Source organism: the organism of the source record quoted next, unplaced genomic scaffold (assembly GCF_019419815.1).
Source record: "Pyrus x bretschneideri cultivar Hongxiangsu unplaced genomic scaffold, Pyrus_bretschneideri_v1 Contig40, whole genome shotgun sequence".
NCBI lineage: Eukaryota > Viridiplantae > Streptophyta > Magnoliopsida > Rosales > Rosaceae > Pyrus > Pyrus x bretschneideri.
Window position 1 is genome coordinate 952442 of NW_025999724.1, and position 71586 is coordinate 1024027.

Consider the following 71586-nt stretch of genomic DNA (forward strand, 5'->3'; position numbering starts at 1 on the left):
AAAAGACTTGTGAAAAGATGCTAAAATGATCTAAATAACCTTGAACACAAGTCATGTGCGAGGCACATGACTTATATTGGATGGAAAATTTGACGGAGTTGAGGTGAGATGACAAATTAATGATTTTGTAAAGTTGGTATGACAAATTGCTTAAAATTTTAGTTTATATGACAAATTGAAAAATATGAACAAATTCATATGACATTTCAAAAAAAAATCCCTTATAAATATTGAACATGCACAACTTGATCACAAGTTTTGTAAATATCCTATTTGACATTGCTCTTTAAGACATCCACAACTTGATCTTCCAACTTGACTCTTGGTATCTCAATAATCTGTCATCCTAACTTATCCTGGATGAAGAACCCATCTACTTCCACATGCTTCGTTCAATCATGATGAACTAGATCAGCTGCGATCTCACATGCAGCTTTATTGTCACAATACAACTCCATGGTCTTTTTCGGACTATATCTCAAATCCATCAAGATATTTTGTAACCAAAGTATTTCAATAGTTCCCAAAAAAGCTCCTCTGTACTCTGATTCAACACTCTAGCGAGCAACAACATTTTTTTTCTTACTCCTCCAAGTAACCGAATTACCTTCCACAAATGTGAAGTAACCTAATGTAATCGCATGTCATCAATTGACCTACCCAATCAGGATCTATATACACTTTAACCTCTAAATGAACATTCTTTTAGAACAACATCCCTTTACCTAGAATTGACATTTCATATCATAAAATTTGCATCAATGCATCCATATGTTGCCCCTTAGATCATGCAAAAATTGGCTTACCACACTTGAAGCATAAGGCGTACAAGCCATATACTTCAATCTTCGTACCGACCTTTTATATCTCTTCTTATCACATGGTAGTTGATATGGATCATACCACAACTTTAAACCTTCTTCCTAGCATATCAACTGGTTGACAGGTTGACATTCCAGTCTCATGTAATAAAGCAAGAGAATATTTCCTTTGTAACAGAAAGATATCGTTCTTCGCACATGTCACTTTAATACCCAAGAAATTCTTTAGTAGACCAATATCTTTCATCCCAAATTCTCGTGCCAAATAGCTCTGCAATGCTTGTCGCTCCTCAGGACATCACCAATTACTACCCTATCATCCATGTATATAATGAGTATCGTAATCTTACCTTTCTTCTTCTTTAGGAACAAAGTGTGATCATAATTACTTTTTATGTAGGCAAAGACTCTCATAAACTTCGTGAATCGTCCAAACCAAGTTCTTGGCGATTGCTTAGGACCATACAATGATTTCTTTAACTGACACACTTTATTCCATGTTCAAATGATCTATTGAAATTAGGTGGAAGTTCCATCTATAATTATTTAGTTAACTTACCATGTAGAAACACATTCTTCACATCGAATTGGTGTAAGGCCAATTGAGATTTGCTACCATTGATAGGAGAACTCTAACGGTGTGGAGTTTTGCTTCTGGATCAAATGTCTCGTCATAATCAATTTCATATGTATGAGTGTATCTTTTTGCCATACGTCTTGCTTTGTATCCTTTGATTGATCCATCAAAATTATATTTCGCAGTGTAAACTCATTGGCACCCTGCATGTTTTTTACATGGTGGTAATTCAACAATCTCCTATGTCTCATTCTTCTTCAAGGACTTCATCTCTTCATCCATTGTTCCTTTCCACCTTGGATTGGCAAAGGCTCCTTGCACATTCTTAGGAATAGATAGAGAAGAGAATTAATTCATAAGTGTTAAATATGACTATGATAACCTATGGGGTTACACATAATTATTCATGGGATATTTGACTTTGCTAGTAAAGTTCAGTTCATATGTCCTTTTTGGAATACCTCTCGTGCTACAAGGAAGAAGTTTTCTTCGAGGTATATCAGACAACAATTGGTTCAAGGGTTCCACAGACCACTATGTACTAGGCAAATGATTGGTAGAATCTGGTGAAGACAATTCAGGATCAGGAAAATGGTCGTGGGTCGTTGAGGGACCGATCGCTGAAGAGGTCAACTTCTGGTCTACTGTCTAATCATAGACGATCAGTCGGTGCATAAATTTGCTCTCTGGTCTACTCTTTGATCTCGAGCAGATGGTCAGTTAGCTCTTTTTGGTTACTTGATACTGTCTTGATAACTAGTTCATCCACTTCACTTGATAACTAGTTCATCCACTTCACCCAGTTCATCTATACCATTTAAGTCTAAATTTTCACCACTTGTTTCCAAGTCAATAATCAAGTTTTGTGGAACCTTATTTGTAGGAGAATATCTATAATAACGTTTGTACTTCACTTCTTTTCTTACCCTGAAGTGCAAACTCGTCAGCAAAATACATAGTGGATTCATGGAAGAAAACATCCATGGTCACATACATATTTTGTGTAAAGGATGGTAACATTAGTAACCTTTTGTATTAGCAGCATATTCCAAGAATACATATAGAAGAGCTCAAGATTCAAATTTGTTTCATTGATGTGGATAAAGATGAACAAATGCAGTACAACTAAACACATGTGGAAGAAGGTTGGTTGAGGCTGACACTTGAACAAGATTAGTGAGGACTACATGAGAGGTGCGAAAATCCAATACACTAGAGGAAAGCTAGACTAACCTCAAGGAGATGTCGGTTCTTCCGTTTGGCCATCATGTTCTACTTGGGTGTGTAGGGACATGTAAGTACTTTTTCAAATATGCGCTCGAATATTTACCTTCATTATCATTGTGAAACACTTGTAGGTTAGCCTTGTACTAACATTGAATCAACTTATGGAACCATTGAAACAATTATTCACTTCACCTTTGGATTTCATAAGACAAATTCACATCATTCAGATACAATCATCGATAAATATAACAAACCAGCAAGCATCTCCCAAAGTAGTGTGCTTGTAAGTTTCCCAAATATCGGAATGAATGATCATAAAAGGAACTGAATTTTTATTCAAACTCGAGGAATAAGAAATACGATGACTTTTAGGTAGTTCACAAGTACCACACTAAAACCTAGAAACATCAAACTACTAAAAAAATTTGAAAATAACTTCTTCAAATAACAAAAGGAAGCATGCCCTAGATGATGATGCCATAGCCAAATCTTAAATTTTTTTCTTTTCTCCCTCGGATGCATCTACGGACAGAACTTGAGTCAATTGTCTTGTGCTATCAGATACTAAATCAAGGTAGTAAACCTTCCATCATCTAACCCCATAACCAATCATCTTTCTTGTCCAGATATCTTTATGCACACAATAATGATGCCGGAATATCACAACATAATGTAGAGCAAGAGTTATACAATTAACATATAACAAATTATAATTTAGAGATAGAACATAATCAAAATTAAGGTTATCTGTTGGTTCAATTGAATCCTCGCCAGTAATCGGGGTAGGGGTTCCATCAGCGGTGGAGACATTAGTTTTGATGGAGGGTTCTAATTCGTAGACTTATCTAGAATCGAAAGTCATATGATTCGTAGCACCGAAATCAATTATCCATTAGTTGACCACAGTGGTTACATGTTCGATCTGAAGGAGGACGATTGGATCCGTTAGTTGACCGAGCAGCAAGAGTTCTGAATTAGTCTGGTGGTGGGTGGTTTCGAGTTGTCAGTGCAGCAACATTGGGTTTCAATTCAGCGGATTTCTTCTCGTTGGCCATGGTGACAAACTTGCGGAGGAGTTCGATTAGGCTTTGTGGACTTTGGGACTAGCGACGACACGAAAGGCAGGCCAAAAATTCGATTCGGCGTTTGGCGTTGAGCAGCAATCGCTCAATATGTACGGTACCAAGAATCCGATTCTAGGTTTATGTCGGCGGAAGCGAGCTGAACAACAACTTGTTTTTTGGGAGACCGCGACAGAGAGCAACGACGTGGGCTGTTCGATGAAGTCGGCTGAACGACAACTTCTTCTTAGGTGGGCCACGGCTGGAAGCAACAAGAAGGTTTTTTTTTTCCTTTTTGATTTTTTAACCTAGGCTTGTGATGGCAACTTAGAATTCGTGAATGCTTCAATATCATTCTTCTTACTTGGAAGAAATATGTATAGTTGTACAACTCTAATCACAATTAATCTACAAAACTTATTTAAAAAAAAATCCTCAGTACAATCAATTACAATATTTACATTCCTACTTTTAACATGATTTTTTTGAATCATTTTGGTGATAGTAGGGGACTGTGGCCCAAAAGCTAAAGAAATTTGTATTAGCCAAATTGATTTTTTTTAGGGAAATGAATGAAGATGATTATTTTGTAAATTTCAATTGTTGAAATAATCAGTTTTTCAGTTGGTCGTTGATGTCTAATTATTTTGTTGTTAATCATTGATCACTATGCATCAACATTTAACTAGTATGTTGTCAAATTAATTTTGATTATTTCAACCATTTAAATTTAATTTATGATTATTTTAATCAATTTCTCTTCTTTGTATAAGGTTTGATTATTAGATGCAACTGACACAGAGAAGGGATGCTTTAATCTTTTAGGAGGTCTTTAATTAATAATATTCCCAAAAAAGTAATCAGGTTACAGAAAGAGGGCTTGGAGGGAAAGCGTTTTACCTATTTGGCATTCCAATCAGGTATTTGCTTATCTGATGCAATAATGAAGTACATATAAAGAAGTAACCAAGACCTTGTGTTTTAAGAGAGACATTTTAAACACAAGAAGATGAAAATAGTCGCAGTTCCACCGAATTTTGTAAAGAATATATGTAATGCTATCAAATTTCTGTAGATTGCCAGCCAGATGCCTTTGCTTGCAAGAAATCTAGTTGACTTCCCTATTATCCAGATTTCATGATCTTATTATAATTGTCATGTCAGCTGGTCCGTGCTGTGAGAAAGCCACCATGCATGTGTCTCTTTGCAGGTAACTCTCACATTTTTGTTGGTGGAGATCTTCACGTAGAAACTCATTCCATATCTGATACAGTACTGGAACTGTATATTTCCTAATTTCTTTTCTTAGATGTCGTTTTACTGCATTTTCTGAGTTAAGAATCTTACTTACAGTCTTACTGTTTTACTTTAAACTTTAACTCTTGTACATGGTTAATTAACTCACCTTCTCCTCTTACCCTTCAAGGCTCCACCAGTGGGGTTCTGAGGTGTAGAGCTGATGATTTCATTGTTACTAGCTCGGTGTATTGAAGGACACAGAAAAATCAAATTTCGTTTTGTTTACCGCAATATATAGGGTCCATATAACCAATCTGACGCACCAAATAATTCATTGTCATATTGGCTTTGCAACACTACCTTTAACAGCAAGGAGCTCCTCAAAATTTATCTGCATATATATAGTCCCTGTGGTCTGTTTTTAGCTTTTATGTTAGGGAAAATTAACATCCGATGCCCTTCACTTCAACGCTTTCATGTTGTTCACTTTCTTCACTACACTTGTATTGGTGAAGTCCTGAACTGGGAATCTAGGGAAGATAAATGAATGGACATGAGATCAATATACCCCTTGCTAATCTAATTTATGATTTAATTTTCAGATGTTGAATTATATAATGCAGTGGCGGAACCAGAACTTTGTAATAATAAGATCATACTATAAACTCCCTAAAATTGATCATAGTTTTATTCTTAGTCAATGATGTGTTCTCATATTTTTAGAAATGTAACATCATACCAAGAGACAAATGGAGAAAAACTACTAATATAGAGCCAACTAGAAGATAATAAGTTAAACACACAATAAAGAACGGATGAAATCTGTTGTCAAAGGTGGAGAGTGAATTAACATATGTTTAATAAAAGTGCAGCAAGTTGTATGTTCTTTCATAGTTCTTACAAAGTTCAAAAGGAGATTGAGTTCAAGCCAAGATAAAGCATAAGAATTGAGCTCAGACATTGTGTTTAATTGAAAATTAATTTAATTTTGAGAAGAAGAGAGATAAAGGAGGGGAAAAAAATATAGGAGCAAAGAGTTGTGCTAAAAATGGAAGAAGGACTAAGATAAGATAAGCTGCGAGTGGAGTACGCTGGCCCAAAAACGCTAAATGTCACCCACAAAACATTGCTTTCATTGAAATTGTTATAATGGTCAAAATAAATTAATAAGGAGGATTACATTGAGTCGTTGGGTCATGTGCACTCAATACCCCCACTGAAGCTTCGCCACTTACCAATTAACATACGTTTAGATTCTTTAAGAGTTAGCAGATGCACGAGAGTAAAGAATCAAGTCATTTTAATACTCATGTGTTAGTAAAGGCAAATAAAGTTGAGAATAAAAACCCATCTGGGGTAAGTGAGCTTCTCCTTATTTAACAGGTTTAGTGTCATCAGAGAACTTGTAAGCTAAATTAATGGCTATACCTTGACTTCTTCGCCATGCTCATTATTCATAGATCCTCATCAATAAAATCAAAATTATTTAATCTTATTTATTAAACAATTGTGTGTGATTATATTCATAGACAGATTCACAACAATCTTATAAAGTTAATTATTCATTAAAATATAGGAAAATACCTTAAAATGGGACAATTTCTTAATATTGGGACATAAATATGACATTTCTAATATGCACACAGCATGCACAACAATCAAACAGAAATAGGATTTTTCCTATACCTTGAACTGACCAAATTGTCCTTCCATATAAATAGGTTATCTAGAAATTCCAGCTCTCATTTCTCATTTTGTAGAGAGAAAAACATAGAGGAGAAAGATGAGAAATCTCTCTCCCCCAATTCTAGTTCAAAGAACCCTTAGCCACCCATCTTCTTCATCCAAGAGCTCTCTCTAACCCACCCATCTTCTTCATCCAAGCTCTCTCTCTTTCTCTCTCTATGCTCTCCCTCTACATTTAGAATTTCGAATATGCTCAAGAGCTTTTTCTCTAACCCACTCATCTTCTTCGATTTTTACCTTTTCATTCGTAGGCTTTGTGAACTGGGTTGCTTAATTTTGTTTTTTGATTGATGGATTTATGGAGTTGAAGTGATTGTTTTGGTGTTTCTTGGAGGAGACCCAAAACCTTCAATTTTGATTTTTAATTTTTTATCATTTCTCTTATTTATATGTGGGTTTTCATTTCTTCTATCTTCTCCTTCCCTCTGCTCCTTCTCTCGATCCCAAATTTACAAGCAATAAAATAGGGTTTGGCTTTTGCTGCAATTAAATGAAAAAAACGTAGTAAAGGTCAGTTGCCTTCTGGAGAAGAGATAAATTTGAAGGAAAAGAGATAAATCAGAGTGGAAAGAAGAAAGAGAGAAAGATATGGACAAAATTGTTTCGCGTACTCGTTCGCTCTCTTCGTATTAAGCTCGCTCATACACTGTATGTACACTACTTGCACAGGACATGCACATGTTATGCTCACAGATCTAGGCTCAACCCAAAAACCCATAGCTCACAGCTCTCTTTAAAATCAGAAAAAATGACCCTAAACTTTATATGAAGAATCGAAGATTAATTAATTTGAATTTGGTATCAAATTTGATTGGGTTCAAATATTTCAAGGATTTGAAAAAATTGCAGTTTGAATAAGCACGAAAGAACCCAACTGAATCAAAGGAAAAAAGTAGTAAACTACATTAATGCGAAGAGTATCAAGGATGTAAATACGCACCATCTACACATAATACACTATATGCACACCACATGCACATAATATGTACAGTACATGCACATGATATGCACAGAACGAGAGAAACTTTAACGGCAACATATTGGTATAGTAGATACAATTAAAATAGAACTTTTACGGAATGTTTTCTTGTATTACTTGTTTAGAAATATATATACATCAGTACTATTATAGTTTTACAAGGAAACAAATAACATATACACAAACCTACTTAATAAAGGACTCCTATTATTTACATTCCCTACTTTTCCTAATATTGACTCACGCTAACACTCCCCCTCAAGTTGGTGCATAGATATCACACATGCCCAACTTGACAAGTGAGTCATCAAACCTTCGACTACATACTGCATGAGTTAGAACGTCTGCAAGTTGCTCCTCTGACTTCACAAAAGGTATTGACACAATCTTCCTTTCAAGCTTCTCTTTAATAAAATGTCGATCAACTTCCACATGTTTTGTCCTATCATGCTGTACCGGATTATCAGCTATATCTCTTGCTGACTTATTATCACAGTATAGTCTCATGGTTTCCTTTGGCTTGAACCCAAGCCCCTCAAGAAGCTTTCGAAGCCAGAGAATCTCACAAATGTCGTGAGCCATCCCTCGATACTCGGCCTCAGCCGAGGATCTTGATACTACCTTCTGTTTCTTACTTCTCCATGTGACTAAATTGCCTCCTACAAAAGTAAAATATCCCGAAGTAGACCGTCTGTCACCTACACTTCCTGCCCAATCAGCATCCGTGAACCCCTCAATCCTAAAATGTCCATGCTTCCGATAGAGAACTCCTTTTCCAGGTGCAGACTTTAAATAAGCTAAGATACGCATAACAGCAGCCATATGATCTTCACTCGGTGAATGCATAAATTGACTTACTACACTTACTGCATAGGCAATATCTGGTCGTGTATGAGCCAAATAAATTAGTCTCCCTACAAGTCTCTGATATCTCCCCTTATCAACCGATTTCTGATTCGGATCCAAACATAGATGATGTTTTTCAACAATAGGAGTATCAACTGGCTTACATCCCAGCATACCAGTTTCTTTTAACAAATCCAAAACATACTTACGTTGTGACAAGAAAATACCTTTCGAAGATCGAGCAACTTCGACTCCAAGAAAATACTTCAAATCCCCTAGGTTCTTCATTTCAAACTCAGCCGCAAGATTTCTCTGCAGCCTTGAAATCTCATCACAATCATCCCCAGTAATAATCATGTCATCTACATAGATGATTAAGGCTGTCACTTTTTTCTGTCTCCGTTTAACGAACAATGTATGATCAGAATGACTCTGATAATACCCAATCTTTTTCATAACTTGAGTAAACCTATCAAACCATGCACGAGGCGATTGCTTCAGCCCATAAAGAGACTTACGCAACCGGCATACTTCGGTACTTCTACCAGCACTGTACCCAGGAGGAAAATCCATATATACTTCTTCCTCCAAGTTCCCATGGAGAAAAGCATTTTTCACATCAAACTGTTTTAATGGCCAGTCCATATTAGCAGCTAAAGAAATCAGAACACGTACCGTATTCATCTTGGCAACCGGAGAGAACGTCTCTTGATAATCTACACCATATGTTTGGGTGTATCCTTTAGCTACCAACCTTGCTTTGTACCTGTCTATTGATCCATCGGCTTTGTATTTGACAGTAAACACCCACCGGCATCCAACTGTTTTTTTTTCCTCCGGCAAGGACGTCACCTCCCAGGTATTATTCTTCTGTAACGCCAACATTTCTTCATCCATTGCATTTGCCCACTTTGGATCCTTTAGAGCCTCATCCACACGAGTTGGTACTCGAATAGCCTCCATATTGTCTATCAAGGTCTTACGCTCTGGTGCAAGACCATTGCATGAGACATAGTTGGCTATCGGATACTTTACTTTGCCTTCCGGAGAAAACCTGTCAGGTGGCACACCCCGATTTTGTCTCGGTGGCAGCTTATATGTATTTACATCAGTACTTGCATTAGTTACATAATCATCCACAATACTTACCTCAGGTTTATTCAGAGAAGAATCATTGGGCATCACCGTGGAGCTAGAGAGAGAGGGGGTTACACAAGTAGGCTCAACAATGCACTGTCCTGACTGTGGATCACTCTCGGCATCTTTTGCTTCTGACTGCATGCTGCTCTCGGCAGCAACTTCTGGCACGGCATGTATGATCACTGCCGCATTAGGCACGGCACCAGCATGCACGGCCTCAACATCAACCACAGTATTTTCTGGCACGGCATGTATGATCACTGCCGCATTAGGCACGGCACCAGCATGCACGGCCTCAACATCAACCACAGTATTTTCTGGCACGTCCAACCATTCCAGATCACCACTAGAGCTCTCCCCCTGGTGATCTGAAGATGAAGATACGGGGGCATAAAAAAACTCCGATTCAGAAAAGGTCACATCCATAGTAACATACATATGCCGAGTCTCAGGGTGATAACATTTATATCCTTTTTGGTGAGATGAGAAACCAACAAACACACATCGAAGGGCACACGGATCCAACTTAGTGCGATGAATTTTCGGAATATGCACATAAGCCACACAACCAAATACCCGGGGCTTGAGAGTATGAGTAGACATCACCTGAACATGTTGAGTGAGAACTTGAAGAGGAGTTCGAAAGTCAATCACCCGAGAGGGCATACGATTAATCACGTAGACCGCATAAGTAACTGCTTCAGGCCAAAAAATCTTAGGAACAGACCCGCCCAGAAGTAGAGCACGTGCCGTTTCTAAGATATGGCGATTTTTCCGTTCAGCCACTCCATTTTGCTGTGGAGTATAGGGACAGGTTGTTTCATGGAGAATGCCTTGATCACAAAGAAACTCCGACAACTCACAATTAAGATACTCACCACCATTATTAGAACGAAGAACTTTAATTACAGATAAGTATTGTGTCCGAATCATTTGAGAAAAGGTTCGGAATACCATACCAACATCACTCTTATTTTTCACCACATATAACCACGTCATACGAGTGCAATCATCAACAAACGTAACAAACCACTTAATCCCAGAAGAAGTAACAACAGGAGATGGTCCCCAAACATCAGAGTGCACAAGTTCAAACGGTAAAGCTCTTTTATTCATACTAGGAGGAAACGAAGCCCGATGGCTTTTAGCAAGAATACATACTTCACAATGTAAGTCTGATTCATTTATTCCACTAAATAGACTAGGTAACATACGCCGTAAATACCCAAAAGATGCATGCCCTAACCGACGATGCAACAACCACACTTCTTGTAAATTACTAGACCGGGACGCTCGAACCGCATTAGCTCTGCCAGAAACGACGTCGTCCACATAGTACAACCACTCTCTCTTAGTGCCACGCCCAATTATCTCCTTGGTCTGAATATCCTGAAGGAGACAAAATGATGGATACATTAGAACAACACAATCCAATTGTTCAGTAACCTGTGGTATGGATAACAGATGATGGGATAAAGAAGGAACAAGCAAGCAATGATGTAGGGGAAGTGTAGGGGTAAGATGCACAGTGCCGGCACCACACATGGGTGCCAAAGTACCATTGGCAGTTGATATATTTTTCCTGTGAGATGTGGTCATGTATTGAAACATATTTTTATCATATGTCATATGATCCGTTGCACCAGAATCTAAAATCCAACCTGTATTTGCCATTTAATAATACGCAAAAATGACAATCACAAGTACACGGCAATCACAGCACCCTACCAATTACGGAACCACACGTTGCAAGAACAAACAAGCAACAACAACTTCCGCCGGAGTCAAACCCGTGACCTATTGGATTCGAAAAAAGGCTCAAACCCAACAGCACAGCAATCCACAAACAAACAACACGATACTACGTACACGCAACCACACCACACAGACAAAAAACTGTGCAGAGAAGTTGCTCACCAAATCACCAAAAACACCCTCACGGATCACACCTTTTTTTGCAGAAAAAATTGCAGAAAAATACACAGCAGAGATCGCAGCAATACCACACACACAGCAACACTGTTTGCTGCAGAAAAAACACTGCAGAAAAACCACACTGCACGCAGCAATACCACACACACAGCAACACTGTTTGCTGCAGAAAAATTGCAGAAAAAACACTGCAGAAAACCACACTGCACGCAGCAAGATTACACACACACACGGTACCACTGTTTTCTGCAGAAAATTGCAGAAAAACAGTCACCCAAGCACAGCGGAAGAAAAAAAAAACTAGGGTTTCGGCGCTCTTGATACCAAATAGAACTTTTACGGAATGTTTTCTTGTATTACTTGTTTAGAAATATATATACATCAGTACTATTATAGTTTTACAAGGAAACAAATAACATATACACAAACCTACTTAATAAAGGACTCCTATTATTTACATTCCCTACTTTTCCTAATATTGACTCACGCTAACAATTAAAACATAATTGTTATGTATATATGGTTACAGTGATAGTTTGAAAAGTCTTGTTACATATATCAATCACCGCTTAACCGTGCACGTGGAAAACATGATACTCATTGACATTATTTCACGGACACGTATGACTCTTAACATCCTCTAATTTTATTTTATTTTTATTTTTATTTTTTTGCAGAGGCCAACTAGGCTGTGATCATACTCGTTGAATTTTGGGGCACAACATACATGCATCATAACTAGTGAACATTCCCGCTTCTCATATTAAGATGTAGCCATGCACACCATATGTGCACCACATGCACATTACGAAAAAATTTGCACAAATTTATGTAATTGGACACTTGAACCAAAAATTGTTCCATCACAGTCTTATAGCATGTCAAAACTTGAAATTTATTCCACAACCCATACGCCCCAACATGAAACACAAACCTTAATTTAACTTCTAAGTATTAATTCATCTTACAACAACCCATTTATTCCATAAATCATTGATGAAGGAACTTGGAACCAAACACCCTACCTTACTATGTCTACCAAAACTTCAGTCGTTGGAAAAAATGGAACTTTCCGGCCAAAACAGATAATATGGTACAAAACCTAGTTCACTCTCCTAACCTCTCTCTCGCATCCCTTTGTTCGAAATCAGAGATATGAAGTGAACCCAAAGCCCAGCTCACTCTTCTCGCATCTCTTTGGACTTCCATCGCTTTGAAATCAAAGCTTAGAGATTTGAGGAAGGGAGAGAGAGTAGAGAGAGAAAGTGAGAGAAGAGAGAGAGGAAGGGAGAGATAGTAGAGATAGAGAAATCAGAAAATGGGAGGAATAACCCATTTAAATGTGGATATTTTAGTAATTTCGATTTTATGCATGGTTTGTACATGGTCGGTTTATCCTATTTATGTCCTAAGATTAAGAAATTGTCTCATTTTGGGGTATTTCTCTAAAATATATGGTGCAATGGTTACAAAAGCTAACCATTCTGTGCCTAATCCTATATTTATAATTGCAATAATTTGTAGGGAATTTTTATTAGCACTCTAAAAATCTCATTCTACACTCTAAACTTTTTATATTAGGAAAGAAAAAAAAAACACTTGGGAAAAGTGTAGAATAAAATTTTTGAAATACTAATAACACTTTCCTAATTTTTATCACTTCTGTAAAATATAATATGAAGTACAGTGCAGGACACTGTATCAGTATATTTAATATTTAATATTTAATGTTTGACTGAGCTTCCGAAAGCTGAAGAATCTGTGAAGACCATGTGTATCACTAAACTCTATGGCCAACTGTAGTCAAAATCCAGTACACCTACAACCACGAGTCTTACCAAGAGACCCAGAAAATGTTGAATTTTTATGGACCGCCACTTGTTGAATTAGAAGATGCCGTGGTGCCATTACTCAAAAGGTCCTCAAGTATTTGTAGAACGCAAGTGTACAGTGGGAACTGCAAGAGAAACTTACGCGTAAGCCTATTTCCAGAGTCATATATGACCTTTTACTTTTTAAGTGCATTGAAGAGTAATTGAATGTAATTTTTAGTTAAATATAATTTTTTTTACTTCAAGTTTTTCGGTGTATTAGAGATAGCCTAATGCGTTGCACAGATGCTTTTTTTTTTTTTTTTTTTTTTTTTTACCCTCTCATTAACGATGTTAAAGTACGTAAAGTATCGTATCATAAACCTGATTAAGTAATACATAATATTACTAATTACATCAAGACCTTTTGTGTAATTCTACATTTTAAATTCTACAAGTATTTAAGTTAAGAACAATATTGATATTGATTAACAATGAACTGCTGAATTGTCTTTGAAACTTTGATAAACAAACTTTCTTTAAATATACTTTGAGAAACAAGTTTTGCAAGTATTTTGCAAATTTGGCGGTAAGTTATTATCGAACAACTCTCTATATCTCTTTCATCACATATTACTTATGTGTTTAAATAAATGCAAAAGACAGTTTTGACAGAAAATTATAAGTTATTATCAAACCTAATTGACGATAGAGGTTGAATGTATGAAGACGGCCGTAGGCTCGTAGCCTTGTATATAAGTTGTGGAGGAGGACCACCGCGGTGCATCAACCACATGATAATTAACCCAACCTGCTGTCTGCATCCACGTGACAGCATGAGAGCTTTATGCCCTAGTTTATTTTTTTTTAAAGAGAAAAGGCAGCAACAGACCACCTTCCCCACAGACACCCTTTTCTACACAGAAAAGAAGAAGATAAGAGGAAAAAAAAAAGTATAAAATTATTGATAACATGGAGAGTAATTTAATTTTTTATAAGTATATGTAACCTTTTTTCCAATATGAGATTTATAGTCTCAACACACCCATATATATAGCAAATTATCTGGTTTTAGAATGGCTCTACTGACTACATTTTGTAAGAATAACTTACATACATCATTATCAACTAACACATAGAATCATAATTAATCCAAATTCATACTGACAAAAAAAATAATAGACACGCACCTGAGGGCGAAGAAGACATAATGCTCAGAAATCAAGAAAGTCTTCTACTCTCACAAAATTGTATGCTTATGCTTTAAATAGGACTTAACATTTTTTTTTTTTAACAAACGATATTATCTACACTAAAATGAGAGGGGGTGGGCTTAGCCTTACAGTGGACTAACAGTAATGTGGTTTAAATTCGTTTTTGACGAAAATCGAATTAAGACCTCTCACTCACAATGGACTTAACACATTTTTAAGCCAGTATTTGGAGAGCAGGGACCAACCTTTTTATAGTCACATAAGCCTATTGATATCCACCTTGTATGCTTATGCTTTTAATAGGACTTAACACATTTTTAAGCTAGTATTTGGAGAGCAGGATCAACCTTTTTATAGTCACATAAGCCTATTGTTATCCACCTATAAGGAATACAATAGGTCTCTCAAATAACTAAAAAAAGTCCTTTACATTATTTTTTTGAATGTTTCATATAACCTACCCTTACAAAACTCTATTAACTTAATCAATACAGTTCTATTAAATAATGATTATGTCTACTCAAATTCTTACACATTTATGTTAAGTCTGGTTGCTTGGGCCATTGTACCTTTTAAAGTTTAACATGTGGACAACACAAATTGAATGACGTGTATCACATATAGCCGTTGAACTTCATAAATGAAACAACATGTTCTGATAGTATAAAAAAAAATTGAAATTCAATCTTAAAATCAATTGAAAATATAAAAAACAACTCAATTACTTATACACAAATACAATAAAATGAATGAATCACTTTTCTCATATTGATATTGATACTCTCAACAAAGAAAAATATATATTGGCTAAAGACAGAGCACTACCGTTGGTTCCCGCGCACCCTCAACGTGCTCTCTCATTCTTTTTTTCCTTCTCTCTCGGTCTTCAACATCCTCGATAATCGATCTCACTCACGAAACACCAATTTTTCTCAATACTTTGTCACGTCCTCTATTACATTTTTAGTTTTATAAAGTTTTGTTGAGGTCTTCTCTGACAGCACCACCCATTTCTGTCCTTCAATGCCCCCCAAAAAAGTAAAGGATATGCTTCGGATCTCTTTACACTTAATTTATCTAATTTGAAATTTAAACAGTTAAAATTTGATTTAACGGTTACAATTATTATCATTTTTAAAGGATCCTTATTTGTAACCGTTGGATCAAATTTCAACAATCCGGATCACGGATTAGGTGGAAAGGGATCCGAAAATGATTCATTTCCCGCAAAAAAAACCTAAGTTTTAAGCAATTTTTAACGAAACACTTCCAGTACTGTTTATTTTTAATGAAAATGACATTTTTACTCTAAAAAGTAACTTCTGATATTATTTACTTACAACACATTTTAGTCATTTTGATTAAAATTCAATGTTTTCAAACATTTTTCATTAGTTTCCTAAGTTTTAACCTTTCAAACAAAAAAAAATGCCATCGATTCATTAGTATTTGTATAGAAGTTTTTGTTATAAATTTTAGTAATTTGTAAGTTGAGAGAGAACATCAACAGTTAACCGCTCGTATTCGGAGGATTTAAATGGACTGCGTAAACTGTTGTAGTGACTGCACAAACAATAATTTGTGTTATCGTCCAACAATATTAGAGCAAGACGTCATGTAACAGTGCCCAGTGCAGACTCGAAAAACATCGACTTTATATAATACTTGATTGAATGAATCTTAAGCTTTAGCTGAACAAGTCACATTCTTGGGTTTCTCTCTCGAGCTTTCTATATCAATCTTTAGAGTTAAAAGAGGTCGCACTTTCGTACAAGCCACGGTCATCCCCACTGTCATTATCTGTCACTTTGTGTTCTCTCTTTCTCTCTCTCGGCCTCCTACTTGCTGCTGTAAATGCAGCTGGGTTTTAGTTTTACTGTATTATCTGATGGGGAGGAAGGGCGGCACTTCCTGGTTGACTGCTGTCAAAAGGGCTTTCAGATCTCCCACTAAAGACGACGAAGATCAGAAGGTCCATTCTTCTTCGTCTTTAAAACCCAAAATCTTTTCACTTTCTTTGTTTTTTGTATCTCTGTTTTTGTTACTGGGCAGCAAATCCAGAAAATGTATATTTACCTTTGGTTTTCTGGGGTTTCTGTAGAAAAGAGAGAAACGAAGGTGGATTTTCAGAAAACCCACAAGTTTAAACCAACAAGAAACAGTGACCCAAGAAGCAGCCGCGGAGCAAAGGCATGTTTCTGCAGCTGCAGATCAAAAGCACGTGCTTTCTGTGGCGGTGGCCACGGCGGAGGCAGCGATGGCCACCGCCCACGCAGCCGCAGAAGTGGTTCGGCTGACTAGGCCATCCAATCACGCCAGAGAAAATTACTACGCCATTGTTATCCAGACAGCTTTCAGAGGATACTTGGTAGGTTTACAGCATTTAATATGACCAGATCTAAACTTCTGTTTGGTTGCGGTGAAAGTTAAACAAGAAAATGGGAAATTGGGTTTGAATGTTGTGTGATTTTGTTTGTGGTTTAGGCAAGGAGGGCGCTTCGTGCTCTTAAAGGGCTTGTGAAGTTGCAGGCATTGGTGAGAGGCCATAATGTCAGGAAACAAGCAAAGATGACGCTCAAGTGCATGCAGGCTCTGGTTCGAGTACAGTCTCGGGTGCTCGATCAGCGAACCAGGCTTTCTCATGAAGGCAGCAGAAAGTCTGCGTTTAGTGACACCACCAGTAGGGTTTGGGAATCGCAGTATCTTCAAGACATTTCGGATAGGAAGTCCCTGGTGAGTTAGATACATTCCCAAATAGCAACAAAGTTTACTTTTGAAATGTTAATCTTCGATGCTCAAGTGTTTTTCTTGCTTTTGACATTGAAAATTGCAAACAGGAAAGAAAGGAATTGGCCGTCTGATAACTGTTTGGTTTTAGTTTTAAGTTTCGTGTTATTGTGTTAGATATGCTTTTAGAAACTGCAGAGGAATTTGTGCGCAATGTTACTTAAAAATACCTTCTTTGTTATGATTAGTGTTAGTGGAAGTAGCTTTCTTGCTCTCTCTTGCTTTCACTTACAACAAAGAAAGAAAGAAAGAACACAGTAGTTCCAAGATAATTGAATTTGTGTATTGTTGTGTGTAGCAGTCTAGAGAGGGAAGTAGCATAGCAGATGATTGGGACGAACGTCCTCACACCATCGAGGAAGTAAAAGCCATGTTGCAGCACAGGAAAGAAGCTGCCATGAAGCGAGAGAAATCGTTGTCCCAAGCCTTTTCTCAACAGGTCTGTTATCCGCTTGAATCCGCTATAACTCTGTTTTTTTCCTTTTCTCAATGGTTTCATTTCATTCATGAGCTAATCGGTCTCAATTTTCTGTGTGATCGAAGATATGGAGGAACGGCAAGACCCCATCTATGGGAAATGAGGATGAGCTTGAAGAGAGACCGAAATGGCTGGATAGATGGATGGCCCCAAAGCCATGGGAGAGCAGAGGAAGAGCTTCAACTGACCAGAGAGACCACATTAAAACAGTCGAAATCGACACTTCTCAGCCTTATTCAAGTTTAGCACCAAACTACAGAAGATCAAGCGCAAGCCAATACCACCAAAACCAACAACAAAGACCCAGTTCACCAAAGCAAAGACCCGGCTCACCTAAACAAAGACCCAGCTCGCCACTCCATAGAGATAGAGCCTACCAAAGCCAACCCTTTCATCATCACTCCCCTATCACACCCTCCCCATCGAAAACCCGGCCTGTCCAAGTCCGGTCTGCCAGCCCTCATTGCATTAGAGAAGATAGAAGTTCCAATGCATCTCAAACTCCAAGCCTTAGGTCCAACTATTTCTACACTGGTGCTGTGCACCAACAACATAGCAGCAGGGCTGGTAGCACAAGCAATAGTAGCATTGCCAATTCTGGTGTTGCATTGCCTAATTACATGGCTGCAACTGAGTCTGCCAAGGCTCGGATACGCTCTCAGAGTGCACCCCGGCAAAGGCCATCTACACCAGACCGGGAACGAGCAGCCGGATCAGCAAAGAAAAGGCTCTCGTTTCCAGCTCCTGATCCTTATGGCGTGACAATTGGATATGGAGGTTATGGACACAGCTTGAGGAGTCCAAGCTTTAAGAGTGTGAGTGCATCGCATTTCGGCATGGAGCAACAGTCTAACTATTCTTCTTGTTGCACTGAGAGTCATGGTGGTGAGGTTTCCCCTTGTTCAACTAGTGACCTTAGGAGGTGGTTGAGGTGATTAAAATTGACTGGGGGGGATTGTGAGCTATAACTTGTCTCAATCTTTTAGTTTGATTTGAATTGTGATTAAGAGGTAGTTTTGACCACTAAATAATGTTCTAGTGGCAATTGGGATGTAATTTTAGAGAGCAGTGAGTATTTGGGTAGGTAGCAGAATGAATCTGATCGAAGTTTTCCCCCCTTTTTATGATTGGCTTGAAGTTAAAGGTGCAAGTGTGCTTTTTATTTTATTTTATATTTTATGATGAACATTTTCTTTTATTTCTTTCTTGTTGATAATCCATGAAAGAGACACAAGATACAACCAGTGCATCTATGTGCAAATGTGCCATTATTGACAAACTTTGTGACTTAGTTGATTACAATCTTCCCTCTCTTATTTTCCTACAATTTCTCACTCTCGTAGCTCCTAATTTAAACCAGAATTCCGCAAGTTCTCTCTTTGAGAAGTTATTGTTCTTTCCACTTATGTATTAATACGCGTTTATTTATTCATTTTGTACTCTAGATGATTCGGATTCAAAGTGTAAATTAATCGTCATTTACATTGTAACACGTGAATTGGGATACCAATGTTCCAATCCTACATGGCAATTCTTCATGTTCTTCACTATAATTCTTTCATGTTTCTAGCCTTTTACTTAATTAGTTGCACATTTCCAAATTAATTAAGCCATGTTTAAAATTTAAAGACAATATGAGGCTTGTAATTTAAGTAGTTAAGAACAATAATTTTTGCATATGAGGCCCCTCCACTGTTTCTTGTATATAAAGTTTGAATTTGGATCCCATCTGGATCCAAATTGTGGGGATCTTAGTGATCCTCACATATTAATCATTCATCGTATATCGTACGGTCAAAAATCATTTAAATTTTATTATTTAAAATTATATACAAATAGTAACTAAGAAAAATCGACTACACGATATACAATAAACAATTAAAATATAAAGATTCTTATAATTCTCATAAACAGTTAAAATGTTAAGATTCTTATAATTCTCATCCACAAAATTTAAGGACAATGGATCATTAACTATTTGCACTTTAATATCTTTTACGCATCCTTTTTTATCCATTAAAGGTGCAGCCTTTTTATGATTAATACCTGTCTGCTCGAGTATTTTCTTCAAATTTCAGAAAAAATCATGGACCAAATTCAGAGGGAAACAGTGGCACTGAAAACTCCATGTGCATCTTAGTACAGCGACCCTGTCCTGGGTCTGAAAAGTGGCCCTCTTGCTTTTTCCTACTTTATGATTATGTCTGCAAATATAGGTAGCATCATCAAAGTGATAAGTAGAATGACCCCTTACTGAACACCCTTTGGAAATTGATGAAACTGTCTTTCCCACTTCAATTTTTTTTTCAAGGAAAGAAGATAATATGTGCAATGGTGGAGATGCCTAATATATCTCAAACTGTTTTGTTTATACAATTATATATGTGCAATACGGGATACGAGGGTTTTTGTGTGGAATATTTCTCTTAGTGCCGCACATAGTGGGAAAAATTTCATCGGTGCCTAATGTGGTCACCTAGTCATCGTATAGATTGCTTGGAAACCCAACTGAAATTTGGAATATTTACTCAGCATATCATGTGCCCACTAAAGTTTAGTAAATTTGAGAAATATGGGCAAAATGGGTTTCCTATTCTGTCTGACTTAATTTAGGGAAGTATAGATACATAAGGATTCCTAATGGGCTTATGATGGGCGTATTCTATTAAGGCTATGTACTTTATATCAGTAAGAGCAACTTCACCGTTGCTAAGGCCTTCTAGGGATATTCACTATTTAATCCATCCAGTGAACAGTAACTGTTTTTTGCATCTCCACTCCTACACTAAATAGCTCTGACAATGGGCAATAAAATAATAGTATGTTTTTATTTTTCAAATAATACAAAATAATTATTTTAAGAAAAGTAAAACAGAAACCCAAACACCACCCAGTGGTGACTCAACAGAATTGAACAGAATAGAATCGAATAGTTCCCAGTTCCGTCTCTCTCTGTTTCTATCACTCTTTGCAAATTGCAATGTCCGGAAACCACCATGTCCTCTGCTTGGTGCTCTCATGCCGCAAAATTACAGCACAAGTGATGAGCCCCAACAGCTCCTCAATCATAGCCATGGCCTCCTCCTCCGAGTAAGAGTTCGTTGCCCGCTACCGATCCAATCTCAACCGCTTCCTTCGCTCCCAAACCTTCTGGGACGCCAAGGTCGCCTCTCGCATCGGTGAGAAGCTCGCCCTCCGTCTCCGGGATATCGACGTCACTGGCATCGAGATCGACCTCCGCGAAGAGCTATTCAGGCCGGTCCACCACCGCATTAGGGTGTTACCGCTCTTCGACTTTGTCTAGGCCCGTCCACCATGTGGCTGACGTCGCCCAGACGTCAACCTTGTGTCACGTGGCCTTCGAGTTCTCGGGCTAGTTACTTGTGCCGGGCCTCTCCCTCGGGCTCACTTGGGGTCAATCGCCAGCACACGCTGGACCTCATTGCTGGGACTATCTGGCCCTGTTTGAGAGCCAGTCCATCGGGCTATTACCCACGGTGGAACTGCTCTAAGAGTCTGTGTTGGTGTTTCACATAATACATCACATTTGGTATTGTAACTTCTTGTGGAAACCAATAGAAGAACTCTTACTAGCATGCATGGAGAAACAACAAAAGGAAAATGTCTTTGAAACTTTGTGATTGAGGTTAGTACTCTAGCGTGTTTTAAATATATGAACACCTTAATTAATATTTTTAATTAAGCTACGTAATGGAGTTTCTATAATAATTTGCATCAAACACGCCATTTACAAGAGTCGAATTTTAGACCTTCCAGTCCTAACCTTCCACTTAACAGTTGAAAAAATATATATCTAAACCGTAGTACTAAGTGATAATTGTTCATTTATAAAAATAAAAATAAAAAAAAATAAAAAATTATCTTGTTATTAGTTATTTTTTAGATTGCAGTGCGAATTAATTCGCAGAGGACAGTTCAAAGCTAACTGAACAACCTTTTAAGCTTTTATGCGGAATCCTGTATTTTTTAAGGAAAACTAATGAAAAGAATTTGAAAACTTTAAGTTTTAACAATAAAGACAAAATAAATGGTAAAGTGAATAGTACCAGAATTGACTTTTTAGTGTAAAAATACGGTTTTTTGTTAAAGTGAATAGTACCGGAAGTTTTTCGTTAAAATTCCTTATTTTTTATTGCAAAACTCTTTATTTTCATATGCGAAACTATTGCATTTTTTTGACATTTTCTCTGTTGCGAGAAGTGGTTTCTTCCTGGTCCATCTCTGAAGATCTTATCATGAAGAAAATCCTCTATCGCACCTTTCTCTCCGCAACATTGGGGATCAAAGCCAATCAAAAGATATGAAGAAATTGAGGTTCCACCATAAAATCAATTGGCAATATGGAGAGCTATAAGTTCATGCAAGGTCCCTCCTCCTCCCATCAATGTGGGACATATTCTCAACACGCTCCTTCACGTGTGGCGAATTTTTAAGCCTAACACGTGAACAACACAACGGGGTGACGATATGGAGCGCATGTGACCGTTTGGCTTCACACGTGGGACAACCTGTTCTAATACCATGAAGAAGTTGAGGTTTCACTACAAAACCAATTGCCAATATGGGGAGTAGCCCAACCTTTAATAAGCTCATGCAATGTCCGTTTTTCCAACAATATAAGGCTCATTCTCAACAAGATGGCGACGTTGCCATTCCGCAGAACACCCCAAGGCCCTCTTCCCCCGAGTTTCACCACCCAAACCATCACTTAGAACGACCAACCCCAAACAACCCATACCCAGCACCAATCATTTGGATATTTAGAATGGAAGTGGAGTCCAGATTGTTTGTTGTTGTGGACCGTTGTTCTTTGCAAATCTTTTTTTTCAACGTTGGTGTTTACTACAAGAGTATTTCTTAGTAAGACATTCATTCGAATTCCATAGCTTTTACTACGCGAGATTTTTGTCTTTCATAATTTATCTAGCTGCGCAGGATTTTGCAGGTTTTTGTTTTAATCTTGCAGGTTATGTTAGAATGACTCGTGAAAGTTCACCTTAGTTAGGACATGGTGAAAGTTCACCTTAGTTAGGGCATAGTGAAGGTTCATCTAAGGGAGACTTAAAACTAAATTCTTGCGTCCTTGAAGCCAAGAGCAAAACCTTCTGCTTGCGTGTTTAAGGGCTGGTTTGGTATTGCTGTGCTTTAAAAAAAAGCTGCTGTGAGAATAAGCGGCTGTGCTGTGAGAATAAGCGGCTGTGAAATAAAGCAGCAAAATGTTTGGTAAACTTTTTTGTAAAAGTGCTTTTGGAAAAAAAAAGCAGTATGATAGTGTTTGGTAAACTTTTTTGTAAAACAGCTGTGCCTGTGTGAAATGACCAAAAAGGGTATATTACTAGATGTGCTATTAATTTAATTTTCTTAACAAATAAAAGTGAATTACTAAATATATTTTATTTTTAGAAGAAAAATATTTATAAACTTTATCTTAAATATTAATTAGTATGACAAACTACTTTAATAGAAATATTTTAGAGTGAATAGCTAGAATTCATTAGTACAATATTGTTAATGTACTTGAAAGTAGTCTAATTAGATGCATTCATCAAACTTGTTGCTATTCTATTTCTTAATGCCTCTATCTCATGTGATCCTTCAACTTGATAATTTTGATATTCATCATCATCATCATCACTACTATCGCTTTCTTCGCAAAAGTCCCTGGGGTCATCAAAATGACGATCACTTTCAGAATACCTCCGTATGTAGTTATGAAGAGCCATTGTAGCAATGACAATCTTCACTTGCTTATTGAACGGGTAATTAGGCATATCCCTTAAAATTGCCCATCTTTTCTTCCATACCCCAAAAGTTCGTTCAATGATGCTCCTAAGAGAAGAATGCCTGTGGTTGAATACCTCTGTGTAACGCATCCATACGCGCATCTAAGTATATACGCATATGCAGCAGAGCAGCTTTCTGGTTGTTTTAATATGTAAAATTACAAGAATTCAGAAAGCCACAACAAAGAGTTTATAACTATGCAATTGTGTGATCCAAATCAAGAACCAGAGATCGTTCATAACGCCAGAACCACGAACAATCCCAATGTCAATACTCGAAGAGCTAAAACTGTGTTACATTATTCATTCTCAATGGGAATCAAGGACGGAACTTAAGTAAACAACATCAAAATGGTATCAAGTGCAGAAATCGAAAAATTCAAGCGTTCCTCCCATGATTAAAATTTATACAACCCAGCAAACAGGCATTGTCACCAGCAATAAACAGGAGAGAATACAAGAAAAAAGACTTCAATTCAAATCTGGAATCCAGAGTACCTAGAAGCATATGCCGATGGATGGTTTACTCCTTTGCTTCTGAACCAATAGAGGTGACTTTAGCCTCATCCAACTTTGGTTGGTTTGTAGTAAGTCCTTCCAGCGTTTTGTAAAACTCCTCAGAAAGAGGACCAGGTCGGTGCAGAGGAACATGTTTGGGAACTGGAGCATCGTTCTCGATCACCTCACATTCGTAATCATCAGGAACACCCCATGGATCCCACTCTGCAATGCAAGTCAATACAGAACGCAAACTATTACAAACAATCCATTGTATATTGTATCTCAAAATGTCAGCTCAAAAAAGAACTTCATACAAAGGCAACAGAAAGGCATCAGTTTGATCATCAGAATGATAAAACTCTGAGACGGAAGAACCAAAAAATCAGCATTAACTGAAGCATGCAAGTACACAATGGCTAGTAAAAACCATAGTTCACAGTTCACACAAACAATGATTCCTACTTTGGACATTGAACGAGAGTTTGAAATGCTTCAAAGTGAAGAAAACAGATTTGCTTATTATATGTTCCACTTGAACTTGGATTCAATTGTGTCCATTAACCGCAACCACCACCCGCCCCCTGCCACCCTCTTTTTTCTTCTTTAACCACCTCATATGATATGCATTACCAGCATTCTGGGGCAATCATAGAAATGAACAACTTATTAAGTTACCATCACAAAACAAAACTACACAGCCAATTCGATTACTTTTCAATTTCTCATCAACCAAACTAAGAAAAAATGTCGAAATCACAAACAAGCACTCAATTTCCCAAAATAAAACCACATTTCTGAGCTAAATTCCAATTTTCATGGCCAATGTCAATCCCAAAACACAAATAACCATTTTCAATTTCATTTCTTTCAAAAACGAGAAAAAACTAAATAAATGAATTACCAAAACCAGCAATAAAAATAACATATTATACTGACCGATCATCTTGCCGATGAGAGTGAGCTCGTCGCGCGCCTCCTCGATGAGCTCCTCGACCTGGCCGCAGCCGAGCTTCCTCCACAAACCCTAATTTTTTCCCCAATTAATTTTTTCCCAATTAATTTTTTCCACAAACCATATCACCCTTCCCCAATTAATTTTTCCCCACCCTCCATCCCCAATTGTTTTTCCCGACACCCATACCCTCATCCCTTTGCTCTTCCCACCCCTCTTTCCCTAATCTCCCCATCCCTAATTTGAAAAATCCAAACAAATAAATGAGAAGCTTACCTGGAGAAACCTGGAGAACGAGATCGCTAGTTTTTGGAACGACGGAACGAGAGAACGAGAGAACGAGAGAGAGCCTGAGGTTCGGGTTATGCGAGAGAGCTCTGAGGTGAAGAGCGTGCGAGAGAGTTTTGGAGAAAGGCGAGAGCGTCGGTGAAGGGAAAAGCCGAGGGCAGTTTTGGGTTATGGTATATTTCATTAAACCTGGACACTGTTCACCCGTGTGTGGGTGAAAATAAGCTACTTTTGGAAGCTACAAATTGCAGCTTCTTGTCATCTCTTGGTTTTGGGCTTTTTTTCACCCTCAACTTTGAAAAAAAGCTGTTTTTCAAAGTTTACCAAACACCAAAAATTTTCATAGCTTTTTTTCATAGTAGCTTTTTTTTTAAGCACCTCAATCCCAAACAGGCCCTAAGTCTTTTGGGCCTTGGGAAGAGCGGACTGCCGTAGTTAAACCACTAATTGATTTTTTTTTTAAATAAAGAAAAAAATATTGAATTTTAACATGATGAAGTGTAATATTAATTTTATAAATAAATTATCTTGAAATTGGGTGTACCTTGATCATCAACATTTTGAATTTTATTACATTTTTATTTATGCTTTAAGGTTTCAGGTTGTTATTTTGATATTTTATAATGTTTGTTTGTCAGTGATTGTTTTTGGGGTTTTGGGTTTTTGAAGAAGAACTAAGGGTTCAATGTAGTTTGGGATTAGGGTTTTAAAATGTTGTTTTGGGTTGTTGTAATAATAAGGATATTATTAAACAAACAAGAATGACAAAGCGGCTTCAAAATCCTAAGATGCTATATCGTAACTAACTTGTTGTTCATACTAAACTGTAAGCTATATTTATAGGGAGCAAAACCTAAAAATCCTAATTCGGATGGGTTAGGCCCATATACTTAAACTAACAAGCAAACCCAAATAATCATAAAATACTAATATTTTCCAACAAGTCCTTATTTAAGGACTGACCCACCACTTTTGAGTACTCATGTAAGGACTTAAAGGGAATCTTTGTATCCCTGAAGGAATATTGCCTCCAATGGTAAAATCCCTAAATTTGAAGTTGTTATGATTTCATGTGATAATTTAATTAGATGCACATTTTTTGTTTATGTTAACTTCTTTTAATTAATTAAAAGCATTAATACCCGAGGTGACTATACTGTTAACAATGGCTATCTGGTGGGTAAGGAGTTGGTGCAATCTAACTCGGTCGGTGCTTCTACGTTGGCGGGGAGTAATTTTTTTCACCTCTCTGGAAGTCAATATGGAGGCCTAAGAGTCCCCCTAAGGTGAAAATTTTTACGCGAAAAGTTAGTCAGGACATTTTTCCGACCAGATGTAAATTTGCAAGGGGGTGCATCTCGATATTGAGTGGGGCGTGTATGAGGAACCTCGAAATGGAGGCGCATGTGTTCTGTGAGTGTAGGTTTGCAAAGGATGTGTGGTTGGGGTCTCCAGTGAGGTCTAGTTTCATGTCTGTACTGAGAGTGTCGATGCGCGAGTGGCTACTTTCAGTGGTTGAGAATCAAGATTTAAGTTTGAACTTGTTTTAGGGTTTGTGGCTAACTCATAACTCTCTGGTGTGGAATGGCATTGGGGATAGACAACCTATGGAGGTAGTGCAAAAGGTGGTCTATTGGTACCAGGCGTTTTTGGCAGCCCATGAAGTGCCGAGTGTGCCAAAGCCGCTCCTTCAACTCAAATGGATGACCCCCTTTCATGGGTGGGTCAAAATCAATGTTGATTGGGCCACACAGCTGGAACAGTTTGCAGGGGTGTGGGAGCTGTGTTAAGGGATTGAACGAGGAAGTTCTTAGTAGCAAGAGTATGGAGGAAGGTGGGAATTGGGTATGTTTTCCACATACAGCTTGAGGTAGTTTTGGAGGGCCTCCAGTTGGTGAGAATGTTGCAGGTTAGGTAGATTATTGTGGAGAGTGATTCCTCTCTAGCTATTGCTGTTATCAATAACTATTCTTGAGATTTGTCAGAGTTTGGTTTACTAGCGGAGGATGCTAGGCAAGCGGTGGAGTTTCTTTCCTCGATCTAGTTTGTGCACATGCCGAGATCATGTAATGGGGTTGCCCATAATTAAATTATCTAAGTTTGTTGTTTCTATTGGCAAGGAAATTGTATGGTTTGAGGACCCTCCTGATCTCATTCAGGACCTCCTCAGCCAGGATTTGATGTAGTTATTTTTGAATTCAATAAAATATCAAGCTTTCGTAAATTTATAAATAAAAAAATAAAAAATAAAAAATAAAAAGCATTAAAATCATAAGCATCAAAAGCACTAAAATCTTCAATCAAGATTTATGAGTCTTGTTTTCCACTCAACGTGCACATTTTTTTGTTTATATTAACCAATTTTTAATTAATTAAAAGCATTAAATTAAAAACATTAAAAGCTTCAATCAAAATTATGGGCTCCGTTTTCCACTCAAAGTTGTCTCTATATGTGAAGACATACATTATGTATTCGGTGAGGGACTCACTTTCTGCTCCTTTAGAGATTAATTTGTCCCTATATTTGTTTTATACCTATTTTATAAGATGGTTGTCCTTATTTAAGAACTCTACTGGAGATGCTTTACTTGTTCAATGATTCGGTTTCAGATGGAATCTTCGCATATTTCTCTTAATAAGTAAGTGGTTCGCATGAAAATGATAGTGAAACCGCTTCCAAAGACTCAGCGATAGGGTAAGGGGGCATCCTCGCAGGGGCCCCTCTTCTGGGACATGACTTAAGGTTCCGATCTCGAGTTTGGATGAAGCCCAAAACCCGCCGGAGATAAACCCTGTGTCATAAGCAATTAACCATATAAAATATTTTTAAGTCTAAAATACAAATATAAATAATTAAAAAATGAGTCTCAAACAAATAATCACACTAAAATTTATTATTGGATGTGACTAATAATATTAATTAAAATTGCAACGCATATCATGAATCGATAAAACTAAAACTATAATGCACTATTAGGTAGTGGAGCAAGGAATGAGTTTTTGTCTAAGTGTTTGAAATACCAAATTTCCCAATAATTCTGCATGGAGCAAGGACTGAAATTTTCTCTCATGTCCATGCATGGCATCCCCAAATGGGATTATTGCACATTGATTAGTGCTTTCTTTCTTGAGTTCATCGTATCATCATTTGAGAAGGTGACGACTTCATCACGGCAGCATGAAAAATGGGGGTAGTTGCCTTAAGTAGCTTTCATCTACGACTTGATAAAAGTCGGCATAATCACATCACTATATTAGATATGGTGAGTACGGTGTACCTCATCACATCATTTTATCTTCTCGTATATATTAAACCCATTCTGGAACCCTAATTTAATAATAAAACAAGGAATCTCTTAACACACACACATATATATATATATATATAGTTATAATTGATGCAAAAGTGTGATGACCAGAACCACTTAAGCCACCACAAATTCCACAAAGAAGAAATACCACTACACTGTTGCCACACTACAGAAACAACTAGTCTTGTGGAGCACTAGTGCCGTATTGGTTTTGAAATACTTCTGATAGGGTTTCCACCTGTTTAGTATTATTGGTTCGCATGCACTCCACTCATCATATAAATTATAATGCAGTAGTATCCAAGTTGAACAACAACTGTCTTCGCTTCCCTTTCCCCACTCTTTATCTGTCTATGTACTTCAACAGTTCATTCGTTTGGAAGGTACCATGCACTAATTGCAAAGCAACAAACACTCCGTGGATTTCAAGCTAAAGAACATGATTCAGATGTTTCAATTAATGACCACACCTGTCTGCATGTGACGATGCCAAACCGACAATATCAAGTTTGGAAAAAAGGAGCATGATCTTTGCCTTGTAGTTATAATATCTGGTTGATCAACTCCTAAGTGCCAACTAGAATTGAAATAAAAATAAATAAATAAATCGATATCACCTATATATATATATATATATATATATATATATTTAGCCAAAATGATCCTTGAAATTTGCATAACTTCTCACTTTGGTCTCTGAGATTAGAAATCGATAGAATTGGTCCTGAGTTTGTCTACAATCAATCATTTTGGTCATTCCATAAAAAATCTCCTTAAAATAAGAATAAAATGACAAAAATATCCTCAATTTTAGTCAAATTATTTTGGCCTGTTCAATTCAAAAAAGTTTCTCTCTTTGTTTATTAAATTGAGAGTAATTTTGTCATTTTGATCCTTATTTAACATAATTTTTCACCCAATGACCAAAATGATTGATAGTGGATAATTAATCTCAATGACCACTTTTATTGATTTCAAATCTCAGGGACCAAAGTAAGGAGTTATGCAAATATTAAGATCATTTTAGTTAAAAAGCCATATATATATATATATATATATATATATATTATGTTATAAGTATGATAAACCGATAATATTAACTTTAAGTTTATCCTTCATGTATTGTCCACAAAGCATTCCAAACTTTAAAAGTTTTTAGATTTCGTGCTAAGTATATATAAACAAGTTTATAAGTCATATATATATATATATATGTATGTATGTATGTATGTATGTATGTATGTATGTACCTGCTAAGGGGTACATATAAATATATGCTTCAAGACCAAGAAATTTGAAGAACCACATCAATCATGTCTTTGTTATACACAAACTCAGTCAAGTTGGGGATCCTTCTCCGATCAATTTGTCTATTCATATTGTCATTCTCGGTATGTATTTCAACCCCTCCAGAGGCCCACATAAAGTGTTCATCATCAACCAACACAAACTGCACCATCACAAACTCCTACGGCATCTTCCCCGATCGATCGGTTTGTCGAGCAGGCAGCGTAGCATATCCTTCGGATGAGGAAGAACTAATTTCAGTAGTGGCCAATGCAGCAAAGAAGAAAACCAAAATGAAGGTGGCAACTCGTTACTCTCATAGCATTCCAAAGCTGGTTTGTCCAAGTGGGGAAGATGGGTTGATCATAAGCACCAAGTACCTCAATCGTGTGGTGGAGATTGATGCTGAAGCAAAGACCATGACATTGGAGAGTGGTGTGACTCTTAGGCAGCTTATCAGTGAGGCTGCCAAGGCAGGGCTGGCCTTGCCTTATACACCATATTGGTGGGGTTTAACCGTTGGAGGTTTATTAGGGACTGGGGCACATGGTAGTACATTGTGGGGCAAGGGAAGCTCGATTCATGATTATGTGGTGGGACTTACAATTGTGAGTCCAGGAGGCCCTGCGGATGGTTATGTCAAGGTCCGAAGGCTCAATGATGGTGATAAAGATCTTAATGCAGCTAAGGTTTCACTTGGAGTCCTAGGAGTAATTTCCCAGGTATTTTTTATTACTGTTTTTGGCATTCCTAAAGAACTATTCATGTGCAAGAAGGCATACATATTTAGAACAAAAATGCTACTCTTACCACATTTTCCATATTATATTTGTACCATATCTCTAATAGAGATGAGACTCACATGTAGTAGTGGGTCATACCTCTATTACCGAGATGATACAAATTAAGTATCTATTACAGAAGTGATGTAAATTAGGTATAAACAAAGTAATAAATGTAGCATTGCTATGTTCAAAATAACCAATTCATATTTATAAAGAAGCACCAAAGTCCATCTACTGGACAACCATGGAAGCTGAACTTCATATTTAATACCCATGGTTTGAGGGGCACACCCTAGGCCGTACGGCTTTGGCTGGTACACCTACGGAAATTAACTAAATTAGCTTATCTAATACTTAATGAAAATAGTGAGGATATCATATTTTTTGTATCGAATTTATATACAAGCAATGTCAATTAATGAATCTATTTCATTAGATATTGGTTATATGTATCACTTGTCACATAAAAAGGCACTCTAATGTAGTATAAATTAATAACCAATAAAAGGAGTTTTAAACTGTACCAAATGACGCATCTCGACAAAGAGAAGGTATCAAATGATAACCTTAAAGAACAAGAAAATTAGAATATACCAGAAGTAAGATAAAACGTTAAAGTTTATTGATTGAAAAGTAAGAAAATTCTCAGGAGACTATTTTTTCATCACATTGGTACCATTATATATGACAAATGACGTGCACATGTTATGTCAATTATTAAGTTTATCTCTTTTTTTTTTTAAAGAAATTAAGTTTATCTCATTGAAAATTGATTATATATCACAATTTTGCTTTATCATGTGGTACAACATGTGTGGTCTCCTTAACATATTTCTTGACATTATGAACAATGACCAGCTATAACACTTTAAAGGTGATTTATATAGTTCTAACTTTCTAGGACTAGGAGTAAAACAGTAAAAGAGTTCAACAAATAACTAAATACCAAAAAAGTCCCAAAGTTAGAATGCTAAAAAACATTATAAACTACAGAATTCGGCCCCAAAAACCCATTAGTCACGCCAAAGAAATAGGTTGAATTCTTGACCTTGTTTTCTTTATCGGTTCAATCGGATACTAGAGCTAAAATCTGCATAGATTTCTTTTGTTACCGAATTTGAACTTTTTAACTTGATCTTTGATTCATTCCGTCATTTAATCTACGTCATATTTTTGGAACAAAAACTTGCACCATGAAAAATGCTTATTTTACTGCCCTGTGATAATGGGATCAGTTATTTACTGGGATTAGTCCTATGTGAGATACAGTGGGGAAATGTATGATTAATATTAGGATAGGTCACATATATATATATATATATATATCAAGAAACGTTTTAATTAATAATTTACTTCGAGTAAAATTACTTGCAAACACCAGCCATGACAGTAGCGATGATGACCATGACCACCGAAAAAAAAAAAAAGAAAAGAAAAAGGCCAGTTTATATTTTGGTCGACAGATATAGTCGATCGTTACTTAAGTTTATAATAATTTAAGTTGCTATCATAACCTTGTAATGTTTCATTTACTTTCCAGCCAAATACAAAAATAAAGCAAATTAGGGAAAAGGACAATTGGTGGAAATCATTGATAGTGTGTTACCCTGTCATCACTCACCCCATCAAAATACTAGATGGAGGTCATTTTTTGTCTTTAATTGCAAACTAAATCAAACTTCAAAGCATCTTTATAAACTATAAAGATTTGATGGAAATCAAACTGAACTAAAGGCACACAAATCTAGATATATCTATTCTATATATTAACAAAATAAGAACTTCAACCAAAATTTTCATAAAATAACAGTTATAACACTTTATACATAATTGAATTTAATTAAACATGAATAAATACGTCAATCAACTAATAAAAGCAAAAAAAGTTGAAAGAAAAATCACGTCTCCCAGACTCCCACTTCAACCCCCACTCCCTCCCCTTCTTCCACGCCCCAATTTCTTTAATAACAAATAATATTAAGAGAGATAATTATTTTAATGACAAATAAAAAAACAAAAAAATCTCAAGTGGCGAAATTATGCTGGTTGTTAGTAAGAAACCTCTCAATAAAATATATAAGCAACATGTTTCATGCTGTAGAGACTAAAATATGCTCTCTCTCTCTCTTGGGTAGGTTACTCTAAATTTGCAACCCATGTTTAAGCGATCCATCACTTATCTGAGCAAGGACGATTCAGATTTGGGAGACCAAGTAGTTAGGTTTGGCAAGGAACACGAGTTTGCAGACATCCTATGGTACCCTAGCCAGCACAAGGCAGTCTATCGGATGGATGATCGAGTCTCCACCAATACCTCTGGCAATGGCTTATATGACTTCATTCCTTTTCGAGACACACCTTCCCTTGCTCTTGCAGTTGTCAGAACGACAGGTTTGCATACTATATATGTATATAGTTAACCACTTAATTACTAATTAGTGTGTAGAAAAGCAACATTACATTTCAAGATGTTACGATTCATATATATATTCCATAGTGTGTTGTTATTAGAACTCCAAAAGATCATTATGCACTCCTCCTAATTACATTTTTTTGTACGTTCTTAGAGTCCAAATAATTATTTTAGAGTGTTAATGCAGTTCCCTTTATAAAACTTATGTGACAACAAAACATGTCAAAATAATGAATTGGATTAATTGATCCCAAATGTGACAACAAAACATGTCAAATTGTAGATATCAATTCAGAGTGTGGCACCGTAGCAAAAAATGTTTCAATTTTATTTATCCATGTGTCTTTATCTTGTTATTATAATAGAGGAGAATCAAGAATCCAAGAGTGATGCTGATGGGAAATGCACTGGTGCGAAGTTGGTTACATCTACACTCATTAAAAGTGCTTATGGTTTAACAAACAATGGTATGCACTCTGCCTGGTATTTCCTGCTTTTCTTGCTTAATCATTCTGCACTCCATTTCTAAAGCAAAAAAAGTACTTCCAAATAATATTAACTTCAAACAGGTCTGATTTTTACCGGCTATCCTGTTATTGGATATCAGCACCGGCTTCAATCATCAGGGACTTGCCTAGATAGTCTTGAGAATTCAAGAATCACAGCGTGCGCATGGGATCCCAAAATCAAGGGTGAGTTTTTTCATCAAACAACGTTCAGCATCAACTTGTCTCTGGCTAAGAACTTCATCCAAGATGTGCAAAAGCTGGTTGAGATTGAACCAAAAGCGCTTTGTGGAGTAGAAATCTACAATGGAATCCTAATGCGTTATGTTACAACCTCAAGCGCTTACCTTGGCAAGCAAAAAGATGCAATCGACTTCGATATCACATATTATCGAAGTAAAGACCCTATGACTCCTAGACTCCATGAAGGAATACTTGAAGAAATAGAGCAACTTGCTCTTGTTAAGTATGGAGCATTGCCTCATTGGGGAAAAAATCGGAACATAGCATTTGATGGAGTGATGAACAAGTACAAGGGTGCTAAAGAGTTCTTGAAGGTAAAAAATGTTTACGATCCAATGGGCCTATTCTCTAGTGAATGGACAGATCAAGTTCTTGGACTTAAGGATGAGGTGACTATAGTAAAGGAAGGGTGTGCACTAGAAGGGTTGTGCATCTGCTCAGAAGACATTCATTGCGCCCCAAGCAAAGGCTATTTCTGTAGGCCTGGCAAAATCTTCAACGATGCAAGGATTTGTACCCCTGTGATTACGAACCATGCTAATTAACTAGTTAATGTCACATCGTCGATAATGTAATTTGATTGAGAGGGTTTTGCTTGCAGTACTAGTTGTTCTTGTTTGTTAAATTGCCTTCTGTTGACTGTTGTAGTAACTGAATAAATTAAACATCCTCTAAGTAAAGGTAGCAAGCTTGGAAGAATAAGCATATATACACCAGTCTTCCCAGATGTTATTTTCTCCTTTCTCTAAACAGTCAAGAAGCAGTACCAGAAAACTGCTCATAAGCTTTGGAACAAGACGTCAATATATAGTCTATTCCAATTGTGCCCAAAATTCCATTCCATGAAGCAAAATGACCATATGATTATAAAGAAAAAAAGTAATAATGAGGATCCATTCTGTTGTGGTATGAATTTAGAGAGAGGGAAGAGAGGGAAATCGGCAGAGCATTGTGATATTTCTGATGTTTTGTATCTTTATATATACGCTAGTAAGGAAGAGAGAAATTTGTTGTCTAAGTAATACAAACATTAATAGAAAAGATCTTCTAAATCTCATAGGATTCTTATATAATCTCTATTTAGGATTTGCACAATCACACATGTAAGCTATAATTCTAATTTTGTTAATACCACTGGACAATATAGGACAGTGACATGCCCCACAATCAGGTTGGATAAGCCTGAAAGGGTTATCAGCGGGTAATTAGGTATGAAGTTAGAATAGAACCAGACAGCAGCTAATTTCCCCACAAAACATACCTAAGCATGAATTAATTGTATTAGTCACATGTGGTAATTTTTGTTAATTAACTCTTATTCGAGAATAATAGTGACATCCAAACACCAATGTAGGACACCACCATTCGGTAAACTCCAACCGAAACTGGGTAAACTCCAACCGAATTTGGTGCATCCCTGCCAAAGTAGGACACCACCATTCGGTAAACTCCAACCGAAACTGGGTCTATACCGTTCGATAGCTCATAGCCGAATTGCTGGGATACCTTTCTCTCACAAGTGTGGTTAGCAGATCCGAGAATTTGGTAAACTTTTGCTCTCTATACTAGGGCTGGAAAAAATCCCGAACCGTACCGAAAAAATCCCAATCCCAAACCGATCTCGAACCATTCGGTACTGGAATTGGTCTCATATTTTTCTTTGTTCGGGAATCCCAAACCGATATATATATATATATATATACACACATATATATTATTTAATTAACCATTCCTCTGCCCAATAACCTTTGGGAATCCAAACCGATATAATCATATATACATATATACATATATATATATATATATATATTATTTAATCAACCCTTCCTCTGCCCGATAACTTTAATCAACCATTCCTTTGCCCGATAACCTTTCTTTACTGGTTTTTCCTTTTTTTATTCTTTCTTTATCTCATGACTCATTGTTTGTCATCTTCACTAACCTTTCTTCTTTATTTTATTTCTTGATAACTCGCACTCTCATCCCACAGACAGCCACACACTCTCTCTCTCCCTCCACGGAGTCCCTGAAATGCAGAAGCAAGCTCAAGGCCTCCAAATGCTTTCTCAATTTTCAAAAGCAGCCACCCCTGCAGCCTGCTCTTCCCAAAACACCATACCCATTGCAGCATTCGTCTGAGGAACCCAATCATTCTTCCAAGACATCAGATCCATCACTCAAGCCTGCAAAGTAGAGTAGCCTTCTGATGGCAATTTCATTTGGCAAGACATGGAGAAGCTCACACATCGATGATGGTCGATACCTGATTCTGTTCGATGCACTTCGCAAAGCCTTCCAACTCCCGAAGGCAACAAAGACAAGCCCAGGAATGAGAGGATGAAGATGGGGGTGGGAAGGTCGACGAATCTAAGATAAGGTGTGGTCGTGTGGGCTGGCAAGGAAAGTGGGAGGTCTATGAATCCCGAACCATACTGAAATCCTGAAAAGATTTCGAGAATCCCAAAATTCGGGAATACCTTCATTTCAGTTCGGTTTTGGTTTTCAAAACTCTGTCCCGAAAAAAATCGATTTGGGATTTGGGATCCCATTTTTGGTTTGGGATCCTATATCGAACCAACCCTACTCTATACTGCTACTTCAGGAGCAATATAAAGTTATGGAAGGGCGAGAAAGATTTTCTCTAGTCAAAATTCAATCAGACGTAAACTTAAGAATTGTATCTATTCATAGACATAAAAAGGTTTCAATCATGTCTTGCTTCGGGCAAGAATTCATTTTTGCATGATTGGAAATGATCCATATCAACAGTGAGGTACTTCCATTTGATATGCTTAAGGCATAAGTTTTCAAATGAAGATCATGGCAAATGCTTATTAGCTCTTCCATACCATAACTGGCTACAATGATTTTGCAACTAGTCGTAGTCAAGCGGGGTGTCACGTCTTGTATCCACATTAAGTAGTTTCTTGATTGAAACTTCCAAATCAGTGAAATTGAACTTGTTACGGTTCGACAATACACTGAATGACGGAACACAAGAATGTGATTGATGCTTTAGGAAATAAAATTTCCATAAATAGCAAAGTTAGAACAATCAGGTTTTAAGACATGATTTGGTTTAAACGGATTTAAGCATAGTGAACATCGGGTCTCAACATTAGTGTTGCGCGTTAAGAAACTTCAGGTTTCTATGGCACTTTTCTGCAACTTCGGGTTCGGAAGTATAAACTTCAAGTTCATAATACCTGCAAATAAACACAGTATATACAAGACATAATATAAAGCAAAAGAAAACAAATATATTAATAGTGGGTACCTTTGGGACCATTTGTGTAAAAGTTTAGGGAAATGCCCTATAAATAGTATAGAGCTTTAGGTCCAAAAATTATTATTTTAATTGGCTTGGCCGCCGGCCAGGGAGAAAAAAATTGGGTTAATAGAATCCAAACCCAAATATGGGCTGAGAAAGAAAAAGTGAAAACTAAATCCTGATTTATAGGGTTTAGGATTTCATATGGGCTAAGTAAATAGGCCCAAAAAAACACTTTTTTTTTTTCACACGAATTGGACTGCGGGTCTAACTGGATGAAAAATAGAAAAAATAAAAAAATAAATAAAAAAAAAGTAGCCTGAAAGCCCAAATATTTTTTTTTGAGGCATGAGCCCAAGTCCAGAATAGGTTGCTAGGCTAGCTGCTAATGCAGCAGGTCTAAAACCAAAACGGGCCAAGAGGTTCTAGGCCCAAACTGGGGCTGTGAGCCTTTTGATATCCAAGCCCAGGAACGCTGGATTTGGGTTTCGACTGGAAACCTCGACGGTGGCTGCTGCTGGCGACGGCGCAGACACCAGAACAGTGTCGGATATCGATCTCAGATGAGGAGAGCCAGGGTTCGTTCTGGAACCCTTAGTTTCAAGATTGAGATATATTCTCAATGTCGGAGTCACGAGGAACACGGTTGGGGAAGCTCTAGGAATCGCGATCTGTGTCTAAAAAAAATCCGACGAAATGTTTTGACCGGGAAAATCGATCTTCATCGTCGAGATCGAAGGTGGTGGACAACTTCTGGCATCACCACAATCCTGCAATCGCCGAGATTTGGTGACGGGTGCGGCTGCTGGCGTAGTCCTCGATTTCGTCGAAGTGCAAGGGGCTAGGGGAAGAAGACGTTCTAAACAACGTCGTTCTGTGCTGGGGCCAAGAGCTGTGTGGCTTAACTAGGCTTGGCGCAGCCGTGGGCTGCAAGCCATGGTTTAGACACAGGTCTAGCGCGAGCTCGGTGCTCAAGCATTGGGCTCTCATAGATTAGGCCCAAATTTGAAACATATATATCCATGTTTTCAGGCCCTACTTGAGTTATAGGGGTTTCTTCTTTCTTTTTCCTTGCTTATTCACACATATTCAATTCACACAATAGCAATATTATGAATGTAATGCATAAACAATTTATGTAGGATCTAAAATCCATAAATCGTAAAATTGGGTCATGCATTATGGTGAAGGTTCATGCAATCAGACTAAAAAAACATCAAGATAAATACCGTTGTTTTAGAAGAACCTGGATTGCGTGATGAATATTGTGAACGGGTTTGTAGAAATTATTTCTTCAATTTCGACTCTCATCTTCAAGTTTGTATCACATTCAACATAAGAAAAAAAAATTGAATCAATAAAAGTATATGAATTCAATAAAATCAAAATTTAGTCAATTAAAAATAATTGAAAGTAATACTCCCCTAATTGAAGATGAATAAATTATCTTTAGCACAGCGTGAAGAGCATGCTGATAACGTGTTGTGACCTATATTTAGCTGAGGTGTGCAACATGGAGAGAAAGAGGGTGGAGAATGGACTTGAGGAATTGTGTGTTAATTCCCCAATCCTTGTGCCTTTATTTATAATAATAAGGAGCAGAGAAACTTGTTCTCCAAGTGATACAAAGTGTATTAGGAGAGATCTTTTAGATCCCAAGGATTCCTAATCTATCTCTACTTAGGATTTACACAATATGTATTAGAACATATGTCACATCAAAACAATTGTTTTAACCTCAAAATTTTTGCTAAAAAGAGAGTATATTCTTACAAGAAAAGACTATCGGGGTCTAATTTGAACGCATCGTCATCATGAGTATTTATGTATAAAAAGAACTTATTTGGTGATGCCAAAATAACCTAGAAAGAGAGTCGCACATGTGTTCCCATGCTTAGCTTCGCATATAACTAACATTCATATTTTTTTTGTATCACCTAGATCTTCACTTAGTGATATCTCTCTTTTTAGTTTACAAAGAAATCTCACTTTCGAATCTCTCATACCACACAAATTTAAAATTAAAAAAAAAAATGTAATCAATGGTGATATTGTCATTTCATAATAAGGAAAATATGTTACTTGTCCACACGTATGTAAATTGTTGATGTAGAAATGGTAGTCGTTGATTGGGGTAAAACCAGCGCCATTTAGTGATGCAATTGACATGTATGCAAACATAGTAACTTTTGATGCATAAATGGTAGTCGCTAATTGGTGCAGTACTCGCACCATTTAGTGAAACTACCCACGCGTATACCGAAATCGTTAATGCATAAGTGGTAGTAGTCATTGACTGGTGTAAGCCTCACACCATTTTGTATGCAAGTACCACATGTACATAACTGTACTTAGCATAATTTTCAAAATAAAATTAAAAAAATGTTATTCTTATGATCTATTTATATTATTATTTGTATTATATCTTTAATAAAGATAAGACCTATATATGTTGGTGGGCTCTTTCTATATTAGAGAAATGATACAAACAGACAGTAAATAAAACACTGCTGAAATAAAATTCAGCTAGACAAGCCAAAAGACAACGTGTCACATTTTCATTCGTCAAGAGAAAACTGTCTCACAAATATATAATGTCAACGCAACATTTCGCATTTCTTTCTTGACACTCTCTTTCCCAAATAGGGAAATTTGGGAAACGAAAACCCAATTCGGGGCTCGTCGGATAGCAACATAAAGCACAACACGCAGACACACAGCACTCGAGTTTCTGCCCCTCTTCTTCCTCAACTCAGTACGAGAAACAAGGCCAAACGTCAAAATCCCCAACACCCAAATCTTTGCTCCCAGAATCACACCACACTGGTACGCCGCAAAGTCTCACTCTTTTTTTCAATTTTCTGATAACTTTGCAGTAACCGGAGTTGCCTTTGCCTTTGTATTCTGATTCGCTTTTGAGACTCTGACGGCCTTAAAATCTATGATTTTTTTTTTGTGGGTTTTGTTCACCTGTCTCTGTGCTAATTGATCCTCCATTGGAGGTCCCTGATAGGCATAGAATGGATTGCCCTATTGGGGTTTTCAGACAGATAGAGGGTTTTTCTTGGATAAGTAGATTGAAACTCTATTGGGTTTTTGTCTCCTGGAACAGTTTCATCAATTGGGTTCTTGGGTTTTACTCAGATGAACTTTTTATTGCCCCCTTTGAACTAAGTATATTGCTTTGAGAATTGCCAGAGATGGGTTGCCCAAGTCTGTAATTTAATATGTATTGGAAAGAAAGGGTTTGGTTTTCTTTCTAATCTAATTTGTTTTTAGATTTGGGAATCCTTGAATGTGAAAATTTTGGAGATTAATTCTGCATAACCCTTTAAACATAGTCTAGTTTTAGCTTCTTGTGCTCAGTTTGCTTGATGGATTCGCGACGTAAGGAAATAAAACTTGGATTTGATAAATGGTCTGTAGTTGGTGTGGCAATAATAAGGTTCCTCTGTTGTTTCTCAGAAACCGTGGGGTGCAGAGGAAAGTTGGCAAGTTTTAATGCACTTGTTGCCCGCACAGCACCAAATTAATTTTACACTTTCCTCCTACATATAAACTACTATTTGGTGTTTTTAAGAAGAGTATATGACATATGCTCATGGGGTGGGTGCAAATCCATAATAATAGTGTGAGCTTGCAGCTTATTCAGCTGACCATTGGGTTAGTTATTGGATGACAAAAGTTGGTGCGTGAACCAGACATGGCAGAAGGAGCGGAAGTTGAGGACCGGGTGGATCTGGATGAGGACAACTTCATGGAAGAGATGGACGATGATGTAGATGAGCAAATAGATGAAGATGGAGTAGATGGAGGCAGTGATGAAAATGTGGAGGAGCATGTTGAAGAAGCACATGAAGATCCTGCAACAAAGGCTAGCGACACAGATCACCCACCCAAACCAGATGAAAGCCACAATGCTGGTGAATTTGTGGAAGATGGAGAGAAACCTTCTAGTCCTGTCAATGAAGAGGAGAAAGAGAAGCATGCACAACTTCTTGCCCTTCCCCCCTATGGGTCTGAAGTTTTCATTGGTGGACTTCCTAAAGACACTTCGGAAGAAGATCTGAGGGATCTATGTAATGAAATAGGCGAAATTATTGAGGTCAGAACTTTGAGCTCTTGTGCTTGTGACATTTTAACCTTATGTTTGGGGTAGACTGGAGTTGGAGTTGTATTTTCTGTGAGGATTTCATTCTTTAATTGTTTTCCAGGTAAGATTAATGCAAGACAGGGAAACTGGTGAAAGCAAGGGTTATGCATTTATAGGATTTAAGACTAAAGAGGTTGCACAAAAAGCCATTGAAGAGTTGCATGGTAAAGTATTCAAGGTAGTGATGTTTTTCTTTTGTAGTGTTGTGTACTATCATCTTTATTCCTTTTTAAGATAGTTCCAACGTGATTAACACCTATATTGTGTTTCATCTATGCAGGGTAAAACCTTAAGATGTTCACTTTCTGAAACTAAATATAGATTGTTCATTGGTAATGTTCCAAAAATCTGGACCGAGGATGAGTTTCGTAAAGTCATTGATGAGGTTGGTCCTGGAGTTGAGCACATTGAACTAATAAAGGTTAGATTTGTTAATCCATCTGTAGTCATGTTCATATAGAGATTAATGCTGCTTGGATTAATATTCTTATGGAATTATATTTGGCTAATTGCAGGATCCTCAAAATGCAAGCAGAAATCGTGGTTTTGCTTTTGTTTTGTATTATAATAATGCCTGCGCTGATTATTCAAGACAGAAAATGTCGAATTCAAATTTTAAGCTGGATGGAAATACCCCAACTGTTACCTGGGCAGATCCAAAAAGTACTCCTGATCATACTGCTGCAGCTCAGGTATACTCCAATTTCTAATTGAATGAATATCCAGTTTCAGGGGCTTAATAGACAAGTTCAAAGTTTTTGTTTTTGTTTGGAAAACTTAAAAAAGAAAATATTTCCAAAGATTAATCTATTATGTCTGAACTGCATCTGGTAGCATATCGATGCAAGTGAGTAGTTTATAAGAATCTGTGCAATGTGAGCATGATAGTAATGCCCCAAAACTTGGAAATAAATTCTTTTTCTTCTTTTTATCGAAGTTTTTCTTTATTGGAAGTGTATTTTATTTGCAAGTTTATTTTAATGTTTAGTGAGGGATTTTTTTGATTTTCAGAAATTAAAGAGTGAAGAGCCGAAATGAGTTATTGGCATTTCATATTAGTATAGAGATATACTCTAGTTATATTTTTAAATCGTTAAATTCATATGAGTCACAGTTTGACTTGATATGAACTTAGTTAATTTGTTTAAAAACTTTGATGGAGAATTTAAAACTCAGTTGCTCATTTGCTTGAAGTTTAAATGTCACGTTTTTCTTTCTATTTAAAATTTTCAGATTATGTTACTGCCTACGAATTGACATTTTCTTTCTGGTATGTTGTTTCTTTTACAAGTCCCAGGTGAAGGCTCTTTATGTGAAAAACATACCTGAGAACACTAGCACTGAGAAGCTGAAGGAACTATTCCAGCACCATGGTGAAGTAACAAAAGTGGTTATGCCACCTGGAAGAGGTGGTCAAGGAAAACGAGATTTTGGCTTCATCCATTTTGCTGAAAGGGCAAGTGCACTGAAGGCTGTCAAAGACACTGAGAAATATGAAATTGATGGTACGTATTTTGCACTACTTCAGGGGCTTTTTGAGAATCTAAAATCGAGCAAGATAAAACTCTATTTAGAAATTGTTCTTGGTAGTTTTTAGTTTGATGCAATGTCATCGATGCATCTTTTAACTTACATGCAGCTTGCACTAAGTTAAGTGTATACAGTTGATGATTTTGGAACTCCTTAACTAAAGAAACTAATAAATCTAGCTAAACTTGTTATGGAAATTCTATCAGTTGGTTTTACATCTAAAGTCAAGTGTATGGAGGGGTGTCCTTGTTTTGAGATTGATTTTTTGTTGGGTAGAGATTAGGGGCCTGAGGCCCAAAGATGCAGAAACTAACTGCAAGAGGAACAAACAGCCCTAGGCCTGTGAATACGAATAATGCTTTAGAAAAGGATTATACTCATGCCTGTAGGGGGTGCACTCATAATGCTACAACCACAGGCCTGAAGATATCCCAAAGTGGGTAAGCTAATCCACCACACAACCATCTCCTGGTAAATTTGTGAAATAATGAAATAACATAGGGGGTTAGTTCATAATGTTTTAAGAATTGGTGTTTCGTGTCAGGATTCATGGCGTGGAATGAAATGCTATATGATTTGGTTTGACATAGGAACTCATGGTGGAAGCATTAACTCTACTGTCCATTCTTTTCATCATTGCGGTTAAAGTTACTTCAATTAAATCAAATGTGAAACTTGTATTCCTATTATATTATAACAAACATATGGAACTTAAAAAATTTGTGGCTTCCATTAGGAACTCTCTCTTAAAATTTTAGAAATAACAGCTTGTAGGCTTGTAAATATCATGGTTATCTTAAAAAATGAAAAAGGCCTAAGGTTAAATGCTTTGTTTGCTTGTGCAAAGCTACTTAATGTGGATAATAATCAATAATCAATAGAGAGCTGGTCTTAGTTGAAAATGCTTCTTTCTGTTACATATGTTTATTTGATTTTTGTATAAAGTATCATGAGTTGGTCGAAAGACACAGGTCTGAAACGTCCTCTTTATTTCTTTGTTGAGTTCATAGTGTCTCCAAAATTAATATTCGAAGCTATTTGTTTATAGGTCATCCACTGGAAGTTGTCCTTGCGAAGCCTCAGACTGAGAAGAAACCTGATGGGGCTTATCCGTACAATGCAGGGCCTCATGCAAGCCACCTTGCACGCCCAGGGTATGGTGGTGGTTATGGCGGAAATCCATACGGCTCAGTGGGGGCTGGATATGGTGTTGCTGCAGGCTTTCAGCAGGTACATCACTGAATTATTTGTCATCTTGTACTTTGGTAGTCTAATTTCTTCTAACCGGTTTTACACGTGAACAGCCAATGATATATGGTAGGGGACCAATGCCTGCAGGAATGCACATGGTGCCTATGGTTTTACCGGATGGTCGAATTGGCTATGTACTGTAAGTTGTCATTTGTTCTCTGGGGGAGGACCTTTAGAATAAAAAATGATAAAATGTACAGAACAATGTCTCATAGAGATTGGTATTGTGCAGTCAGCAGCCTGGTGTACAGATGCCAACTCCTCGACCTCGAAGAGCAGATCGGAGCAATGGTCCAGGCAGTGGACGAGGAGGTGGTGGCAGTGATGAAGGCAACCGTGGTGGCAGAAGGTACCGACCATACTAGCGGGCAGAGGATTGAGGCTGTTTTTGGGATAAAACAAGGAGCATGTGATTGCTTGAAAGACGAATTACCCTAAAAAAGGGGAAAAATAACAGAACCACCTCTCCCTATTCCTTCTTTCTCTTTTCAGTGGAAAAGATGGGGTAGAAAAATGGAAAACAAAAACAAAAAAAGGCTTCTAGGATTAGGAAAAACTGAGGGTTCTATAAGTGAATGTTGGTGTCTCAGCGCAGTTAATGTATGCCCACAAGAAATGTTCAAGACTGATTGACAATCTAGGAATTGTCTCCTGTATAATGTAATGCAATTGTTGGCATTTTTTAATTGACACCTAGCAAAAATCAAAGTTTGATTTTATTGCCGGTACAATGCTACTGCATCCCAATTTTGTTGACACTGCTTTTTTCCTTCTGTCACATTTTGTTTAATAATCAAGGCTCGTTTGGCATTGCTTTTAGAACGGTTAAAAATTCATTTTTGGCTAGGCTTGGTACAATGTTTTGTCGTGCTTCCAACTAAATCATGTATGACAGAATGAGCATGCAAAAGTATTTTTAAACGGGCCTTTAAACTATTTTTGGTGAAAGGATCTTCTCTGGATCCATTTTGTGGGGATCCTAGGGATCCTCATATTATAGTCGTTCATCGTACATCGTGCTGCTAGTTTTTGTCAGGTATTATTTGTGTTTAATTTTAAATAAAAAAATCAAATAATTTCTGACCATATGATACACGATGAATAATTAATATGTGAGGATCTCTAAGATCTCCACAATTTAGATCCGGATGGGATCCAAATTCCTATTTTAGCTGATTACATGACTATTTGATCTGTTATGTAACAATGTGTATCGATGTAATCAACGTATATAGCACGAAAAAATATGGTGCCTCTCGCTTTGCTCTTAATGTATATAGCACGAAAGACATGCATAAAACTTCAAATAGAACAACTACGCTTTTAATTCAGGTTAATGATACAGTGCTATATGAATTCTTTACGTAGGCCTCGTTTCGCACACCATATTAAGCATCAGATAGTATTAATTTGGAGACTTACGTACTAAATAGTCGCTGGACTGACGAGTCCAGTCCAAGTTAATTAGTATGCCGCACACCCGCTAGTTAGTACACTCAAAAAGCTCAGTATAATTAGGGCTGGTTTGGTATTGTTGTGCTTTGAAAAAAAACTGTTTTTGCTGTGATGTGAGAATAAGCAGTTGTGAAATAAAGCAGCAAAATGTTTGGTAAACTTTTTTGTAAGTGTTTTTGAAAAAAAAAAAAAAAAGCAGTATTATAGTGTATGGTAAACTTTTATGTAAACAGATGTGAAAAACAGTCGGTTTTTCAAAGCTGGGTTTTGCAGCTTCTTGTTTTTGGCTTTTTTTCACCAAAAACTGTGAAAAAAAGCTGAAGCTGAATGTTTACCAAACACAAAAACAACTCCCATCTTTTTTTGATACCAGCTTTTTTCAGAATCACCTCAGTACCAAACCAAACCTTAGTCGGCCTCAGAACGACTCGCACCGCTCTTGCGTCTACTCCGTTTTCTCGTGTCTGTTGCTGGAGATTCAGAGCTACTCCCGCTCACACCTGATTGCATCATCTTCCTCATGGGTGTTTTCTCGTTTCATCTTCATCGTCTTCCTCTTGTTGCAATTTTCCTTTTTTTTTCTTCTTTTTTTTCTCTTTTTCTCTCTCTGTCATGTTTCCTTTAGTTTGTGATTTTTTCTATTTGATGGATTTGTGATTCTTGATAATTTGTGATTTTTTCTGTTTGATGTATTAGTTTGTGATTTTCGTTTTGGTATGGGTTTCAAAGGGATCTCGAATCTCCGAGCACTTCTCCCCTGTTCATCCTTCTTTGGTTTCTTTTGATTTATTTTATTTTTTTATTTTTTTGTCGAATTTATTTTAATTTAAATTATCATTCCTGAAATACTATTAACAAGTAATTAAAAAATATAACATAATCGATCCTATTAATACGGTGATTAGTCCGATATTTCACCAAACACCCGACTAATTTAATTAGTATTATCCGACAACTATTTATCTTATCTGGCTGAAATAATCAGAACAGTCCAAACTGCTAAACAAGGCCATAATATCATACTAATAAAACAGAATGTCACAGTAATTGTCTACACGTAACATGAAGGTCTTCCTCTATCAGGCTCATGATATTTGGCAACTGTCATAATGAGGGGACCAGCTAACGTTTTGGCAAATTCAAAGTTGTCTGTGGACAAGTCAGTTTGTGGATCAAAATCCAAAATCCAAAATCCAAAGTGGGTTTCGTTTTGTCCTAATTTGCGGATCAGTCACTCAATTACTCCAAAGGGACCCAATTATATAAAGCTGCATCAGATCACAAGAACCAACACACAAATGCTGTCGGTGTGTTGACAACGAAAACACCATTTACCAGAGTAATTCACCATTGCGTTTTTTAACATGTATCAGTTGCACACTTGCTTTGGGCTTCACCTTGCTTTCAGCTTGGTCTCAATTTTCTTGAGCTTGAAATCAGTTTATGATGGATCCAGGACTCGTGCTTTCTACCTCTCAATTGTCGTTCCTAGCTGGGAGTCAGTACACCGACCTCTTGCCACTCAGCTTATCGAGTGTTTCCTCTATGGATTTCATTTGGACACATTCTCTGGCTTTGGGTGGCTCATAAAATACAATTAGTTAGCATTATTTGGTAAGATTATGAGAGAGCACGTAGCACGGGTAGCTTGTCCACCCCCATTTTCTGTTCATCCACTTGCTATGTTGGAGGCAGCTATTTGGGCGGAGGCAGATGGCCCCTTTATTCAAATGTAGACTTTTCTGTTTTACAGTCGTCATGGGCTCCCCTTTTGGGGCTATTTCCTTGTATTTCTTATATGTCGGGTTGTAGTCTTATTTGGTTGTTTTCGATTGTCTTGGACTTTCATAACCCCGTATTAGCTTTCTATTTAATGGAATTAGCTTGTTTGACACACCAAAAAAAAAAAAAAACACACATAGATCAGCATTTGGTCGTTGACAAAGAGTTACTCAAGCAACGGAAATAAAGCAGACAGATGTTTTTTCATATTCTAGTAAATCTGAAGTCCAATTCAAGAAAAGGCCATCCATGCATACCTAATTTGACTGGACAGACAACAAACTTGCTTACGAGAAAACCAAATCATAGATGTCCCATAGAATCAAGTATTTGAGTGTTATGTAAGAAAATACAATAAGAAGTTTAATGAAATGGAGCATCACATCATTTTCCCTACACTTGGAACGCCCAAAAATATTAGGAGCCAAGTGTTGTGGCTACTTTTTCTAGACTCTTCTCGAGATAGTAAGAATTGCACCACTATTTACTTTAATTTAATCACGTAGGTCCGTCATAGAATGACCAAATCTATTTCTACATGGAGTTTTATATCAAAAGAACTCGGTGCAATTTAGAAAGAAGTAGCGATCAGTTCGACAATCATTTCTTAACTTAATACTTCATTACGATTATATAGTTCTCTTATGCGTAACGATTTGTATTCTACGATTTCTAAGAATGAGAAATACATGTATCTTAACATTTGAAGAGTTTCCATCCAAAGGAAAACCCAATGGCAAGACTTGCATTCTTTCTTAGGCATAGAAAGACCAACCAAGTAATGCAAAGTTTTCCGATAACCATTACCCAAAAGGTTCAAACATAGGCAAAGTTAAAGACTAAGAAACACAACAAAAATAAATTATTGAGTGATGAGGATGATAAAGGAGTCCATATTCAACTTTCCAAAGTCAAGAAGTAAGAAACAAGCTTAATTGCGACGCAAGAAAAGGTTTACTACATCATTCAAGAAAGACTAGACTGCCTAAACATTAAGCCAAACAATTCAACACGGCACTTCCTCCACCATATTACTTTATCATATATGGCATGTATGACGGCGGATTTATCTCAATGGAAGAATGAATGTATGGATTTTTAATTAACATGTAATTTTGCTGGTGTTACGCATTAGTTTGAATTTCCATTCTCGTATTTGTAATGTTGTTGCACATTGTTAAACTAAGTCTGTGCTTTCAATTGGAAATTACCTAGTTTGAGTTGAGGACCCTCCCGGTATTGTCCTTCTCAAGATTCGTTAGGCAAGAGAAAGACTGAATCTTGCATGATGCAACGTTGAAAGGAAACTGAATCTTGCATGGGTTTATAAGTAAGTTGGGCTATGTTGAATTTATTTATTAATTAATATGGAGTTGTTACATAATATCTAATATTACGAAATTGGCTTTTAGGGCACACTTCCAACAGGCTACTCACAATATTGTTAATTGGTTTTATGGTGCAACTTCAACTTTCTTCACACTGTTGTCACAGTGGACACTTCAAATTTGATATTTTATTTAGGATGAGAAAAAAAAAATCATTGAATTGTTTAAACCTCTCAAACTAAACCAACATGATTAATATACAAATTTGGCTAGAGCAGTGTGATCCACGCTTTGCATCAAGCTCGATTTCTCATTCACATAATCTTGATGTATTTGGTATAATTATCTTATCATTTGTGCCACATTTGTGTGTCGTATGATGTATCAATTGATAAGTTTATCTCATTGTATGTTGATTAAAAAGAACTTGATTAACTTTGTTTGTTTTTTTTTTTTTTTTTTTCACTAGGAGAGTTTAATATTGATTCAATTTATTTATGGTATAATTATGGATCTCCTAAAATAACATTTTGATAGTTTTAATTAAAACTTTGTTATAAAATATGAAGCATGATTGGAGATGCTCTTACACCAAAGAAAACGATTGAACCAACCTAGTCACCAATTGATCAGTTTAATTTATGTATGCTACAAATTTGAAATTTAAAGCAAACCAAATCACGCACTAAATTTTTGTGCATAAAAATAAGTAAAGGTTAACAAATAATATAATTCACACTAAAAATTAGGAATACATAGAGGGGCATAATTCCAGCCTCAAAGGGCCTTGGAAGAAAGCTCTTGAAGGCGTTTTCCCAACTCATCCAACCTACTACCCCACTCGCTTTTCACACGCAAGGGCCTCACGTTACCATACTCGTCCACACCTTCCTCTTCCCTGTGACTGCCCGCATAGGATGACGACGACGACGGCGGTGCCTTCTTCTTTTTCTTAACGCTCTCTCTGTTTTTCTTCGCCGCTGCTCTCTGCATGGCGAAAAGCACATCCGACCCACTAATTACCTTCTTACCCTCTTCATCTTGCTTTTGCTTTCCTTGTAATTTTGGGTTGGGATTGGATTTGAGTTTTGTGAGGATTGATCGGCCTAAGCCTCCGAGGTCTTGGGATGGCGGCTGAGACTTTGCGGCAATAGAAAGGCGGACGGGGTACGTCGGAGGTGGTTTGGGGATGAGAGGTTGAGATGGTGGTGGCGGGGGCGGGTAGGTCACTGCCCACATGGTGTGGTTTTGGTATTCGGGTTGTGTTGCTGATGGGTTCGCTTTCGGTTTTTATGTTGGCCATACATAATGAATGGGTTGGGTTGTCGGCAAGTTCTAGATGGACTTTCGCTGATCCACGGGTCTAAGTTCGGAGAAAAACTTAAATAGTACGATTACATCGTCCAATAAAATAAAATAAAGACTTGCGTAAATTTTTGTTTAAATATTTTACTGTATGGGCACTAAAGGTCATATGACAATGTATTTGTGCTATATATGAGAGATTTTTCAATATGATCGGCACACGGAGTGGTACACCATGTATCACTATACAAATGGTGAGATATGTGTGTTAAAAAGTTAATAACTTAAAAAATAAAATTTCCCACACTTTTATAAAAACACGTGGTATACTACCCGTGTTCCGGTCACAATAAAAAAACTTAACGCTATATATGTTATTCTCTTCATGTTAGGTCAATACACGTGTGTTGTGATTTTTTTTTGCAGTTTTATCACAAATAGTCCTTGAAATTGACCCTCACCATCAAGATGGTCCTTGAAATTGAAAATCAATCAATGTTGTCACATCCCGGCCCTAGGCGGATCACTTCCCCGACCCGCTCCACTACTGTAGCACGATATTATCCGCTTTGGGCTTACCATTCCCTCATTGTTTTGTTTTTGGGAACTCACGAGCAACTTCCCAGTGGGTCACCCATCATGGGATTGCTCTAGCCCCCTTCTCGTTTAACTTCGGAGTTCCTACGGAACCCGAAGCCAGTGAGCTTCCAAAAAGCCTCGTGCTAGGTAGGGATGAGAATATACATATAAAGATCACTTATTTGGGTAATGTGGGATGTTACAATCCACCCCCCTTAGGGTCTCGAGGTCCTCGTCGGCACACTTCCGGGCATGGATTGGCTCTGATACCAAATTGTCACATCCCGGCCCAAGGTGGATCACTTCCCGGGCCCACTCCACCACCGTAGCACGATATTGTCCGCTTTGGGCTTACCATTCCCTCACGGTTTTGTTTTTGGGAACTCACGAGCAACTTCCCAGTGGGTCACCTATCATGGGATTGCTCTAGCCCCCTTCTCGCTTAACTTCGGAGTTCCTACGGAACCCGAAGCCAGTGAGCTCTCAAAAGGCCTCATGCTAGGTAGGGATGAGAATATACATATAAGGATCACTCCCCTGGGCGAAGTGGGATGTTACAATGTAGTTCTTGAAATAAGTGTCGTAAATTCATATGGTCCTTCCGTTACAATTCTGTTAAAAAATTTCGTTAAGTACTGTTGTGGCACATAAATGGATAAGCCATTTTTTCTCACAAATGGTCATTTAAATTGACCCACGACATCAAAATAGTCCTTGAAATTGACCCGTGACATCAAAATGGTCTCTGAAATTAAAAATTGACCAATGTAGTCCCGCAAGTAAGTGTCTGAAATCAATGTAGTCCTTCCGTCACAATTCTGTCAAAATTCTGTTATGTGCTAATGTAACACATAAATGGGTCACACAAGTCTAATTAAGTTTAAAAAAAAATTACAAATAGGCTTAATAATTTAATAGTTAATAAAAAAAAAATTGTCAACCTAAAAACCCAGTCTTGCAATCACCTCCGATCCCACTCCACATTTCTCTACCTCATTCGCTCTCTATTCTCTAAAAAAAATTTCAATACACCCATCTTTACACACTTCGACACCCTTCACCAAATTGAACTTGGATCGAGATCACATTTGGTGACGATTTGGCCCATTGGCAACGACTTATGGGACATCATCGTTAACATTTAGGCGATCAACATCCTCACAACCTTAATCTTGGAGAGCTTATTTAGTGCTTCCCTGGAGGTTTGGTGATGCAAGGAACGGTGAGGTCTACCTTGCGATAATGAGGTTATAACCGAGGTGCGTCTATTGTTGGTTGAAGAATATTTCCACACCCCCTCTTAGGCATTGGTTAAGCCATGTGTCCTTTGAGAATTTATGGAAGAGATCTCTCTTCAAAGTAAGCCCTACTATAAGAAAAAAAAAAAAAATTCATCGTGCAAAAAGGTATTTAGATAATTTTTTTAATTAATTATTAAACCCACATCATCACATAACAAATTTTTTTACAGAATAGTGGCGGAATAATCATATTGATTTGTGACACCTATTTTTAAGGACTACATTAATTAATTTTAATTTTAAGGACCACATTGATAGTGTGGGTCAATTTCAAGGGTTATCTTGATGGTGTGGGTCAATTTTGAGGACCATCTTGATAATGTGGGTTAATTCAATGACCATTTGTGATAAAAACTCGTAAATCTTATGGGGTCCATTTATGTGCCACATCAGCACTTAACAAAATTTTTAACAAAATTATGACGGAATGACCACATTAATTTGCAACACCTATTTTCAGGGACTACATTGATTGATTTTTAATTTCAGAGACTATTTGTGATAAAAGTCCTATTTTTTTAATCCACGAGAGATTGGCTTTGGTAGTTCTTTTACAAACTAGCCAACCAAAAATAAACTTATTCAAAAAATGTAATCTCTTCTAGTTGTTTCTAACGAATATATTCTCAACTTACTATTCATATCATATTGTGTTAATTTCACTAACTCCTGAAATTTATAATTTTTCCAAAAAAAAAAACATTACACTAACATCTCTTAAGGTTTCAATTCACTTTAAAATTTAGAGTAAATCGATCTACAAGTTCTAACTCAATTACTGCATAGTATTAAAAAATTTAGTTTATAAAATAGCTCTCATTTCCTTCTACAACCATTAAAAAAAAAAAAAAATACACATAAAGACAGAATAGTACGAACATGCCCCTTCCCAATATGGGTGAGTGAATCGTATGGTTAGCATGTTAGCATGACTTTAGCATGTGTGAAAGAGCGATACCAACAAGTTATACATACCAACAACTTATACATATCAACAACCTTTACTTATCAACAACTTATACTGTTATACATATCAAAGCACTGTTATACATATCAAAGCGCCAGCGTGACAGATCGATACCAACAAGTTAGCGACGCAGTGTGAACAAAGATAGCCTTTTTTCAAGAAGAAAAAGTGAAGCGATTAACTATATCCTAATAAATGCCATTGTTAGGGAAGGGGCAGGTACAACATTGAATTTTCAGTCACCTTTCCCAAATAATTGATACAATGCAACGTGGGATGGGAACGGGATAATTGGCCAAACAAAGTATTGAATGTTCATCGTGACTCAATATTACGATTTGGTGGTATTTCTCTTCACTTAGAAGTGAGAGGTTTTAGGTTCGAATCTCATGGATGACAAATTCGATACCAAATTAGACTGCCTATTAAGAGGTTTAGCCAAACTCTTTTTCTCCTTAATGTAAAAATATGATGTACTAAAAAAACAAAGTTTTGACTGAAAAAAAAATGTCATTAATTTATGGATAATCACAAAAACCAACAAATCGACGTTTGGTCACTAATTTGGGGTACCAACCTCTGTAACATGTCCAATCAAGTTTGCTAAGCAATCAAAGGCAAAAGAAAAATTCTCAACCAAATTTCCATACCCTTCACATAACATTTTTTCTACATGTGTGGTACTTCCATACGATGTGGGTAGGAAGGAAGATTGGAGCAGATTGTTTGTCCTTCTGTTTGGGTGTTTTTTACATCTTTTTCTATTTTGTACGATCTCGATTAAGCCACATCAATATTTATATTAATTTTTTTTATAGAGATAATAAGACAAAAAACAATAGGAATATAAAATGTTAACGTGGCTTAACCGTGACCGCAAAAATAGGAGGGGATGAAAAAAGCACCCAAATAGGAGGGCAGGCAATCTGCCTCCAGGAAGATTAAAACAGATATGCAGAAAGAGGGACTTAATTGCCTCTTCCAATCCTAGCCACACGATTTTTCTATGTTAGAGTTACTCTATCTTCGAGTTTGGGTTCATTTCATATGAGGAACTTTGATGACACAAGAAAGACATTTATTTAACAAATTAAAAGCATATACACAACAGATGAAGTACTACCTAACCCTCGATCAAAGGGCGTCCTAAACGAATAGGGGGCATGAAGTTGGATAGTAAAAAATTTTATAGCCACTAGAGAGAAAATTGGAGTAGGATTCTCTCCTCTTTTTTTTCCCCTCCCTTCCCTTCTCTCTTATTTGAACGGTTATGGTTAAGTCATGTCAACATCTTATTTTAATTATTTTTATAAAAAGAGAAAGACAAAATAAAGAATATGAGAAAAGAGGATGAAGGAGATTGAAAAAAGAAGATGAAAGAATCATGTTCCGAGAAAATTATACTGCCTTCGACCCCTGGCTTTATCATTTGGTGACATCTCTCTTGTCACTTTCATGTTTCTCTTGTCTTCTAATCATCTCCATTTTCTGGTTATAGTGGCTCTTTCGCATTGCTGAAAAAAAAACTTACGTGGATCTCTCTCTGTCAAGGTGAGCCTATTGTGGTGACTCTGGCTTACTGCTCAACATTGAATATTGTTTAGATATGAGTTTGTGGTTTTTGTGATTCTTGTTATTTGTGCACTTGATAAGTACTATGAGGAGGAAGCTCAAATTTTTTTGGTGGCAAGTCATGACAATGCTTCTTTTGCCAGGCATTGCAAGATTATCAAGGGGAGCTTGGACGGTAACTCATTGGCTTGCAAGATTTAGTCGTTGTGAATGTTATATTCCTTGTCGATTAGATATGGACGCTTCTAAATATATTGTATTTATGATGAATTTGTAATTGTATAGTTCTTCATGGATTTCCTATGTGGTTTTTCTTGGACGAGGTTTGCCCCCACGTTTAACAGACATGTCGGTCATATGTAATATTTATAATGATTTTCATTTTGTTGGAAGAGATCTTAATTTGTTAAACTATTTCTCTAAATGAAAATTTGAATTCAAAACTTAAGTTTAATTGTTGTGTTGTTCAAATAAATAGAACAAAACGATGAAATTTGATAGTTCCATGCCCACGTTAAATTTCCAATTTCAAGTAGTTGAGATTGGGATAGATCAACTTGTCCTTTTTATGTGCATTGAACATAACTGTACGACGCAGAAGATACGTATCCATGCCTATTTATGTACGCAGATTTTCAAAAGGACAATGATATCCGCATGCCTACTCTCACTTTTATCGTGCTCTTTATAATTTTCAGTTTTCAGATTTAATGAATTGAAGATTATTAGAATAAAATTAACAAGGGTGTGTGGATAATATTATCATTTTAAAATTCCTTATCCTCTTCCAATTGAGATGTTAAAAAATAAATATCAAATGTTAATTTGATGGCTGACGTGTCAATTTTAGATTTTCTCTTCTCCAATTCATATATTTTTTTTGTTATAATAATATTTGTAGGACACATATTAGAAGAAATTAGGTAAAATAAAATTTCATGATTTATAATTAGTGCATTAATGAGACTTACACAACAAAATAGTTAGAAAAACTAATTGACAACACATTTTCTTATATGTGAAAAATGACAGCAAAAAATACTTATAACAATTAACGTATGATTGACGTATCGATTAAAACTTCTTTCCAGCAACATACGCAGCATAGGGTCAATGACTGCCCATAATCCCAACGACTTCATATATCCCCCTTTATATTTGAACGAAATAAACAATTAAGATCAAAAGATGGAGAATATTAAAAAATTCTTAAGTTGAACATGTTAACTTCACAAACGACCATAAAGCCTCCTTCCACAATGCACTCTGCATGTATTTTCCTCTCCCTCCGCTCCAGACTCCTGCTTCTCTCAATTACAAGCTTCTCTAGCGATTAATTTTGGTCAGGCACGGTACTTGGTTGTATCAAGGTTTCATAATTATATGATTTTCTATTTTATCCTCTTATTTTGTGCAAAGTGGTAATTTAGATAGTTAGTTATTAGAAGAGAGTTCCGTTGGCAGAGATCAAATCTGCACTAAGATGCATAAGTTTGATTACTTTTCATCATTGTGGTAAAATGTTATCTGCAATATTTTTCTCATCTTAGGTTTTGGGGTTTCAGGGTTCTTTTCTATTGATTGATTGATTGATTGATTAGGAATGTAAATTTACAAACTAAATCTTATGAAATATACGGGGGTTAATTCTTTCTAAGACTTTTGGCTAGATTTTCTTTATGACCTCATTGTTAGACGTTTTTGGCTCCGTCATAAAATTTTTAATTTCCAAATTTGATTGCGTAGCCTTCCGTTAAGATTTTGACATTTCTTTTGGAGATGTTTTAAACTTTCAATTGTAATTAGCAAAACATTAAGCATAATTTCCAAAAGAAAAAAAAAATTACAATGTGCATTTGCAAATACCTTAATGTTCAGTTATTTTTTAAATAATTCATTCTACAAGTTGGTATAGGAAATTCAATAAACAGAAGGAAAAAAAAAGAAAAAAAAAAGGAAAATAATTGCAGCCACAAGTAATTCCATGTGCGAGAGTACGGGTGGAGCTCCTCGTCCACTGAAAACGCCACGTGGACAAACAATCTAAGCCATCGGGATTTTGACCGGGTATTTATCAATCGAGTCCATCCACGGATTACCCAACCCGTCCCCGACCGAAATCGGCCGGAGGGCCCGCCAAACCACGCTGTTACACTTAAAACCCGACCCAAAGGCGATCTGCCAAACCCGATCACCCCTCCCAACCCGACCCTTCGCCTCCGCGTACGACAGCTCGTACCACAGCGAACTGCTCGACGTGTTGCCAAACCGGTGCAACGTCATCCGAGATGGCTCCATGTGCCACTCAGTGAGTTGCAGATTCTTCTCCAACTCGTCCAGGACGGCGCGTCCGCCCGCGTGGATGCAGAAGTGCTCGAACGCCAGCTTAAAGTCCGGAATGTACGGCTTGACCTTCGCCTTGAAAACCTTCTTCCGAATCAGCGTTATGAAAAACAACACTTGTTCGGTAAACGGCAGGACGAGTGGGCCAAGCGTCGTTATGTTCGTTTTCAACGCGTCGCCCGCCACGGCCATGAGCTCACGCGCCAGCGAAACGCCGACGGTGCCTTTGTCGTCTTCCCGCTGGTAAACGCACTTGTAGTTCTTGTCGTCGGCGCCCTTATGGGTCCGGACGGTGTGTATGAGCTCGTACTTGGACCGGGCACGGTCGCGGTTCTTGTTTGATAGGAGAACCGCGGCCCCGCCCATTCGGAAAATACAGTTGCAGAGGAGCATGGATTTGTCGTTTCCGAAGTACCAGTTTAAGGTTATGTTTTCGGTGCTGACTACGACGGCGTAGGAGTTGGGGTTTGCTTTGAGGAGGTCCTTGGCTAGGTCGATGGAGATCAGTCCGGCGCTACAGCCCATGCCGCCGAGGTTGTAGGATTTAATGTCGGTTTTGAGCTTGTAGTGGTTGACGATCATGGAGGACAGTGACGGCGTCGGGTTGAACAGACTGCAGTTAACGATGAGGATGTCTATTTGGTTCGGTTTGATTCCGGTTTTTTCGAAGAGTGAGTCGAGCGCGCCGAACATGACCGACTCGGCCTCGGACCGGGCTTGCTCCATTGACAGCTGTGGCGGGTTGGAGGTGATTCCGCGAGGCAAGTACGTCTCGTCGCCTAGACCGGACCGGTTCGAAATGCGGGTCTGGAAGTTAACCGTGTCGGGAGCAAACGCGCCGTTGTCTTCCGTCATTTTTAGAAACGACTCGACGGACATTTTGCGTTCGTCTTCCGGTTTGTAGCATGAGAAGTCGACGAGGTAGACCGGTCTAGACCTCTTGGCCCAGTAGAGGCCAAAGAAGAAGAGAAGGACCCCTGAACCGGTGAGCCTGGTGGCGGCGTCGATGCTTTCGAGCCGGACGGCCTGGTTGGTCCAGAGCTCGGTGATCCGTTCCAGCTCCAGACCGGTGAGCTGGATTATTACGGAGACGAAGAGCGGTAAAATGAGGAGGAACAAAATAATGGTGGCTGCGTTAACGGTATAGCCATACCCGAGCTTGACGTACTTGAGCTTGACGGACTGTAAGAAGTCCGGCAGGTGCTGCCGGATTTTGATGACGGCGGAGGACGAGTCCTTGAACGCCATCTCCGCCGTCAATCTCTCCTTGTCCATGTTTATACTACTACTGTTATCACTACTACTTTTAGGATGAACAGAAGCAGCATCCATTGACAATTGGTTTTGATGAGTGACTGCTTGAATTAAATCAAGAGTCGCAAGCAAAGTTGAACACGTCTAGGGAAAGAGTGGGAGGAGAACTTGCGAGGAAGAAGAAACGGGGAAGCTTATAAGAAGAGATGGTGGTGTTGTTCCACATACAAAGTTGAATTAATGGTGAGTAGTTCTTAGAAGGGAGATTGGATAGGCAGATGGCTCAACCACCATTAGGATTTATAGACTAAATTAATATTTGGGTTATATTTGGGTCCAACTTCTAGTTTTGGAAATGTTTGTTATATAAAATTATGATACGAGTGTGTGCGGGTTGATGGTGCCAATTGACTATATGGCCCATGTGAGAGAGAGAGAGAGAGAGAGAGAGAGAGAGAGAGAGAGAGAGAGAGAGAGGGGTTTCTTTCAAGCAAGCTAGGGCTAAAGGAGACTTGTTTTATCTCTCGCACTCATTTGTGAATTTGACATCAAACGTTAATATTAAGTAGACAGGTTTTTAATTTTTACTCTCAATTATTGATATTAAATTGGAAGATAAGTGATTATAGACTAGAAGAATGTACGCTAAGATCATGTTTTGTTACTGTGATCTGATTGGAAGTAGAATTGAAATGCATTATTTTAGAAAAGTTAACATTTGATATATGAGGTAGTAGTACAATTATCGTTTCCTTATTTTCGTAATTAGTTAACCTACAAGAAAGAAATAACGATGTTACGAAAGGATTAAATTTTTTATATGAAACCCTAGTCATATTTTAGCACCAAATATAGGGTTGGATAACTACTTTCTACTAATAAAAACGAGGTCTAAGTTCTAGCTGAATGACGTTATTAAATTGAACAACGGTTCAACATATTGTAGCTTACAGATCCTTTATCAAGCGGGTGAGATCCTATAGGAAATGGACTCAACCCCGGCCAAGATGTTGAACTCTTTTTCTTCTTTGTTGAACAGTTACACATTCTTGACATTTCCACATATGCAACTGTAAAAGCTGGGGACCATTTTGGGGGGGGGGGGGGGGTTGTTAAAGTTGTTACGTTCAATAATATTTGGGACTTTGGATGGTAAGCTATATATATATATGTGTATGTATGTATGTATGTATTACATGATGGGAGTGTGGGGAAAGAAACAAATAAGGGGAAGGGGTATTTTGGGAAATTTGTGTAAGAGAATGAGTGGTGTGGTGGTGCATGGTGGTTGTGGGTGTAGTTGACTGACCAAATCTTTCAAAGAAACAATAAATGGAGGTAGGAGTCAAACCAGTTCATGTAGCCGCTAAACTGTCTACGAAGAAGCAGAACTAACTGACCAAACAAACAAACCGTCCAAAACTTCGCCACGTCTGTTTTTATTGCATTTGATAACGTTAGAGGGATCAAAAATTTAAACTATATTTACAAACTAAATAATGTGTCACTGGTAGGAAATAATTATATTAATTAATACTCAAATAATAATTCAATTATTAACATCCATATCATTTGATTTACAAAATTTAGTTTAGAAATTTGGTCTCCCTCGCAAGCAACAACTTGGATAAGCTGCGAAACTTGTGTAAATGAAAATAATTAACATATGTGATAACCATAAAACATGTCCATCGATCTCAGTGTAGAACATCATTCACAAAACCATACTTATAATCATAAACCATTCATTGGAAATCTCGAAGGAATCACCCAGACATCCGTCGGTTTTTTTAAATCAAACCACAAAGGTTCTCAAATCTCTAGTTCATAAATACGTTAAAAACTAGGCTAGAGCGACACAGTTTAACCGAAGCATACAATAAGTAATCATCAGTAAGTGGTCCTCCAATGCGGATTAACCAAGTTTGCCCAATGCGGAATAATCAGGCGCAACCCTTAAAAAGTATGGTTCTTAATGCGAATTAACTAGGCAGAACCATCCATGTACCATGGCTACATGGTGCAGACTTGGTATCACATAACCCATTGGCACTAGGGCAACAGTCATCTACGAACCTTCACGTTTCTCAAACATCGCAAAAACGCATATCAAATTACTTTCATGAAATAGATCGATAGTTGAATTTAAAAGAAACATTTTAATAAAACTACTAGCACGAGAACTTTCAAGGTAATACCTCATATCACATATACTAAAATCACTCACATGCACGCTGAATCAACTGAGATATTTTGTCACTATGACGAAATATTCCGTTACACTCAACGAAGATTGTAATGGCATACCGGACGAAGTCAGGAATATTCCGTCACGTGATGGAATATTCCATCGTCCCTTCCTTCCTTCTGTAGTCGGCGTCGCCGTGTGCTGTTGCCCGCCGCCATCAATTTCACCGAAAACTGTAAAATTGGCCAGAAAACTTCTCGAAGATATAACTTGTTCCTTTTTTCAACCAAATTTGACGATCCTTATATCAAAATGAAGCTACAAAGACAAGGAACAAGTTCATACCTACTGGAAGTAAAAAAATAAAAAATAAAAAAGAAGGTCAGAGATTGTTAGACAAATAAGGAATATGGTTAGAGTCCTTGTGTAATTGTATATAATATTATTCACTAGTCGTCCTACAGCCGTCCTACCTTGTCCTACCTACACACTAGCCGTCCTACAGCCGTCAAGTCGTCCTACAGCCGTCAAGTCGTCCTACAGCCGTCCTACCTTGTCCTACCTACACACTAGGACGGCTACCTTGTCCTACCTACACACTTGTATCATGTATATATATCCTTGTAATCTTGTAGAGAAAGATAATGAGAAAAAAAGCATTCTCTTCCATTTGCATTCTCTTCCATTTTTTTCCACATTCACGTATCAATAACAAATATATTTTTTAGCCTACATACCTTTTTCTACAGAGATGGCCTAAACTAGTCGAAAAATCTCAGCTCAAATCGAGGTTCTTGGAGCTTTGTTATTTGAGGTAAACCCACGCATCCAATGCTCGAAACTGACTTCTGGGGTGACCGGACTCAATTGGTGGCCGAAAATTCGATCAAAATTAACGTAAAAGATACAGAATTTCGTCGGAAAGCTAGCCTGTTAATGGGCTCGTGGGTTCAGACATATCCTTCATGAATCTCCGCAAACGAGTGTGGTGGTGATCAGGGTGTTGAGGTGAACAGGGTAGTAGTGATGTTTGCAAGGACTAACTCGTCGAAAAAATGACGGTTTGCCGTCATGTGTAGCCCGGGTAGGAGGACGTTGAGAGAGAGAAAGTGCAGAGTGAACTGCATGAGAAGATGGAGTGAGGGAGAGAGAAAGGGAACACGGAAGAAATGGGAAAGGGGTTCCACCAGCACGCAAAAAAGGCCATAAAGATACAAACAATTTGTGTAGTTACAAACAATTTTACAGGTAAAATAACCAAAACTCCGTTTTCGAGCCCCATAGGATCTCCATTCTAGTTCCAAATTTTACTCCGCATATGCAGATGTGTTCGTAATTTTTGTTTGTGTCCCATTACAGGTAAAATTACCAAAACTACTCTCGATTTTCTAGCCCCGTAGGATCTTCATTCTAGTTCCAAATTTTACTCCGCTTATGCACACATATTCGTAATGATACGTACTACTCAAATATGCCAAGAAATGAGGCAAAACATGAAATGAGCTCAACCGCTCATGTAGAATTTCTTCCAACATGGGCATTTTCATCCTTTCGCAAATTCGAAAAAAATAAAATAAAATAAAATAGCGAACGTGTCGTAACAACATCAAAATACGAAGTTTGAATAATGAAATCTGGGGACAGGAGTTCACATACAATCTAGGAATTGGCATGCGCCATAAGTAATTACACTCCTAAGAGGATACAATATAATATCCTAGATATCCTTTTAGATTATCCTGTATACTAAAAAGTCTTTATCGACTAGTATAAAACCCCCATCTTGGGTTCATCTGTGAAAACACAATTATCACATTCTTAATATTCTCTTGCCCATTTCTTGAGTTTTAATATTTTTTATTAACTTAACTGTCAAAGAGTTTTTTATCGATACCAGACTGGCACCCAAGATAATCATTGTTGTCTGTTTTTTTTATAGGTAGTCGAGTTTGCTCAAGCCCTTTATTGAGTACGCAAATTTGATTTTAACAATTATTGATTAGCGTGACAGGTAGACATTACCTGCCAAACTGAAACCATCGGACAAATGACTTGTTTATTCTATAAAACTAATAATTTTTTACTCATCAGTAAATGATGGATCATTCTAGTGAATAATGTCTTATCTTTTAACTTAATGCTTTCTGATTTCAAACCTTTTTTTTTTTCTCTCTATTTAGAATAGATTATAATAATAACATCGCTGGTCATAAATAAATAAAAAATAATAAATACTTTGCTTGTTATATATAACAAATAATAAATAGTAAATACGTTGGCATCACAGTGAATGTAGCCAAATAAAGTAAAGTATGTGGCAGCCAAAAGAAGAAAAATAGTAGAAAATCGCAACCCTTCTGATAAACAATTAAGATTGTAAGACTAAAATTTAAGAGTTGTATTTTGAAGGATTTTAATTCTTTTGATAAACCTAGGGGTATTCAATCAGGATTTTAAGTGATTCTCTGAAATTCAAGGGGTATTCAATTATAATTTTAAGATAGTTTATTAAAATCCTTAGAAATATGAGTGTATTCAATTAGGATTTTAAAGAAATTTATAACATTCCAGGTGTATTCAACTAGAAATTGATTTTAAAGAATTTGAGAAAGTTGAGGAATTAGAGGGAATTGGAGAGATTTCGTAATGTATTTTAAGCATCCACAAATCTTATCTCTCCTTTGAGATTTCATAGTATAAAACCCCATAGAGATTTCATATAAAATTTAGATTCAATTCCCTCGAAATCTCATAAGGGGATATGAGATTTGTGGATGCTTAAAATACACTATGAAATATCTGCAATTCTCTCTAATTCCTCAACTTTCTCAAATTCTTTAAAATCAATTTCTAATTGAATACACCTGAAATGTTATAAACTTCTTTAAAATCCTAATTGAATACACCTAGATTTCTAAGAATTTTAATAAAATATTTTAAAATTCTAATTGAATACCCCTTGAATTTCAGAGAATCACTTAAAATCCTGATTGAATGCCTCTAGATTCATTAAAAGAATTAAAATCTCTTAAAACTCCAATTGAATACACCCCCTACAAATCAATTAAACTCCATAAAAATCTATGGATATATAAATCCATTAAAATCTCTCAAATTCTCAATTGAATACACCTCTCCTCCCTAGACTTCCACACTAGAAAATACTCGTCCAATAGACTGATCGAAATATCCCCCCGCTTTCGGAGCATGTTCATCTTTCTTCTCATATGTCCATGATAATTTCTTTATTTTTCAAAAATTAATTAGTTTTTGTTAAACAAAATCGATGTAATTTTACTTAACAAAGCAACAAATAGCGCTAGCATTAGACTTCGAGAATATTAGACGAGCATGACTATAAATCAGGGCTCGATTGTTGAAATACTGTAGCTATTGTTCACTTCAGTAAGAGCAATTGGAAGGAACCACACCTCAAACAGACTACACTCTCCCTAAAAAAAACCCATACTATAGTACAAAAGAGTTACAAGTGTAAAAAATACATCAATAATGTCATGAGAAATTTTTTCAGACCAACTTCCAACATCATTTATGCTAAGAGCAAAACAAGCTAATAGGTTATTAGTCTATTGGCATTAAAACCAATTATTTAAAATATATTTACATATAATCAACACCATCGAATGAATTTGCTTATGATCATCGCAAAGATGAACGATTGAGGATTAATTAGATGTGAGTTGTTAGAGTCGACAATGAATCAATGAACTTTATTACAAGGTATTATAAGCAGATACGTTTGATGATTAGTGATACATCAATGAATCATATGGATAAAAAAAAAATTTAATTAGACATGCTAGAAATTGATGTTTCTGTCCTTCAATCACAATCACAATCACAATAACAATCACAATCAAAGAAAAAACTAAATTGCATATAGACTGGCCAGTCTGGACCCATGTGAGCTTGTCCTAATTAACAAGGTTCTTTAGCTGATCTTGGTCAACTCATAAGTAACCTAGATTAACCACAAAATAGAATAGGATTAAGGGGGTAACTAGCTATATAAAGTGAAACGAACAACCAGAATGCGTTATTTAGTTCATAAGATCTTGCATTTTATACTCTTATCTTATTAACAAAAATTTCTTCTATGTAATCAAATTTTTGTTCAAGTAACGTTATCATCCAATAAATGCCTGTTACGTGTTTAAAAAAGTGCAATACTCATGGTAAGTTGGTAAGAATTCACTGAATCTACAAGTTCGTCTTGTTTGGTAATTAACTTTGACGAAATTTATTGTAACCAAAGAAGCGTGAGACGTGACAAATTTTTGCATGTGTGGAGCTGCTAACTAGATAAATCCAATCAATGACCAAGTGGCACATTGGGCAACGGCCTGTCTGTTGCCAACTGTGCCTTTTCCAAAACTAATTGCAACATAAATAAAGCTTGGGTGGCAGTGGGCTGTGGGTTGTGTTTTAGCCGTGTAGGGTTTAGTCCATTTAGTGAGAAAAGATGCCGACCAAATTTTATGGAAATTGTTATTTGCATTTTAAAGATATTATTCTATACTTCAAATTTTCTATGTTTGGAAAGAAAAATACACTTATGGAGAGTGTAGAATGAGATTTTTGGAGTGTCAATAACACTTTCCAATTTTATTTGTTGTGATTTAATGGATTTCGAAAACGAAGACTTCGAAATAGAAACAAAAAAAAAAAAAAGTTGGTTTGATTTTCCAAGATACGTTTACTTCATTTGAGACATTATAAAGAAATCAATAAACTGTCTTTATAATGTTTAGGTGAGTGGTTTCTAAGTTTTAAGAGACTGTGATCACGATATTAAGGAATAAATCATAAAATGTTGACAATAAAATTAGAAAATTTCTAATACCAGCATAACAAAGGCATTTTAAGAGATTGCGATCATGTTATTAAGGAATAAATCACAAAATATTGACAATAGAATTAGAAAATTCCTTATAACAGCATAACAAAGGCATGTTCGTAAGAGAGATAGGTAAATGACACATTCTAAGTAGGGATTTATAAACTTTTCTAAGTAGGTAATCCCTCCTATAGACATTTTGCGATTCATTTCTTACAACCTCAATCTCTTGAGACTTGGAAATCCTTTGTCTAAACATATGAAAAATGTTAGAAATTAAGATTACATTGTACTACCACTGCATCTCAAATAGAGGCGAGTCTTACTTGTATTGGTTTTTCGGATATTAGAGGTAGATAAACAGTTACAACACTTGGGATTCTTAGAACCTTTATATCATAACAAGCCTAAAAGCAAGCATACCAATTAAAAAACCAAATACTCATGTTCGAACAATGATGCTGTTTGGGCCCAAAATAATATTATTGGGCCGAGTGTATGTTTATGTTCGGCCCAAGGCTTTTCCAAATATACTATAGGCTGCCTGGTGGTCCTAGGCTTCTCAGTTAGGGTGGTCGAGTCCTGTTACAAGAAGGAGTGATTTAGATAAGAGCGGATGGGTCGAAGTCCTAGTATGGTCCTAATGCAATAAGGATTCTTGGCCGAAAATGAATACGGCCTGAAAAAGGGGTGAGTTCAAAGTCCTAAAAGGAGTAGGATTGGTCGAGATGAGGTTGGATCAAAATAAGAAGTCCTAATCCGAATGTGGTTTCAACTGGATCTTAAGGAGGATTTGTTGCTATAAATAGATAGCAGAGTGCATCATTTGAGGCTTTCTCCAATTCAATACACAATTGGCCTATGCAAACCTCTCAAACATCTTGAAATTTTTTATTTTCCTTTTCCACCGATACATCTTCAGTTTGGATAAATAGCACTGTGAAGATAACCGGCGAACATCTTCAGTTTGGATAAACATCACTGTTACCGTAGAATCAGCCGATCGAGGAGCACCTTCAGTTTGGATAAACAGCACTGTGTCGAGGCCGATTGGTTATCTATCCAAGTCTTGGTCGAGAAGGGTTTCCGAATCCTTATTAGCAGAGGTCATCTTATTAGCTTTCTTGCGTGAAGGAAGGTGTTACAAGTTACGACATTCGGCACATTGAACGTCGAGTGATTTTTTGATTGGATACTCACAAGTGAGTTTTAGAGTTCAGTATTCTGACGGCTGAACCACATTTACCATCAAGACATACATCTTTTCTGAGTACTTGTGTCCATATAGTATGGTGTCAATTCGACGTGCTTATACTCTTACGAATATAATCACTGTGACTGAGTTCGGCGCCGACGGTTCGTGAACTTCGCAGAATTAGCAGCCTTGTCTTCAGGCTCGAGAATCTGAAGGCCGAGACGTGTTCCTTTCTCGGCCGCAATCGCAAGATCAAGAAGTCAGCATCGCGCTTAACACAACATCAACAAATTTTACTCCTCGGCCGACGAGTTGGCACGCTCTGCATCAACCGAAGGACGTAGTTAGCTCATTAGTTACTCGGCCTGCGCACCACGTAGGCTTTGTAATTTTTAGGGTCAACATATGTATGTCTCAAATTCAATGAACTCATACAAGGTGGGTTAGGTGCATATATAATCTAAAGTTCCACCCTAGTAGAAAAATTATATTTTCCTTCCACTCATATAGTTAGACAACAAAAGCAACTAAAAACAATCAATTAACATATAGAACAGGTGCATATTGCTATACTAGTTCACCATGTATAAATATCTTCAAAACCCAAACTCCAACTTGCATTGATTGTTTGCAGGAATCATATTTAGATATCTCATAATTTGAATATGAATTTGTACAATGTCGAAATCGGTACGATTTTTTTTTTATTCTTTCAAACTCGTCGGAATCGATGGGATAAGGATTGAAGACACGGACTCAACGCCCCCCAAAATCGTTGGAATTTGGCAGTTCAATTAAAAAAATTACAATGGCAAGTGTTGTAATTTGTGTGCAAAATTATGGACATGTAAATTACTGACGTGGTGATGTGGTCTACTTACTAGATCTCACCTATGATGATGTAATACTAGTGGACTCCATTCAAAATATGCCTATGAAATTAGACCTATATTGTTTTTTTTTAATGAACAAACGATATCTACGCTAGGAGTGGGCAAACGGATCTAAGACTTGCAGGGCAGGGCGGGTACGAGGCCGGTATAGATTTTCTAAACTAAAAACGAGGCAGGGTGGGCTAAGGTCGAGGCCATGTAATTAGCGGGGCATGTACAGATTTTCTAAAACTAAAAATGAGGCGGGGCGGACCGGGGCCATGTAATTAACGGGTACCGACCTAAACTATTTCCACCGCCTATTACATGGAGATTAAATCTCTATCACTCATTTCTATCACTTATGTTTTCTTGGTCTCTCCGCTCTCAAATTCTTAGATCCAATTCACTCAACTATCTCTTCTCTAGAAATTCGAGCCTTGACCTTGAGGTCTCTATCCCGACTCCGACACCACCATCTGCTCTCCTCAACATCGACAGACTCTGTTTCCCTCGAATTCCCAACTAGAGCACTCGCAGCAGGCGGCGACTCTCTCTTCCCTCGATCTCGGAGTATGTTGCTGCTAACCACCTAATATGGTTCGACTCGATCGATTTTGGGTGTTTCTTGACTCGATCAAAAACCTCACCACCACCATCAGGGACTGGAAGAAGCTTGCTTTCACACTTTAGGTGGCATCTGGGCTGAGATTTGATCTGGGTTTTGAAATTTCAAGTTTTTGCCTTCCATCCCTTGTAATATATTAACCTTTGGATTTTGGAAAGGTTGAGTAAGTTTGTATTTTCTACCCAAATTGCGGGTCTTCTTTTTATAAATCTTGAATCTTCAATATGTAGGTCAATTTTCATAACCCAACATTTCGGTTTTAAGTATTCAAAAACCAAACTTGAATTGTAGCGGATAAACTTGATCAATTTTGTGAGTAACCCAGATCTGCAATTTGGTTGGATTCAATTTGTGGCTGACATAAAAAAATGATATTGGACTCGTGTACCTTGCCCGTTTCGGCCAATTTCAAACGAGCCAGTTAGGTCCGGTTCCAAATTTTGAAATCTCATTGCCCGGCTCGGCTCACGCCGTTATTATTTACAATGGGTAAGGTCTTGTTCCTCTAAATTTGGGGCTGGCCTAGCCTGACCGTGCCCACTCGTAATCTATACTAAGGGGTGAGAGAGTTGGTTAAACCTCATAATAAGCTAGCAATAATGTGGTTCAAATTCATCTTTGGAGAGAATCAAACCTAAGATCTCTCACTTACAAGTGAAGAGGAATATACCACTAAGAAATTGGACCTATATTAAAAGACCATAAAAAGATTGTCACTTTCTTCTCAAAAATAAGTTTTTTTTTTTTTTTTTGGTTGATTTGTTAATTAGAAAATGCCCAATACAAGGTACAACAAACAACCCAATAAAATCAAGGATGGCCAAGAAGCCCATGCAACAAGAAGACGAAAAAGAAAAAAGAAAAACTACAAACTTTATCCTTACTACTCACTGCCCACGACACAAATCATTGCTCTAAGCAAAACCTCTCATACTTTTGAAAAAAACATTGACTACTCACTACCCCACAATACAAATTCAGTGTGGTTAGATAAGTTAGGGTTGGCAGCCGACAGATGACAACTACCTTATCAGACTGCGTTTTCCAGAAGCAACCACCAAAGGCGATTGCTTGGTTAGACAGAGCAGGTTGAAGAACTAGTTTGGCTTAATAGTCTTGGCTGCTTGTTAGAAGAAGTTCAACTAATTAACTATCTCAAGACTCAGCAGGCAAATAATCTTTGATTCTTTCATCGAAAGAGGACACTTCATTAGCTTTCTCGATGAAGTGAAATGTTTTATGATTAGATATTCTCAAGTCACGTTCAGAGTTCGACAGTCAAACGACTGAATTGTTTTTACAATAAAGCACTCGTTTTTTTATGTGTATCTTTATCCCTAAGGTTTGATACCAATTCGGGGGACCTACAATGTTACCAATATAGTCGAGGCAGCTGAACGTGGTGCACAAGATCCAGAATTTCATAGTGATTTGCATAACCTCGTCGTAGGTTATGCAACTCAAGGCTGAAAGTGTTCATTCCTCAGCTGAAGTTGCTTGATTCAAAAGTCAGTAACACGATTCACCACACCATTCACACTTAGAGGCATTCCGAACCGCATCAGTAATCAACCACCAAAAGACATAGTCCCTAATTACTTCAGTCTCCGTGGCACTTAGTCTGTGTAATTTTGAGGACCAACACTTGCCATACGAGTCCAGGATGTTCTACCATTGTCATAGGTCCCTCACTTCCATTACATCAATGCCATAAAATTTCAATCGAAATATCCGTTGGTTCCAATCCATATAACAAGGTGTTGCTAAGCGGAAGGCTCTAATCAATGAGAGCAACTTAGAATAGGACGCCATAGTGGCGGTAAACTTAAGTCCTCCTTATCAATGTCCACAAAAGATGAGTGGTAGCATAGGTCAGAGTTGCTAAATCAGAAAAATTGGTAGAATTTTAAATAACATCACAAAGTTCTTATCAAAATTAAAATTGAACTCGCTAGCTCCATGGGGATGATCATGAACAGAGTATCACATGACTGTCAAAAAATTGGAAAGTACAATCAAGAATGTTCATTGTTCGATCTTCCATCACCGCAGGGAATCAAGAATTTCTCACTTCACTCTAATGATAAATAATTGTTTCTTCAAAATCGTCGATGGATTCAATTCATAGAACTAAAAGAAAGAGAATCCAGACCACCTCAGTTCCGAGGGATTCATATCTCGTTACCGCGGACCACTTCAGGCCTGGCTACACTGCCCGATATATGCTCCCAATTTCCTTTGCATCCATGTACCATTATGCATTTGTGTAGGTCTCAGACCTAAATGCATCACAGGCCATAACAGATCAGAAGAACCAAAAGAAGAGTTTTTATTATGCCCTGCACAAAAAAAAAAAATTAAAACATCTGTCAACAAGCATACTCTCCGTAACAATGAGCTCATATGTACACTTGAGCGAGCGTGCAGAGAGAGAGAGAGAGAGAGAGAGAGAGAGAGAGATGATCACCTTGATTCTTCAGTAGTTTCTTCAGATTTCCACACTATATCTTGTAAACCCGATGAGAAAGTTTTGTAGAACTGTAGTAACAGACATTTAGAGGGCAGAATCAGTAGACAGCACGTTGGCCCTTGAAAAAGAGTACGGAAAATGTTTGAAACTAAAATGTTCAAAATAAAATTTTCGCTTGCCTTGTGGAACTCTAGTGTGTCACCACCAGTTTTCCGGAGCTCTACCATGTGCACGGAGGGAGCCATCTCGAACACCTTAAGCAAGAAGTTAAGAAGAGAGTCAATTACACCATGTTTTACGATTTGGTACTTAATCGAAAGTAGCATCTTTAGTTTTTGTCAAGTTGACCCTTACTAAGTGACGACTTGCTTTCCAAATAACTGTATCAAACACATAATATATATACATGCCAAAGACAATACCTCAGTAGCTACGGAGAGGTGGCCCTTTCTGCCATGCTTGTCTCCTTGCAACTTCATCTGCAATTGCTCGGAATTAGCAGAAGGTATATTTGGAATTTATAAACATAACAGGAAGGTTGTTTTGATAGGATACTTGCATATTAAGTCAAGTCTTATAAAGTGCAGCATGAGAAATAGTAGAATAAAACACATTACCTTGTAGTCTCTCTTGTGAACATTAAAGCCCAAGGGCTTTGCAGCTTCCTCAATTTTGTTCATGATTTCATTTGCAGGGCGTTGGGAAGTAAATCGGGTTTCTCGTTTCACAAGACCCTATAGTATAGAATTCCAAATGATCAGAAGGCAGAAAACTTGCAGAATAACTTTGACAACTACAAAGAATTAGAAGGCCACTATGGATTGTGAGCCTAAGTATGCTCTTGATTCAACAAAACCTATAAGTCCTAAACACTAATACCGCGAATCCTTGATTTTCTAATCTTCCTAAATCTAATAGGCTCCCTAGTTTCTGTCCGACTAACAATCGGAACAAAACATGTATTTTGCAACTGCAAATGCAATCATACTGTAGAGCGCCACACCCAAGCATTCATAGAAAGGAATTAAGAAAATGTCATGCTACATACCATTTGCTTCTCAAATAAATTTTCCAGGTTGAAACTCTTTGAGCTAGAAATAAGCTCAAAAGCATTCATTGATACAGGTTTCTCTTTCCTTTCCGTTACTAATTTTTCCTGCCACAAGCCAAAAGAAAACGACTATTTTAGAATGTGTACAAACTCAAGACAATATTCGATCAAGCACACAGAAACTGACAGATTATTCCGACTAAAGATAACTAGAAAAATTCATGGTTGAGAGACATAAATTAACTTCTGACTAATATTCATACCTTTGAGTTGCCGAAAACAGCA

At 37.2% G+C, this 71586-nt stretch overlaps 7 protein-coding genes across 12 annotated transcripts in view; 3 read left to right on the forward strand and 4 right to left on the reverse strand.

The window, feature by feature from the left end:
* Positions 1–16264: 16264 nt before the first annotated feature.
* LOC125469189 (protein IQ-DOMAIN 17-like) lies at positions 16265–19056 on the forward strand. 2 transcript variants are annotated; one of them, XM_048566261.1, is made up of 5 exons: positions 16265–16565; positions 16695–16961; positions 17078–17326; positions 17679–17819; positions 17924–19056. In XM_048566261.1, the coding sequence occupies exons 1-5, from the start codon at positions 16482–16484 to the stop codon at positions 18791–18793; spliced, it is 1611 nt and encodes a 536-aa protein (XP_048422218.1). In that variant the 5' UTR covers positions 16265–16481; the 3' UTR covers positions 18794–19056. The 2 variants fall into 2 exon arrangements, with proteins under 2 accessions (XP_048422218.1, XP_048422219.1); XM_048566262.1 differs by having other exon boundaries at positions 17682–17819.
* A 4845-nt stretch (positions 19057–23901) lies between these two features.
* LOC103937639 lies at positions 23902–26809 on the reverse strand. The gene is made up of 4 exons (XM_048565934.1): positions 26704–26809; positions 25392–25465; positions 25100–25187; positions 23902–24385 (listed from the first exon to the last, which is right to left on the reverse strand). The coding sequence occupies exons 1-4, from the start codon at positions 26807–26809 to the stop codon at positions 24186–24188; spliced, it is 468 nt and encodes a 155-aa protein (XP_048421891.1). The 3' UTR covers positions 23902–24185.
* Positions 26810–29946: 3137 nt separating this feature from the next.
* On the forward strand, positions 29947–34675 carry LOC125469074 (probable L-gulonolactone oxidase 6). Its single transcript, XM_048565970.1, has 4 exons — positions 29947–30723; positions 32922–33177; positions 33565–33666; positions 33769–34675. Exons 1-4 carry the CDS (start codon positions 30028–30030, stop codon positions 34491–34493), a joined length of 1779 nt encoding a protein of 592 aa, XP_048421927.1. The 5' UTR covers positions 29947–30027; the 3' UTR covers positions 34494–34675.
* A 5172-nt stretch (positions 34676–39847) lies between these two features.
* On the forward strand, positions 39848–44884 carry LOC125469152 (heterogeneous nuclear ribonucleoprotein Q-like). Of its 4 annotated transcripts, none has more exons than XM_048566214.1 (9): positions 39848–40045; positions 40850–41324; positions 41434–41550; positions 41653–41793; positions 41888–42064; positions 42664–42877; positions 43951–44132; positions 44207–44292; positions 44386–44884. In XM_048566214.1, exons 2-9 carry the CDS (start codon positions 40923–40925, stop codon positions 44516–44518), a joined length of 1452 nt encoding a protein of 483 aa, XP_048422171.1. In that variant the 5' UTR covers positions 39848–40045; positions 40850–40922; the 3' UTR covers positions 44519–44884. The 4 variants fall into 4 exon arrangements, with proteins under 4 accessions (XP_048422171.1, XP_048422169.1, XP_048422172.1 ...); XM_048566212.1 differs by having other exon boundaries at positions 40863–41324; XM_048566215.1 differs by having other exon boundaries at positions 40863–41324; positions 42670–42877.
* A 4438-nt stretch (positions 44885–49322) lies between these two features.
* Positions 49323–50170, reverse strand: LOC125469149. Its single transcript, XM_048566202.1, has one exon. It carries the CDS (start codon positions 49955–49957, stop codon positions 49496–49498), a length of 462 nt encoding a protein of 153 aa, XP_048422159.1. The 5' UTR covers positions 49958–50170; the 3' UTR covers positions 49323–49495.
* Positions 50171–56297: 6127 nt separating this feature from the next.
* Positions 56298–58440, reverse strand: LOC103942916 (3-ketoacyl-CoA synthase 1). Its single transcript, XM_009353114.3, has one exon. The coding sequence runs from the start codon at positions 58115–58117 to the stop codon at positions 56486–56488; it is 1632 nt and encodes a 543-aa protein (XP_009351389.2). The 5' UTR covers positions 58118–58440; the 3' UTR covers positions 56298–56485.
* An 11222-nt stretch (positions 58441–69662) lies between these two features.
* LOC125469039 (CBL-interacting serine/threonine-protein kinase 9-like) overlaps positions 69663–71586 on the reverse strand; it is a 5250-nt gene continuing 3326 nt past the window's right edge. For both annotated transcript variants that reach the window (XM_048565924.1, XM_048565925.1), the window contains 7 exons: positions 71565–71586; positions 71299–71406; positions 70868–70984; positions 70673–70729; positions 70430–70504; positions 70248–70318; positions 69663–70119 (listed from right to left, as the gene is read on the reverse strand). The exon at positions 71565–71586 is cut by the window's right edge and continues 101 nt beyond it. In XM_048565924.1, the coding sequence (XP_048421881.1) occupies positions 70113–70119; positions 70248–70318; positions 70430–70504; positions 70673–70729; positions 70868–70984; positions 71299–71406; positions 71565–71586 (457 nt within the window). In that variant the 3' untranslated portion in view covers positions 69663–70112. The remainder of the gene's footprint in view (positions 70120–70247; positions 70319–70429; positions 70505–70672; positions 70730–70867; positions 70985–71298; positions 71407–71564) is intronic.

Coding starts and splice junctions, on each gene's coding strand:
- LOC125469189 (XM_048566261.1), top strand. CDS start 16,482: ATGGGGAGGAAGGGCGGCACTTCCTGGTTGACTGCTGTCAAAAGGGCT. Junction 16,962..17,077: donor CAGCTTTCAGAGGATACTTG/GTAGGTTTACAG, acceptor TTTGTGGTTTAG/GCAAGGAGGGCGCTTCGTGC. Junction 17,327..17,678: donor TTTCGGATAGGAAGTCCCTG/GTGAGTTAGATA, acceptor TGTTGTGTGTAG/CAGTCTAGAGAGGGAAGTAG.
- LOC103937639 (XM_048565934.1), bottom strand. CDS start 26,809: ATGCGCCTCCATTTCGAGGTTCCTCATACACGCCCCACTCAATATCGA. Junction 25,466..26,703: donor TGTCCTGACTAACTTTTCGC/GTAAAAATTTTC, acceptor CCCGAACCTCAG/GCTCTCTCTCGTTCTCTCGT. Junction 24,386..25,099: donor TCTCATCGGCAAGATGATCG/GTCAGTATAATA, acceptor CTTGCATTGCAG/AGTGGGATCCATGGGGTGTT.
- LOC125469074 (XM_048565970.1), top strand. CDS start 30,028: ATGTCTTTGTTATACACAAACTCAGTCAAGTTGGGGATCCTTCTCCGA. Junction 30,724..32,921: donor TCCTAGGAGTAATTTCCCAG/GTATTTTTTATT, acceptor TCTCTTGGGTAG/GTTACTCTAAATTTGCAACC. Junction 33,178..33,564: donor TGCAGTTGTCAGAACGACAG/GTTTGCATACTA, acceptor TTATTATAATAG/AGGAGAATCAAGAATCCAAG.
- LOC125469152 (XM_048566214.1), top strand. CDS start 40,923: ATGGCAGAAGGAGCGGAAGTTGAGGACCGGGTGGATCTGGATGAGGAC. Junction 41,794..41,887: donor AGCACATTGAACTAATAAAG/GTTAGATTTGTT, acceptor GGCTAATTGCAG/GATCCTCAAAATGCAAGCAG. Junction 42,878..43,950: donor TGAGAAATATGAAATTGATG/GTACGTATTTTG, acceptor ATTTGTTTATAG/GTCATCCACTGGAAGTTGTC.
- LOC125469149 (XM_048566202.1), bottom strand. CDS start 49,957: ATGTGGGCAGTGACCTACCCGCCCCCGCCACCACCATCTCAACCTCTC.
- LOC103942916 (XM_009353114.3), bottom strand. CDS start 58,117: ATGGATGCTGCTTCTGTTCATCCTAAAAGTAGTAGTGATAACAGTAGT.